We start from the raw sequence: 72,089 nt of genomic DNA, 5'->3' as shown, positions 1-72,089 counted from the left end.
GTAATAATTTCAGAGTCTTGGATTCAGTGGCACTACTGGACGGCACATAAGCCACACTATGGTAACACCACGGGGTAGAAAGGTTGAGCCTACAATTTCCTCTTCGTTAATAAAACACCTTCTCTCACAAGGAAATGCAGAAGTGATTTCGGAAGAGAAGTGGAGGTGATGGGCAGGATCTGGCATGGCAACCTTTTTCGCCTCCTTCTTACTGCAATGAAGGTGACGAGCGAATACTTGTATATGACTACATGTCGAACAGTAGCGGGGATCTCTATATATTTGGTACAAATACTTGTATTGTTTTTCTTGCCTATGATCAGAAACTAGATCACAATAGATCATTAGGTGCCCTTCTACAATTGTTGGTCATTGTTGTTTTGTGCTCCAATACATAAGTGCAGCTCATTGTTGCATGGGCTAGAATCAGGGAAACACAATAAGTTGCATGTACATAAAGTTCCATCTAACAAAACTGCAAATTTGGACAATACCTATAGAGGAGGATTGTATGCTCGACATGCTTGACCATGTCAAAGCTCATGCATGAGTAATTATGTCCTCAGGTTATTTGTATTATCTGCAAGGTGAGCTTCAAAATCTTGTAAACTACCGTCTCCAAGAGTTCAGAGCTACTACTTTACTGTCGTTATTTAGGTGGATGGTCTATATTTTAAATTCCTAATACAAGTAATGCACTTCACCAAATTTTATATATTTGTGCCCTTGCTGCCAACAGCTCGTATAATTTCATCGTGAGCACCCAAGTACTGCAGTTCTATTGTTGTTCATGCTTGTTGCCTATGCCCATAGACAGAATAATTGTTTTTACCCGCTAGATAGTAGTTGTGTTGTATGTGTAGGTGACAATTGACACCCATTGTCATGCAACACCCAACATTTGTAGTCTCTATCTACGCAGCACAATTATTGTTGAGCATTATGATTATTAGGAAGTATAGGATAGACTAGGATTTGGTCATGCCTTGTCTTGTACTCCAAGTTGGTCATTGTACTCATATATATATATGCCCACAAGGCTCAAGCAATAAACATTGATTCCATCAATCCCTTTTTATGCCTTCTAACAATTATGTCTACAATGTGACCACTTTGCAGTGTGGTATGTTCATGGGATAGAGTATATGAGATGCAACTCTCCAATATTTTCACTTCTTCATTTCTTGATTATAGCAAGAAAGCTCAAACTAAGTTTCTCTTATTTTGGTAGTCGGAGGAATGTTATTACCATTGAAAATATAAAGAGCTCCAGCTTTCTTAACTTAGCGAAAGATAGAGTTATTTCATACTAACTTACGGTATTAGTAAGTGATATGTTCTAAACATGGCCTTTGTGACATGTGCAATGGCTTTGTACTTCTCTTACTTTTCATTAGATCTTTATAAGTTTCCTTGAATGTCTTAAAATCATTTCTATTGCAAACTAAATTATGATCATGACAGTTTGATGATACAGTGCATACATTTTAAACAAGCTTACAACTATACATAGAACATACAAGTGGTTGCTAATTTTTGTATATGAACTTGAGGGTCGGGTCAGATTCTACTTGTTGGTGTAAGCCAAGGCATGGGCGGAGGACTCGGTAGGGCGCCCGCCCTACCTTGATAAGCTACAAGATTTTTTTTTGCAAAGGTGAAAATGGAGAGAAAATTGTTTGGCTTGGATGAGGGGTTTCATTGGTCGGAAAACATATGTTTGACTTGACTCGATGTGTACAGTATAACATCACTTTGATCAATGTCTTGGTACCTCTTTTGTTGTTCAGTATGCTCCTAACACTTATATAAACAATGTCCACGTGATCTTTTGTGATTCCGTAGCGTAGCACGGGCATCTTACTAGTTAACCATAAAGTGGCACTTCTCCCAATTCAAGACAAGATTAGTTTCTTCACATCCCTGCAAAACTCGATCAAGGTGGCTTAAGCAATCATAAAAAGAAGTTCCATATACGGAGAAATCATGCATGAAAACCTCAACAATCTTTTCACAAAAGTCAGAGAATATAGCTGGCATACATCTTTGAAAAGTAGCAGCTGCATTGCATAAACCAAAAGGCATACGTCTATAAGCAAAGGTACCGAAAGGGCAAGTAAAAGTTGTCTTTTATTGATCCTCTTTAGACACGGGTATTTGAGAGAAATCAGAATAACCATCTAGAAAGCAAAAATGTGTATGTTTGGATAATCTTTCTAGCATTTGATCAATAAAAGGTAAAGGGTAATGATCCTTTTTAATAGCTTTATTTAATTTGCGGAAATCAATTACCATTCTATAACCTGTAACAATTCTTTATGGGATTAATTCATCTTTATCATTAGGAACAATAGTAACACCTCCCTTCTTAGGGACACAATGGGACAGGACTTACCCACTGACTATGAGCAACGGGATAAATTATACCTGCCTCCGGAAGCTTTAGTATTTATTTTCTTACCACTTCTTTCATCTTAGGATTTAACCGTCGTTGGTGATCAACAACCGGTTTCGCATCTTTCTCCAATTTTATTTTGTGTTGGCAAAGAGTGGGACTAATGCCCTTAATATCATTAAGAGTATATCCAATAGCAGCACGGTGCTTCTTCAGAGTTTTCAGTAATATCTTTTCTTCATGCTCTAAAAGGTTAGCACTGATAATAACAGGATATATCTCTTTCTCATCAAGATAAGCACATTTAAGAGTATCAGGTAAAGGTTTAAGCTCAAACACGGAATCACCCTTGGGTGGAGGAGGATCCCCTAGGATTTCAACAGGCAAGTTGTGTTTCAAAATAGGTCCGTGTTTAAAGGATACTTCATCTATTTCCCTTCTTTCATTCATAAACATATCATTTTCATGGTCTAGCAAATATTGTTCTAAAGGATCATTAGGAGGCACGGTAATAGAAGCAAGACCAATAATTTCATCTTTACTAGATAATTCTTTATCATGGGGTTGTCTACGAAATTTAGCAAAATTAAATTCATGAGACATATCCCCTAAACCAACAGAAACAATATCCTTATTGCAATCTATCTTAGCATTAACAGTATTCAAGAAGGGTCTACCAAATATAATGGGACAAAAGTTATCTTGTGGGGAACCAAGAATAAGAAAATCAGCAGGATATTTAACTTTCCTACACAAGACTTCAACATCTCTAACAATCCCAACTGGTGAAATAGTGTCTCTATTGGCAAGCTTAATTGTAACATCAATTTCCTCTATCTCAGCAGGTGCAATATCATGCATAATTTCTTTATATAAGGATTGGGGTATTGCACTTGCACTAGCACCCATATCACATAATCCATGATAGCAATGATCTCATATTTTAACAGAAATAACAGGCATGCCTACAACAGGTCTATCCTTATTTTTAGTATCAGGTCTAGCAATTCTAGCAGCTTCATCACAGAAGTAAATAACATGCCCATCAATATTATCAGCCAAGAGATCTTTAACCATAGAAACACTAGGTTCAACTTTAATTTTCTCAGAGGGAGTAGGTGTTCTAGTATTACTCTTATGAACCACAGTTGAAGCTTTATCATGATCCTTTATTCTAGCACAGAAAGGTGGTTTCTCAATAAAAGTAGTAGGAACAACAGGATCATTATAAGTGATAGTCTTTTATTCAACTTTTATAGGTGCAACTAATTTTACTTCAATGAGAGGATTATATTTAAACCACTTATCCTTAGGTAGATCAACATGAGTAGCAAAGGATTCACAGAAAGAAGCTACTATCTCAGAATCAAGTTCATATTTAGTGCTAAATTCACAGAAAGCGTAGGTATCCATAAAAGATTTAGCACAATCAAACTTAGGTGTTATACCTGACTCCTTACCTTCGTCGAGGTCCCAATCTTTAGAGTTGCGTTTAATTCTCTCTGATAAATCCCATTTGAATTCAATAGTCTTCATCATAAAATAACCAAGAAGTATCGAGCATGGAGCGATTACTGAGAGAAAGCCGAGCATAAATTTTTTGAATAATCATTTCTTTTGAGAGCTCATGATTGGGGCATGAATATAACATTGACTTAAGTCTCCCCCAAGCTTGAGTGATGCTTTCTCCTTTGTGAGGCCAAAAATTATATATATAATTACGATCACGATGAACAAGATGCATAGGATAAAACTTCTGATGAAATTCCAATTTCAATTGGTTGTAGTTCCATGATCCCATATCATCACATAGCCTAAACCATGTCAATGCCTCTCCCTTCAAAGATAAAGGGAAGACCTTCTTCTTGATAACATCCTCGGGCATACATGCAAGCTTAAATAATCCACAAACTTCATCCACATAGATTAGGTGCAAATCAAAATGTAATGTTCCATCACCTTTGAAAGGATTAGCTAGCAGTTTCTCTATCATACCCGAAGGAATTTCAAAGTAAACATTTTCAGTAGGTTCAGTAGGTTGAGGAGCAACTCTTTGCTCTACTGGTCGGGGTGAAGATACCCCGAACAAACATTGGATACAAGAGATGAACTAGGGTTTGAGATGAGATGGTGCTGGTGAAGATGTTGATGGAGATTGACCCCCTCCCGATGAGAGGATCATTGGTGATGACGATGGTGATGATTTCCCCCTCCCGGAGGGAAGTTTCCCCGGCAGAACAGCTCCGCCGGAGCCCTAGATTGGTTCCGCCAAGGTTCTGCCTCGTGGCGGCGGAGTTTCGTCCTGAAAGCTTGCTTATGATTTTTTTTTCTCCACGAAAGACTCCATATAGCCAAAGATGGGCATCAAAGGGCTGCCAGGGGCCCACGAGGCAGGGGGCACGCCCAAGGGGGTAGGGAGCGCCCCCCACTCTCGTGGACGATGGGTGGCCCCCGTCTGGTACTTCTTTCGCCCAATATTTTTTATATATTCTGAAATGTGCTCCCGTGAAGTTTCAGGACTTTTGGAGATGTGCAGAATTGGTCTCTAATATTTGCTCCTTTTCCAGCCCAGAATTCCAGCTACCGGCATTCCCCCTCTTCATGTAAACCTTGTAAAATAAGAGAGAATAGGCATAAGTGTTGTGACATAATGTGTAATAAAATCCCATAATGCAATAAATATCGATATAAAAGCATGATGCAAAATGGACGTATCATTAATCACATAGCGATGTGAACTAGATTATTGACTCTAGTAAACCCTTTGGGTGTTAGTCACATGGAGATGTGCACTAATCACTAAAGATGTGAACTATTGGTGTTAAATCACATGACGATGTGAACTAGATTATTCACTCTAGTCCAAGTGAGAGACTGAAGGAAATATGCCCTACAGGAAATAATAAAGTTGTTATTTTATATTTCCTTATATCATGATAAATGTTTATTATTCATGCTAGAATTGTATTAACCGGAAACTTAGTACATGTGTGAATACATAGACAAAATAGAGTGTCCCTAGTATGCCTCTACTTGACTAGCTCGTTAATCAAAGATGGTTAAGTTTCCTGACCATAGACATGTGTTGTCATTTGATGAACGGGATCACATCATTAGAGAATGATGTGATGGATAAGACCCATCCGTTAGCTTAGCATAATGATCGTTTAGTTTTATTGCTATTGCTTTCTTCATGACTTATACATATTCCTCTGACTATGAGGATTTGTCACTCAGTGTATCGGAGAGGTATCTCTGGGCCCTCTCGGTAATGCACATCACTATAAGCCTTGCAAGCAATGTGACTAATGAGTTAGTTGCGGGATGTTGCATTATGAAATGAGTAAATAGACTTGTCGATAATGAGATTGAACTAGGTATGATGATACCAACGATCGAATCTCGGGCAAGTAGCATACCGATGACAAAGAAAACAACATATGTTGTTATGCGGTTTGACCGATAAAGATCTTCGTAGAATATGTAGGAGCCAACATGAGCATCTAGGTTCCGCTATTGTTTATTGACCGGAGATGTGTCTCGGTCATGTCTACATAGTTCTCGAACCCGTAGGGTCCGCACGCTTAACGTTTGATGATGATTTGTATTATGAGTTATGTGATTTGATGACCGAAGTTTTTTCGGAGTCCCGGATGAGATCATGGACATGATGAGGAGTCCCGAAATGGTCGAGAGGTAAAGATCGATGTATTGGAAGGCTATATTCGGACATCGGAATGGTTCCGAGTGATTCGGGTATTTTTTGGAGTACTGGAGAGTTACGAGAATTCGCCGGGGGAAGTTAATGGGCCTTATTGGGCTTTAGTGGAGAGAGGGAAGAAGGGCCACAAGGTGGCGCGTGCCTCCCCGCTGCCCAAAGCGAATTGGACAAGGGGTGGGGGCGCGACCCACCCTTTCCTTCTCCCTCTCGCTCCTTTCCTTCTTTCCTACTCCGAAAAGGAAAGGAAATCCTACTAGGACTTGAGAATCCTAGTAGGACTCCCTACACTTGGCGCGCCCCTAGGAGGGCCGACCTCTCTCCCTCCCTCCTATATATACATGGGCAGGGGGCACCCCAAAGGCACACCAAGTCTTCTCTTAGCCGTGCGCGGTGCCCCCCTTCACAGTTACACACCTCGGTCATATCATCGTAGTGCTTAGGCGAAGCCCTGCGCCGGTAACTTCATCATCACCGTCGCCACGCCGTCGTGCTGACGAAACTCTCCCTCGACCTCAGTTGGATCAAGAGTGCGAGGGACGTCATCGAGATGAACGTGTGCTGAACGCGGAGGTGCCGTACGTTCGGTGCTTGGATTGGTTCGATCGCGAAGACGTTCGACTACATCAACCGCGTTACTAAACGCTTCCGCTTTCGGTCTACGAGGGTACGTGGACACACTCTCCCTGCTCGTTGCTATGCATCTCCTAGATAGATCTTGCGTGATGGTAGGTAAATTTTTGAAATACTGCGTTCCCCAACATTAATACCATTCACTTGGAATTATTTCTTCGGAAAGTGCACCGTATGCTCATTACCATTGATATGAAAAGTGACATTTCTTTTATTGCAATCAATAACAGCCCCTGTAGTATTCAAGAAGGGTCTACCAAGGATAATCGACATGTTGTCGTCCTCGGGCATCTCAAGTATAACAAAGTCCGTCAAAATAGTAACATTAGCAACAACAACGGGCGCATCCTCATAGATACCTATAGGTATGGCAGTTGATTTGTTAGCCATTTGCAAAGATATTTTAGTAGGTGTGAGTTTATTCAAATCAAGTCTTTTATATAAAGAGAAAGGCATAACACTAACACCAACTCCTAAATCACACAAAGTAGTTTTCACATAATTCTTTTTGATGGAGCAAGGTATAGTTGGTATTCCCGGATCTACAAGTTTTTTAGGTACTCCATCCTTAAAAGTATAATTAGCAAGCATAGTGGAGATTTCAGCTTCCGGTATTTTTCTTTTATTAGTGATGATGTCTTTCATATACTTTGCATAAGGAGGCATTTTCAAGATATTAGTCAAGCGAGTACGCAAAAAGACTGGCCTCGGCATTTCAGCAAAGCGTTCAAATTCTTCATCATCATTCTTTTTAGTTGACTTAGTGGAAAAGGCATTGGTTTTTGAACCCACGGTTCTCTTTCTTTACCGTGTTTTCTAGCAACAAAGTCTCCTTTATCATACCTTTTATTCATAGGTTGTGGGTTATCAAGATCAATTGGTGGTTCTATCTCAACATCATTATCTAGTTCTTTATTATTTGGTTGAGACTCTTCATGAACATCAGAATTATATTTTTCATTATCACTAGGTACGTGTTCATTACCAGATTGAGTTTCAGCATCAGAGATAGAAACTTCATTATCATTATCGGGAGGTTTTTCTATTTCAGGTTCACTAGGAGCATGCAAAGTCCTATCATTTTTCTTTTTCTTTCTAGAAGGACTAGGTCCACTAGTGTTAGTTCTTTGTGAATCTTGTTCAATTCTTTTTGGGTTTCCTTCAGGATAAAGTGGTTCCTGAGTCATTTACCTCCTCTAGTTGCAACTCTAACAGCAAAGTCATGCATATTATTATTCATTTCATCAAGCAATTCTCTTTGAGATTTAGCAACTTGTTCTAACTGAGTTTGAACCATAGAAACATGATTTCCAACACCTCCAATATCATTTGATATTCTAAATAACAAGTCACTCAAGCAAGCAATCATATCAGAATTATATTTCAATTGTTTCATAACATTTGCATTGAAGTGATCTTGTTTTCTAATATAATTTTCAAACTCATAAAGGCATTGGCTAGGATGCATATTGTGAGGATTGTCATTATCATTTAACTTCATTAGAGAATTTACCTCTACCACCTTACGCAGCGGTGGTGTATTAAGCCCATGTATTTCTTCAATAGGAGGTAAATTTTTAACATCCTCGGCTTTAATACCTTTTCCTTCATAGATTTCTTTGCCTCTTGCATATCTTCAGGACTGAGATATAATATACCCCTCTTCTTCGGAGTGGGTTTATCCGGTGGTTCAGAAAGAGTCCAATCATCATAAATTTTTCAATATGTTATTCAATAATTCTTCAGCTTGTCCAACAGTCCGTTCCCTGAAAACACAACTAGCACAACTATCTCGGAAGTCCCTAGAAGCATCGGTTAGTCCATTATAAAAGATATCAAGTATTTATTTTTTCTTAAGAGGATGATCAGGCAAAAGCATTAAGTGATTGGCAAAGCCTCCCCCAAGCTTGTGGGAGACTCTCTTCTTTAATTTGAACAAAATTAAATATTTACTGCAAGGCAGCTTGTTTCTTATGAGCAGGAAAATATTTTTCAGAGAAGTAATAAATCATATCCTGGGGACTACGCACATAACCAGGGGCAAGAGTATTGTACCAAGCTTTAGCATCACCCTTTAATGAGAAAGGAAATAATTTGAGAATAAAGTAAAAGTGAGTTTCTCATCATGAGTAAAAAGGGTGGCTATGTCATTCAAGTTAGTAAGATGTGCCACAACAGTTTCAGTTTCATAACCATGGAAAGGATCAGATTCAACCAAAGTAATTAACTCTGGGCCGATAGAGAATTCATAATCCTTATCATCAATAAAGATAGGTGAAGTAGCAAACTTAGGATCACATTTCATTCTAGCATTCAAAGATTTTTCTTTATACTTGCATAATAGTTTCTCTAGATCATCTCTATCTCTGTAAGCAAGAATATCTCTAGTTGTCTCCTCACTCATAACATAACCTTCCGGTACCTTAGGCAATTCATATCTAGGAGGGCTAGTTGTAGCAGGTGTTTAAGGAGTTTCAGTTTCAAGCTCATCATCAGATTCAACAACATCATATTGTATAACTCTAGCAATTTGTTTATCAAGAAAGTCACCAAGTGGCACATCATCATTAAGCAAGGTACTAGCATTATCATAAGCATTATCCATAGCAGAAGTAGCATCATCAATAACTTGCGACATATAAGAATTAATAGCATGTGGTGGTGTTTCAAGTTTACTTATAACAGAAGGTGAATCTAAAGCAGAACTGGATGGCAGTTCCTTACCTCCCCTCGTCTTTGAGGGAAAAATTGTAGTTTTAGCATCCTTCAGATTCTTCATAGTGATAAATTTATAATAATCCCAAGTGACTCAACAAATATAGCTATGCTCCCCGGCAACAGTGCCAGAAAAAGGTCTTGATAACCCACAAGTATAGGGGATCGCAACAGTTTCCAAGGGTAGAGTATTCAACCCAAATTTATAGATTCGACACAACGGGAGCCAAACAATATTTGAAGGAATTAGCAGCTGAGTTGTCAATTCAACGACACCTGGAGATTAATTATCTGTAGCAACATGATCAGTAGTGAAGTAATATGATAGTTTTGATAATAGTAGCAGTAGCAATGGTAACAGTAACAGTGATAGCAGTTTTGTAGCAAGTGTAACAGTGATGATAGCAGTAGTAACTTAGCTAGAACAATATAAGATAAATTCGTAGGCATTGGATCGGTGACTTGTTGGATGATATTCATCATGAGACAGTTATAACCTAGGGCGATACGGCACTACCTCCAGTTTGTCAATATTATGTAGGCATGTATTCCATAAATAGTCATACGTGCTTATGGACAGAACTTGCATGACATCTTTTGTCCTACCCTCCCGTGGCAGCGGGGTCCTATTGGAAACTAAGGGATATTAAGGCCTCCTTTCAATAGAGAACTGGAACAAAGCGTTAACACACGGTGAATACATGAACTCCTCAAACTACGGTCATCACCGGGAGTGGTCCCGACTATTGTCACTCCGGGGTTGCTGGATCATAACACGTAGTAGGTGACTATAACTTGAAAGATCGGATCTAGAACATGGAAATAATGGTGATAACATAAATGATTCAGATCTGAAATCATGGCACCCGGGCCCAAAGTGACAAGCATTAAGCATGGCAAAGTCATAGCAACATCAATCTAAAAACATAGTGGATACTAGGGATCAAGCCCTAACAAAACTAACTCGATTACATGATGAATCTCATCCAACTCCTCACCGACCAGCGAGCCTACGAAGGAATTACTCACTCCCGGTGGGGAGGATCATAGAATTGGCAATGGAGAAGGGTTGGTGATGACGAAGAACGAAGATCCCCCTCTCCGAATCCCCAAACGGACTCCAGATCTGGCCTCCCGATGAAGAACAGGAGGTGACTGCGACTCCGTCTCGTGGATCGCGATAATTCTTTCTCCCTCATTTTTTTGGAAAAATAGGATTTTATAGCGTCAGTTTCAGGGTCTACGGGGCCACCAGGTGGGGACAACCCACCTGGGTGCGCCAGGAGAGGGGGGCGCGCCCTGGTGGGTTGTGCCCACCCAGGTGCCCCTCTCCGGTGGATCTTGGCTCCAGAAATTCTTATTTATTGCATAAAAAATCCTTGCAAAGTTTCATTCCATTCCAAGAACTTTTATTTCTTCACAAAAACAACACCATGGTAGTTCTGGTGAAAACAGTGTCAGTCCGGGGTTAGTTTCATTCAAATCATGCAAATTAGAGTCCAAAACAAGAGGGAAAGTGTTAGGAAAAGTAGATACGTTGGAGACGTATCAGTTAGTCCCAAAAATGATATAAAATAGCATATTAATGCATATAAAACATCCAAAACATATAATATAATAGCATGGAACAATAAAAATATATAGATACATTGGAGACGTACCAAGCATCCCCAAGCTTAATTCCTGCTCGTCCTCGAGTAGGTAAATGATAAAAACATAATTTTTGATGTGGAATGCTACCTAACATATTTATGCATGTAATTTCTTTATTGTGGCATGAATGTTCAGATCCGTAAGATTCAAAACAAAAGTTTAATATTGACATAAAAACAATAATATTTCAAGCATACTAACAAGGCAACTATGTCTTCTCAAAATAACATGGCCAAAGAAAGCTTATCCCTACAAAATCATATTCTGGATATACTCCTTCTTCATCACACAAAATATTTAAATCATGCACAACCCCAATGACAAGCCAAGAAATTATTTCATACTTTGATGTTCTCAAACTTTTTCAACTTTCACGCAATACATGAGCATGAGCCATGGACGTAGCACTATAGGTGGAATAGAATATGGTGGTTGTGGAGAAGACAAAAAGAAGGAGATAGTCTCACATCAACTAGGCGTATCAACAGGCTATGGAGATACCCATCAATAGATATCAATGTGAGTGAGTAGGGATTGCCATGCAATGGATGCACTAGAGCTAAAGTTTATGAAAGCTCAAAAAGAGAACTAAGTGGGTGTGCATCCAACTCGCTTGCTCATGAAGACCTAGGGCAATTTGAGGAAGCCCATCATTGGAATATACAAGCCAAGTGCTATAATGAAAAATTCGCACTAGTATATGAAAGTGAAAATATAGGAGACTCTCTATCATGAAGATCATGGTGCTACTTTGAAGCACAAGTGTGGTAAAAGGATAGTAGCATTGCCCCTTCTCTCTTTTCTCTCATTTTTTTATTTGGGCCTTCCCTCATTTTTTGGCCTCTTTTTTTTCATCTGGAGTCTCATCCCGACTTGTGGGAGAATCATAGTCTCCATCATCCTTTCCTCACATGGGACAATGCTCTAATAATGAAGATCATCACACTTTTATTTACATACAACTCAAAAATTACAACTCGATACTTAGAACAAAATATGACTCTATGTGAATGCCTCCAGCGGTGTACTGGGATGTGCAATAAATCAAGAGTGACATGTATAAAAGAATTATGAACTATGGCTTTGCCACAAATACGATGTCAACTACATGATCATGCAAAGCAATATGACAATGATGGAGTGTGTCATAATAAACGGAATGGTGGAAAGTTGCATGGCAATATATCTCGGAATGGCTATGGAAATGCCATAATAGGTAGGTGTGGTGGCTGTTTTGAGGAAGGTATATGGTGGGTTTATGGCACCGAGGAAAGTTGTGCGGTACTAGAGAGGCTAGCAATGGTGGAAGGGTGAGAGTGCGTATAATCCATGGACTCAACATTAGTCATAAAGAACTCACATACTTAGTTATCGAGACAAAGTACTACATGCATGCTCCTAGGGGGATAGATTGGTAGGAAAATACCATCGCTCGTCCCCGACCGCCACTCATAAGGAAGACAATCAATAAATAAATCATGCTCCGACTTCATCACATAAAGGTTCACCATACGTGCATGCTACGGGAATCACAAACTTTAACACAAGTATTTCTCAAATTCACAATTACTCACTAGCATCACTCTAATATCACCATATTCATATCTCAAAACAATCATAAGGAATCAAATTTCTCATAGTATTCAATGCACTTTATATGAAAGTTTTTATTATATCCCTCTTGGATGCCTATCATATTAGGACTAAATTTATAACCAAAACAAATTACCATCCGGTTTAAAGACTCTCAAAATAATATAAGTGAAGCATGAGAGTTCATCAATTTCTATAAAATAAAACCACCGCCGTGCTCTAAAAAGATATAAGTGAAGCACTAGAGCAAAATTGCCTAGCTCAAAAGATATAAGTGAAGCACATAGAGTATTCTAATAAATGACGATTCATGCGTGTCTCTCTCAAAATGTGTGTACATCAAGGATAATTGTGGCAAACTAAAAAGCAAAGACTCAAATCATACAAGACGCTCCAAGCAAAATACATATCATGTGGTGAATAAAAATATAGTCTCAAGTAAAGTTACCGATAGACGAAGACGAAAGAGGGGATGCCTTCCGGGGCATCCCCAAGCTTAGGATCTTGGTTGTCCTTGAATATTACCTTTGGGTTCCTTGGGCATCCCCAAGCTTAGGATCTTGCCACTCCTTATTCCATAGTCCATCAAATCCTTACCCAAAACTTGAACACTTCACAACACAAAACTCAACGGAAAATCTCATAAGCTCCGTTAGTATAAGAAAATAAATCACCACTTTTGGTGCTGTTGTGAACTCATTATTTATTTATATTGGTGTAATATATACTGTATTCCAACTTTTCCATGGTTCATATCCCCCAATACTACCCATAGATTCATCAACATAAGCAAACAACACATAGAAAACACAATCTGTCAAAAACAGAACGGTCTGTAGAAATCTGGATATTTAGAATACTTATGTAACTCCAAAAATTCTGAAAAATTAGGAAATCCTAAGAAATTTGTTTACTAATCTTCTGCAGAAAGAATCAGTATTTTATCACGCTTCTGTTAAAAATGAGAATTGTTTTCCTGATCGCAAAAGTTTCTGTTTTCAGCAAGATCAAATCAACTATCACAGTAAGCTATCCCAAAGGTCTTACTTGCACAAACACTAATTAAAACACAAAAACCACATCTAACCAGAAGCTATATGAATTATTTAATGCAAAACTGGACCTAAAAAGGAAAAACAAAAATAGAATTGGGTTGCCTCCCAACAAGCGCTATTGTTTAACGCCTTTAGCTAGGCATAAAACACGAATAGATCTAGGTTTTGTCATCTTTGGCATGCAATCCATAAGTGGCTCTCATAATAGATTCATAAGACAATTTAATTTTCTTTCTTGGAAAGTGTTTCATGCCCTTCCTTAACAGAAATTGAGATCTAATGTTTCCTTCTTTCATATCAATAATTGCACCAATCGTTCTAAGGAAAGGTCTACCAAGAATAATAGGACATGTAGGATTGCAATCTATATCAAGACTAATGAAATCTACGGGAACATAATTCCTATTTGCAACAATAAGAACATCATTAATCCTTCCCATAGGTTTCTTAATTGTGGAATCCGCAAGATGCAAATTTAAAGAACAATCATCAAATTCACGAAAACCTAACACATCACATAAAGTTTTCGGAATCGTGGAAATGCTAGCACCCAAATCACATAAAGCATGGCACTCATAATCTTTAATCTTAATCTTAATAGTAGGTTCTCACTCATCATAAAGTTTTCTAGGGATAGAAACTTCCAATTCAAGCTTTTCTTCAAAAGATTACATCATAGCATCAATGATATGTTTAGTAAAAGCTTTGTTTTGATTATAAGCATGAGGAGAATTCAACAAGGATTGCAACAAGGAAATACAATCTATTAAAGAACAATTATCATAATTAAATTCCTTGAAAATCCAAAAGAGTGGGTTCAGTGCTACTTAAAGTTTTGACTTCTTCAATCCCACTTTTATCAATTTTTGCATCAAGATCTAAAAACTCTGAATCATTGGGACGCCTTTTAACTAAAGTTGACTCACCTCCAGTCCCATCTTTATCAAGATTTATATTGGAAAACAAAGATTCAATAGGAGTCACATCAATCACTTTAAGACCTTCATCATTATTCAAAGATTCTGGTTTAGCGGCCATCTTATTTACCAAGGTAGCTTGTTTATCAGAAAATTGTCCTACTAAATTTTCAAGATGAGAAAAATGAGATTTCAAACCATAAAATTCCTTAGACATATCATCAAGTTCTTTATTCATGTATTCCATAAAACTTTTCTGCTCCTTGAGCTCGTTTCTAAAGAAATTATTATGCTCAAATTCTTCCAACCCCCTAAAGTGAGGATCAACGTTTTTTGGTTGAGATATCGCGACAAAGCAAACAATCCAACACATGAGCACACAAAAAGCAAACGAAGAAGATGAACGAAAGAGGGGCAAGGAAAAGATAAATCTTTTTGAAAATCGTTTTAGAAGTGAGGGAGAGGAAACGAGAGGCGAATGGCAAATAATGTAATGCAAGAGATGAGAGTTTATGATTGGTACTTGGTACGTCTTGACTTGGCGTAGACCTCCCCGGCAACGGTGCCAGAAATTCTTCCTGCTACTTCTTGAGCTTGCGTTGGTTTTTTCCTTGAAAAGGAAAGGGTGATGCAGCAAAGTAGAGATAAGCATTTCCCTCAGTTTGAGAACCAAGGTATCAATCCAGTAGGAGACAATGCACAAGTCACCGAATACCTGCACAAACAATCAAACAACTTGCACCCAACGCGATAAAGGGGTTGTCAATCCCTTCACGGTTACTTGTATAAGTGATCTGACAGAGATAGATAAACGGTAAAGTAAATATTTTTGGTTTATAGATTGGAAAGTAAAAGATTGCAAAAAGAGTAAATAGGAAACTAATATTGTAGATCAGAAACTTATATGATGGAAAATAGACCCAGGGGCCATAGGTTTCACTAGAGGCTTCTCTCAAGATAGAAAATAATACGGTGGGTGAGCAAATTATTCCCGAGCAATTGATAGAAAAGCGCAAAGTTATGACGTCTAAGGCAACGATCATGAATATAGGCATCACGTCCGTATCAAGTAGACCGAAACGATTCAACATCTACTACTATTACTCCACACATCGACCGCTATCCAGCATGCATCTAGAGTATTAAGTTCATAAAGAACGGAGTAACGCATTAAGCAAGATGACACGATGTAGAGGAATTAACTCAAGTAATATGATGAAAACCCCATCTTTTTATCCTCGATGGCAACAATACAATACGTGCCTTGCCGCCCCTACTGTCACTGGGAAAGGACACCGCAAGATTGAACCCAAAGCTAAGCCCTTCTCCCATTGCAAGATAAACCAATCTAGTTGGCCAAACCAAACCGATAGTTCTGAGAGAATTGCAATGATCTCAAATCATGCATAAAAGATTTCAAGGGAGATTCAAATAATATTCATAGATAAGTTGATCATAAATCCATAATTCATTGGATCTCGGCAAACACACTGCAAAAATCTAATAGATCTCCAAGAACATCGAGGAGAACATGGTATTGAGAATCAAAGTGAGAGAAGAGGCCATCAAGCTACTAGCTATGGACCCGTAGGTCTGTGGTAAACTACTCACGCTTCATCGTAAGGGCAATGCAGTTGATGTAGAAGCCCTACATGATCGAATCCCCCTTCGGCAGGGTGCCGAAGAAGGTCCCTAGATGGGATCTCATGGGTACAGAAGGTTGCGGCGGTGGAAAAGTGTTTTCCTGGCTTCCCCTGGTGGTTTGGGGATATATGGGAATATATAGGCAAAGAAATTAGGTCAGGGAGTGCACGAGGGGCCCACAAGGGTGGGAGGAGTGCCCTACCCCCTAGGTGCGCCCTCCGTCCTTGTGGTTGCCCAGTGGCTCCTCCGACTTCATCTCCAAGTCTCCTGGTTGTCTTCTGGTCCAAGAAAAATCATGGCGAAGGTTTTATTCCGTTTTGACTCCGTTTGGTATTCCTTTTTTGCGAAACTGAAAAACAAGGAAAAAACAGATAATGGCACTGGGCTCTAGGTTAATAGGTAAGTCCCAAAAATAATGTAAAATATCATATTAATGCATATAAAACATCCAAAACAGATAATATAATAGCATGGAACAATCAAAAATTATAGTTACGTTGGAGACGTATCAGTGATGTCCATTTTTGCTCTAGCTCTAAAATTTTCAAGGGCAAACAAAGAATAGCTGCTGCCAAGGGGTCGTACTTGGAGCCGTCCTCCTGATGGAGTTTATGCGTTAAATGTGGACGCAACTTTAAACTATGATTTAGACATGGCTGGACCAAATTGATAGTAGTGAAAACATCTAGCAGTTATGGTCTTTCTGTGCTCCAGTTGGAAGGAGTTGGTCGTAAAAAGGTTGAATATACTAATTTGGCAGAATTAGGAGTTCTTGCCGTAAATCAACCTTTGTATGGAGTTGGTCATAGTGTGTTGTTAGATTTGGAATGTGCAAACACGTTTGTCAGGGGTTCAGTTGAATATCCATATGAGGATATAAGAGACATGCCTCCGTGTGTCATTGATGTGGAAGACCAGGAAGGAAACGAGGACGACGAGTCTGCTGGGACCAAGTTTCAATATATGGAAGCTATAGCACTGTCACCTAGAACGGTGAAGCATTTAACGTGGTTGTCCTCTGTCCTCTGTGAAGCTGTTGGGGAAGAGCGGCCACATGACTCTTTTCCAGATGCATCCAGATATTCCATTGGTTCAAATTAAGAGCTTCCATATAGGGGATTGTGGTGGTCCGGTTTTTGTATCATCTGGGCATGTTGTTGGCATTAATATTTTCAAGTTCCAAGATATAAATTTTTCTGTTCATCTCTCTGCCATCCGTGAGTTTCTCAAGGCAGCTGGTTTGGAGAAGGCAATGCCAGAGTTGATGCAGAGCAGACTAGAAGATCAGACTGTGGGTCCTCAGGAGCCGTAAGTGGCTGCAGCAGTGAAGTTAACATAGGTGCACGAGTGAGTGAGGTGGAATCGATATGATGCTTTGTGTTGGAAATGGAGGTACGCCAGATATATTGGATGCACATTGTTCTTCCAATTGTACATGTTCTTAATCGGGGTCATAAAAATGAAGTTTCCTAGTCATAAGGACATGTCAGGGCATGTTTGCTTTTGGTTTTCCAATGTTGGATATATCTGGGTGTGTTTTAACTGGATACACTTCCAATCTGTAATTGGGCCGTATATCTGGGTGTGTTTTAACTGGATACACTTCCAATCTGTAATTGGGTCGTACAAGTTCTGGCAAAGTTTACATGTGTACAAGAATCTAGTTCCTGTGTTATCCTTATTTCGAAACATACCTGTGTTGTATTTCTTTGGTGTGCAGAACAATAAGTAGGCAGCCAAAAACGAGCCAGAGTGCATCGTTTTGAGATTAACTCGCGTGTTGCCGCGCATGCCCATCTTGAGGACATTTGAGTATTTTACTATTTGCAATCATCACAATTTAGTTATATCTCCAGCCAGAATTTATATCTTACAAAGATCATGCATCCAATTTAAGACAAAATGCCGGTACAGCAATATAGTATGCCATGCCACTTAACAGAGCTGGCTAAATGTAGAAAAGCTGGCCAAAATGAAGTGATACAGCAGTACGTGTGTAATGAACTCCATAGAATTATTTAACTGCCCATGGGATGCAGGTGTTGTTGATTGGCCGTTTTCTGTCTAGTGATGCAAGCTATAGCAGTAGGAATCTGTTAAAAGGGCTGGTCCTTGTTGGACGGTTGGGCTGCTTCCCGGTTACGCTGGAATCTGATTCTCTGGAACTTGTCCAGCTCTGGAATGAATGGTGTGACAGAAGTTCTGAACCCATATACGGCAATTATGGCCGAGTGCCTTGCGACTGCGCAGCGGCTGGATCATGTTTCTCTCAAACACTGCTTAAGGGATGCTAATAAGGTGGCTCACATTATATTATAGCTAGGCATGCTTTTGATTCAAAATCTAGTTTTTGTTGGGATGGTGATCCTCCGAATTTTACAATGCCTACTGTAATCAGCGATGTAACAGTCCCATTTGCTTAATAAAGAGCCACACGGCATTCCTTTCAAAAGAAGAAAGCTATAGCAGTAGGAATAAGACATCACACATGTGGAAAAGGTCGGGAAAAAAAAGGGAGCGACAATCTCACTATTTCAACATGCAAACTTACTCAAAAAAAAAACATGCAAACGATCGGTTAGGGGCGCAGAAATCATTCGTAATGTGTATATGCTGGGCACATGGAGAAATAATGATAAACACTTGTCCAAACAACCACATGCAGCGTTTGGGAGACCGGTTTAGATTTTCCACCTGTATTACTCTACAGGGTATTTTCCTGTGCACACCTGAGGTACAAGTGTAACGAAAACATGATTGTAAAATTCTGAATTTCTGTTTGGATAGCATTGTAGGTCAGCAACATACAACACAACAAGCCATTCTGTAGATTCAGAAACTTCGGCACGGTTAGCGTCAGATGCTACAGCGATGCGGACGGTGGCGGAGATGAATTGGCCAGTTTGCCAGGTGGTGTGCGACGACCTCAACTCCTCTTGTACCGCCGGCCATGGCGTGCTGCTCCAGTCGATGTCGGCAGTCGGCACTCACCGCCGCCGTCGTCATAAAGTTCACTCCGGCAGTCGCCGCGGACATTGCTGGACCTTGCTGAGGTAGTTTCCGCCGCCACGGAACCCGCTCACAGCCGTCACCGACGTTGCCTGGGAGTCCACGCTCTCTGCCGGCCTGGTCAGGACCGCAGCCTGCTAGCTCATCGCCGTAACCAGCTGGTCGGCGGGAGCTCCAGCCGAGCATGGCAATGCGCGTCGCGGCGCCCGCACCAGGAACCAGCCAGGCCTGCGGTCCCTGACACCGGTGGCTCGTCTATGCCTCGAGCCGCCCGTCCGGTAAAACTCCAAAAGGACGATCCAACTCCGGGCCACAATCTTCCAGATTTAGGATATCTTCGTTCTAAATTAAGTGACTCAACTCCTGTTGCAAAGACCTTTAAAACAAGACCGACCTTGAATATATTTTAAGCGAATTAAAAAATAATAATTTCACAATAACATATTTCACTCTTTACCAAAACAGATTTCACTCGTGTGAAAAACGATGTCATACTAACATATTTCACTCATTTCATATGGCATATTTCACACATTTCACATTTTCAAAACATATTTCACTCATTTCATAAGAAAATTTTCACATTTCAAAACATATTTCGCTCATTTAAAAAAAACCACGTGTTGCAAAACATATTTCACTCATTTCATTATAACATATTTCACTCATTTAAAAAAATCGTAACAAAATAATTCACTCATTTCATAATAACTTGTTCACTCATTTTATTTGACATCTTTCACACATTTCACATTTTCAAAGCATATTTCACTCACTTCATCTGAAATATTTCACACATTTCACATATCAAAACATATTTCGTTCATTTCAAAAAAGATTCCACACATTGCAAAACATATTTCACTTATTTCAAAACAGATTTCACACATACAAAACAAACCATTTCAGTATTTTGAAAACAGATTTCACTCCTGTCAAAAAAGGTATGTTTCACACATGGAATGTGAAATATCAAATTTAAACATGTTTAAAATGTATCCAAGTTGCATTGCTAAGGAGCTTGATCCTGTCGTGATTCTCGAATGTTTGACACTCCTGACATAACCTGCCGTCATTGATGATAAATAGAGCTGTAAGAAATTAAGGAAAACATACACACAGCCTCGAGAAGTGACAAGCATGTGGAAAGGTGAAAACCAAGATAACAAGCTTACTCCAGGCTCTTCCGACATTGTTATTAGAGATATCATTGGTGGTTTTGTTGTTGCGAGAAATTTTAAAATTGATTATGCAAATGATGTTTTAATGGTTGAAGCAATGGCCAGTAGAGATGGCCTATGGTTTGCTGAACATATGGGTCTGAATAGGGTTGTTCTTCCGTCATATAATAAGGTGGTAATCCAAACTATGGTCAAAGAAGGTTTTCCCGCAACAAATAGTTCAGCAATTTTCTATGACTGCAATCTTAGGGTGAACAGGTTTGATGAAGTGAAGTTTGCTCATTGTCCAAGGTAAGCCAATATGGTGGCATGCTAATTGCGACAGTGTTGGGATTCTTCGAAGAGGAAGGGTTATGTGGTATAGTAGCAGATAGTACTTCCCTTATTTAAGAACTAAAGTTTATCGAACCAATAAGAGACACCACACAAACAACGTGAATGGTACCTACACACACACAAAGCAAATGCTTACACCCAACGAAGGCAAGAGGATTGTGAATTCCCTTGTTATCACCAATTGCGAGGATTAAATCTGATAGTGATAGGTATATAAATAAAATAAAATAAAATAAAAACTGCGAGCAATTTTAGGTTTTTAGTAATAATAGAAATGGACCCGGGGGGGCATAGGTTCACTAGAGGCATCTCTCATAAACATAGTGAAGGAAATATGTCCTAGAGGCAATAATAAAGTTATTATTTATTTCCTTATTTCATGATAAATGTTTATTATTCATGCTAGAATTGTATTAACCGGAAACATAATACATGTGTGAATACATAGACAAACAGAGTGTCACTAGTATGCCTCTACTTGACTAGCTCGTTGATCAAAGATGATTAAGTTTCCTAACCATAGACATGAGTTGTTATTTGATTAACGGGATAACATCATTAGGAGAATGATGTGATTGACTTGACCCATTCCGTTAGCTTAGCACTTGATCATTTAGTTTGTTGCTATTGCTTTCTTCATAACTTATACATGTTCCTATGCCTATGAGATTATGCAACTCCCGTTTACCGGAGGAACACTTTGTGTGCCACCAAACGTCACAAAGGTAACTGGGTGATTATAAAGGTGCTCTATAGGTGTCTCCAAAGGTACTTGTTGGGTTGGCATATTTCGAGATTAGGATTTGTCACTCCGATTGTCGGAGAGGTATCTCTGGGCCCACTCGGTAAAGCACATCACTATAAGCCTTGCAAGCATTGCAAAAACTGAGTTAGTTGCGGGGTGATGTATTACGGAATGAGTAAAGAGACTTGCCGGTAACGAGATTGAACTAGGTATTCAGATACCGATGATCGAATCTCGGGCAAGTAACATACCGATGACAAAGGGAACAACGTATGTTGTTATGCGGTCTGACCGATAAAGATCTTCGTAGAATATGTAGGAGCCAATATGGGCATCTAGGTCCCGCTATTGGTTATTGACCAGAGAGGTGTCTCGGTCATGTCTACATAGTTCTCGAACCCGTAGGGTCCGCACGCTTAACGTTCGTTGACGATATAGTACTATGAGTTATGTATGTTGGTGACCGAATGTTGTTCAGAGTTCCGGATAAGATCACGGACATGACGAGGAACTCCAGAATGGTCCGGAGATAAAGATTGATATATGGGATAATAGTATTTGGACTCCGGAAGGGGTTCCGGATGTTTCCCGAAATGTTTGGGTACGAGAACACTTTATTTGGGCCAAAGGGGAAAGCCCATAAGGTTTTTGGAAAGCACAAAAGGAAGTTTTGCGGAGTCTAGGGGCCAGATGCCAGGGTCCCTGGCGTCCGGGTCCAGACGCCGGGAACCCTGGCATCTGGCCCTAGAGTCCGAGAAGGACTCTTGCCTTTCGGGTGAAACCGACTTTGTGGAGGCTTTTACTCCAAGTTTCGACCCCAAGGCTCAACATCTAAATAGAGGGGTAGGGCTAGCACCCAAGACAGATCAAGAAACACCAAGCCATGTGCCGGCTACCCAGTCCCCTCTAGTTTATACTCCGTCATAGTTTTCATAGTGCTTAGGCGAAGCCCTGCGGAGATTGTTCTTCACCAACACCATCACCACGCCGTCGTGCTGTCGGAACTCATCTACTACTTCGCCCCTCTTGCTGGATCGAGAAGGCGAGGAAGTCACCGAGCCGAACGTGTGCAGAACTCGGAAGTGTCGTGCTTTCGGTACTTGGATCGGTCGGATCGTGAAGACGTACGACTACACCAACCACGTTGATATAACACTTCCGTGAACGGTCTACGAGGGTACGTAGACAACACTCCCCCCTCTCGTTGCTATGCATCACCATGATCCTGTGTGTGCGTAGGAATTTTTTTTGAAATTAACACGTTCCCCAGCAGTGGCATCCGAGCCTGGTTTTATGCGTTGATGTAATATGCACGAGTAGAACACAAGTGAGTTGTGGGCGATATAAGTCATACTTCTTACCAGCATGTCACACTTTGGTTCGGCGGTATTGTTGGATGAAGCGGCCCGGACCGACATTACGCGTACGCTTACGCGAGACTGGTTTTACCGCCGTGCTATGCACACAGGTGACTAGCGGGTGTTAGTTTCTCCAACTTTAGTTGAACCGAGTGTGGCTACACCCGGTCCTTGAGAAGGTTAAAACAGCACTAACTTGACAAACTATCGTTGTGGTTTTGATGCGTAGGTAAGAACGGTTCTTGCTCAGCCCGTAGAAGCCATGTAAAACTTGCAACAACAAAGTAGAGGACGTCTAACTTGTTTTTGCAGGGCATGTTGTGATGTGATATTGTCAGGACCCCGATTCCAAGTCACATCGATCTAGCCGGTAACACCTCATATCACTTTGCGGCCTCACGCACGGTATTCCCACGGGTGTCGCCTTACCATGGCCCGGGACCGTTTGCGCCTTTTGGCTCACGTATATGATAGTGTCGCTAGCATCCATATGACAGAGAACCCGGGCCGGCATGACTAGTCGTGAACCCAAAGCGACACTAACTTACGGGGACAGGCATACATGAATCAACATCGAGCATGTCGGTCAGCAGTGTGCGAATTCGGGCTGTAGCACTGGGCTAACAGGACTCCGGTGAACCGGGCTGTAGTAGGCTAGGCAGGACTCCGGATGTCACTGCATGACATTTCCCCGAAGGGACAGACATGGGAACAAAGTGAATCACATGCCGGCCAGTCAAGTGTTCCGGAGCAGTAGTGCTGGGCTAGCAGGACTCCGGTGAACCGGGCTGTAGTGGACTACTATGGCTCATGGAAGCACAAGACTACATTTCCCCATAAGAGAGGCTACCAAGGATAAACCACTAGGTTGTCGGATCCCACACATACCAAGCATTTCAATCATACACACAATATGCTCAATATGTGCAATACAACATGGCATCACAACAAGACTCTACGACTCAGAGTATTTATTCATTAGGCTCCGAGGAGCGAGATATTACAAACATGGGTCTCATGACCCAACATACAGAGCATACAAGCAACAAGCACATGCGGAAGCTTAACTTGTCTGAGTACAGATAACTACAAATGAAGAAGGCTCAGAAGCCCGACTATCTACAAGATCCTCCCAAGGGAACAAGATCGTAGCTGAGGTAACAAGCTAAACGTCGAAGTCCATGTGGAACTACTAGCGAGACTGATGTCTCTCTGCAAAACATAAAATAAGCAAACGTGAGTACAATGTACCCAGCAAGACTTACATCAGAACTAACTACATATGCATCGATATCAATAAAGGGGGTGGTGGAGTTTGACTGCAGCAAGCCAGCTTTGACTCAGTGGCTATCCTATACTACGACTGCGAGTAACTCTTTTGGGGTGGCGCACACGAGTCCACATATTCACCATATCAATACTCCACTATGGATCCGCTCCCGTCTCCCTACGAGAAGGCCATCCATAGCACTCACGCTTATCTTGCGCATTTTAGAGTATCCACTTTCACTTGTCTATGAACTATGCAAGGGGTCCAAGTTTCCATATCTGAGGAATCCGGCTATTCGAATAGATAATGATAACCCTACAAGGGTGTACTTCTTCACACACGCTCTCGCCACTTATCGCCCTGTACACGTCATGTACCTCGGCAACCTTCAAGCGGAAGCCGGGCGAGGGAGTCGGCCACGACCTGACTAACCAACAAGTCTCTAGTCCAGGTTTATCGCCTATTCGGGTTCCATCCGTAAGGAGATCCGGCCGGGGTGTCGCTCACGGCCCCAAATGATGTGAGCAAGGTTCCCAAGCCCACCATCCGGGTGCCATTTGGTACGCCGTGCCATGGTGCCTAGTTTGTCCCAAGCCCACCTGTACCGGGTGCCACTTGGTAGACTACTAACACTACCTACAAACACCAGAAACTAGTTGCAACTCCTGGACAGAGATCGAGTTGATTAATAAGCCGAGAGGGGCCGAGTTACCGGAACCCAATGTGTGGTAGTAACTGTTCATGGATCACAAACACAGGACTCAGTTCCTGAGGACGGCTGCAATGAGACAACCCACCATGTACTCCTACATGGCCTCTCACCGCTACCTTTACCAAATCGTGTTCACACACTTAGCTCTCAACGGTAGGACATGTTCACCACGTTCCAATTCATTCCTGATGAATCAGACCAGACTCAACTCTAAGCAGTAGCAGGCATGACAAACAAGCATGAATGAGTAGGCACATCAGGGCTCAAACAACTCCTACTCATGCTAGTGGGTTTCATCTATTTACTGTGGCAATGACAGGTCATGCAGAGGAAAGGGTTCAACTACCGCAACATGTAACAGTTGAATCGGTGTTGCCCTAATGCAGTAAAAGAGAGCAGGAGCGAGAGAGTGGGATTGTATCGGAATGAACAAGGGGGTTTTGCTTGCCTGGCACTTCTGAAGATAACATTGAGTCTTCATCAGTGTCAACGATCACAGCGTCAGAGCAGCGTCTACCGAAAGGGAACAATTACTGGCAAACAAGGAAGAGCACAATCAATGCAATGCACAATATGATGCATGATCATGACATGACAATATGTTGTGATTTGAGCTAATGCAACTAGTAACAGAAAGGTTTGGGTTGATTTGAACTCAAGGTTCAAATATAAATTCAAACTATGAATTCAAATAGTGCATTATCATGTTTTGGACTAAACAGTGAGGTTAAGTTGCTCAAACATGCATGAAAATGGTACAAATGGATAGATTGGATTTTTCTGATCATTTTTCATATATAAATTATTTCATTTGGAGTTACGGTTGATTTTCTATGATTTTTAGAAGTTTTGCTAATTTTCTGGAATTTTCTGAATTATATTAAATCCAGAAAACCATTACTGCGTCAGCATGACAACAACATTGCGTCAGCAGGTCAACTGGGTTGACCCAGGTCAAACCTGACGCATGGGACCCAATAGTTAGTGTCTTAGGGCTGGTTAGGGTCACAGACATGTGGGCCCAGTCAACAGCCACGCCAGCTTGGTCAAAGCTGACACGTGGGCCCATAGTGGTTAGGTTAAAGGTAAACAGGGGTTACCCCGCGGTTAATTAGAGTGGTGGGGCCTGCCTGTCAGTGACACAGGGCAAGGTTAACACGGTAATTAGCCTCAGGCTAATGACGTTGACCGTCAGCACGCCGGAGTTTTGGCCGGCGGCGACCTCAAACCGCGGCGGCGTTCGCCGGAGTTGCGCCAGAGGCGACGGATCGACGCGTCGAGGGCAATAGGAGGTAGCCCGTGCCCGGCGCATCCAAGGGAACCAACGGAAGGGCGTGGGGTGGCCGGAGTTCGCCGGAAGCGAGCTCGTGGCGGCGGCCGGCGCTCGGGTGAACTCGGAATGGACGCGGTAGGGCACGGAAGGAGCCAAGGGTGGATGCGTTCGAACTGTGGGGCTGCACTGATTGCAGTGGTGAGCTCAGACGTGTGCTTGCACGGCCGTAGCCATGACGGCGTCATGGCCGGCGGTGAGGTGCTCTCGGCTCTGGTGGAAACGATGGCTACACGGGGCAATCGATGCGGGAAGGAGGGGGGTTAGGGGCAGGAGCTCACAATGGTTGCAACGGGGGCGTCGGCGAGCTCGGAGAGGGGCTGGTGATGACGGGAGGTCGCCGGCGATCTTCAGCGGCAGAGGAGGAAGAAGACGAGGTAGCCGGCGATGCGGGGCGTCCGGTGTCGCGTGCCTCCTCGTAGATGATGAAGACCACCCTGCGGTTCTCCTGGGCGGGTCGGCGCGGCGAGGGGAGCTCGGCGGGCACGGCTATGGCAAGCGGCGACGACGGCGGCACTCGGGGAAGAGAGGGGGAAGTGAAACAGAGAGCGGGGTGGGGCGAGTGAGAGGTCGGGCGGATCCGGGCGACAACGGGGTGATCATCCGTGGCATCGACGTGTGTTGGGGCAAGTAGGAGGTGGAGGCTGGCGCGCGTGCTGGCGCCACGCACCTGCCGGTCCTCCTGGCAGGAGGTGGAAGACGCCCTTGCCCCTGGTGGGCTGGGCTGTCTGGCTGGGCCGCGCAGGTAAGGAGGCCCAGGTGGGTCTCTCTCTCTCTCTCTGCTAATTCTGTTATTGTTTTATATTTTTTATTCCTCTGTTCTGAATTAGTAAAAATACTAATTCATTTTGTAAAATCCTGAAAATAATTGTGGGCACTTTGAAAATATTTCCAACAGCCCTCAAATGCTTTCAAGATTATTTGGACACTTCAAATATTTTATAGAATTTAAATGTCCAAAATCAAATACTTATGTATTAATTCAAAATTCCAAAGTGTCCTAGAAAAATGTGCACCATTTTTATCAGAGGTTCTAGACCAATTCAAAAATGATGAACTTTTCTAAAGAGCATTCTGGGTTCTTGAAAATGTTTTTAAGTTGAACCCATTTGACTTAATTTTGGTGCTAGGGTTTGTCATCCCCATTTCAAGTTTAAAAGCAATTTAAACATGATGTAACACATGACTAACTAGCCCAGAGCAAAACAGAACTAGGGATGTGACAACTCACCCCCACTAAAACAATAATCTCGTCCTGAGATTCAAGACGTGAGGTAAGAAGACAGAGGGGACACAAAGCTAACACAATCTTTACGATCCAGGTTGCACTTCATAAGAACGTTGATTCGATCATCATCTTTGTATCGACGTCTTGCTCTGAGAACTTCATCGATATCCAACATGACAACGAGAAGAAAGGGAGAATTTTAGAAGAATCGATCTTCTTGAGGTTCGAGCAACTTAGGAGCATCTTAATGATCACAAGATCAACTCACGGGATGAGACGTAGAAACATCTCTGGAGCTGAGAGGCAAAACACACCTTAAAAGGACGGAAGAAACAATTGACGAGGGTTCAAATTGGTAGGCAACAATTCCATGCTGGAGTAGGATGGTGCATGGTTTCAAAGTAGCGAGGAGGTAATTGCCATGATTCCATAATGGAACACCTTAGGGAAAGGTGACTCGTAGAACTATTCCCTTAAGTGGCAAAAAGAATTACTTTTGATACAAAGATCATTGAAACTCTTTATACCAGCCTAAGGCAATCACAATCGATCATTTGAAGGAGTTCAAAAGAATGACATACTTGGACTAGAAAGGATGATGTGGACTACCTTGTTGAAGACAACATAATGGATGATTTGCTTGTCATCGGAGATGGATGGGACCCATGGTAAGTCCACTTTTGAAGATGATCCTGGACAACAACTATTAAGGTGCAAGCTGGGAACAAAATGCAAATGCTGGGAATGATTCTGGTAACTGGGGAAAAACTCAACAGTCGAGAGTGTTTCCAACGTTTCAATGGTTATAGAATCATCGAAGAAACTAAGGGCACAAGGATCTCTAAGGAACAACTTCTATAATAAGTCGCATGAAATCCTCATGGAAAGATGGTCAAAGATACTACAATGACAGATCTTCCGGCTAGGTGCGTTGGCCAAAACATCAACCTTGTCGGGACCTACATCATAGATCCTAGAAAAGTTCCAACCATCATATCTGCCTGAGATTCAGATCTGGTTGGTAACAGGATATTCCAGACCCATCGAGTCTAGAAGAAAATGAAAGTTTGCAACACAAGTCGACGAGATGGCGTTGCGAGATTCTCGGGAAATGGACTATGGTAGTAAGCTCCAAAACATGAGTTGGTTCTGCTAACACATATGTGAACACGTTGTCTCAGACAAGCATGACCACATAGTAGTCTTACAATAAAACACTACCGAGTTCAAGTGGGGAACCATCATTGAAGATAACGAAGTCTTGTGCATGTCCGTCTGGGCCCTTCGGGAATAGCAGTTGATCTTGTTATCCTTGAACAAATCAATCATTGGCTTGGTGTGCTAGGGAATACATATGGAGTGGAGGTAATTAATCTACCAAACCATAGAATACATTCGCACATGCATAACTGACTTGGGATGGTACCAGAGGAAACAAAAACAATCTTTCTCGAATTCACGGCGGCAACTTGCACCTAATGCACGTGAACTTGGAGAAAGTCACTTCTTACACCAAACATGTATTTCATGAACAGGACATGAAGATAAAGCTTACAACAGTTTCCAACACTATCTTGATATCCAACAAAATCATGGAGAATACAAGGATGTTGTCGATGGGATCAAAAACAATTCATCTAGGTTTCCATATAAATGGAATCCCACAATCATACGAACAAGGTGATAGCATTGGTCAAACCCGAAAGATATAATGGTGTATGCTCGAGGACAATCGCAAGTAAGACAACATTACGAACATCGTTGGTTCTGATTTGATTTGACGATAGCCCACACTCAAATCAAGGTTTGGACAAGGTAATAGATTCAACAGCTGATCACGGGGATCAGTCGTTGAAGATATCATCTTTCTCCAACACACGCACACACAAGGATATCCCTTGGTGATGAACTAAGTCGGACAAGCTTTCATCTTCCAACTCTCCAAGTTGTTATTTAGCTTAACCAACTAGCTCAGGGTATCCAACACAGATTCTTGGAGAATGGGTGGTTTGGAGGAAAACCAACATGATCACGAACTCAACATAGCGGTCAGGTGACAACCTGGTAATACATCCAAGAGATATTCGGAAAATCACGAACCACCGATATGTTATTAAGCTCGAGAACAATCTTGCTTTTCAGGGCAAGATTATATGATCAAAAAGAGTGAGGAATTGACACAATCCTAACTCATTGATCGAAGAGTGCACCAAAAATAAGGACTAGGTAGCACGATCAATCTTAGGATGATGATTTAATAACCAACATGCTAAGAATGAGAATATTGTCCATTAACTACCAAGCAACAGAGTTGCTAGGAGTATTGGTTTCACACATCATGGCTCACTTGCCGGCATTCCGGTTATAAAAACACAGGAACCGGGGAATGAACAATGATGGCAAGAAGTATCACTGTATCAAGAGTTCATAGGATGGTGTGCAATTTCCATGACAATCTTGATATAAAGATGGTAATACTCCAAGGTAGAACAGAATCAAAAGTTGGATTGACATTTGATTTGTGGATTACAACTGCTTTGACCCAATTCTAGATATGGATAAGGTGCTGGAGTTTGTTTCTCCTAGTCATTCTGAATAGGATGGCTTGACGGACCACAAGAATAGTAGGCATCGATGAACACGAATGCACAACTAGTCCTGACTATCAATTGATAGACAGAGGTCAGAATACAACTAAAGAGAGATAACTCAAAGGAACATATGGTTTTATGAGTTGCGGATGCATAGATTTGGTATGTCAAACAAGTTCAACATTTCTCTTCCATGTAACCCATGCAGAAAGGTAGGACTGGCAGATTCACAATGCAGAATGGATAACTCATCAAGATCACTCTAGTTGTGATCTTTTGATTCAACAGAACTTCTGCCGTAAGCAGCTCATGATATTTGGAAGAAGGATATACCATGAACCTCGAGGACTATCACAAAGGTTACTAATATCCTAAAGGAACGAGCAAAACTATCAACATGAAGTAAGTAGGGTGAATCTCGGGATCAGAAACCCAGGAGTAGAATACCAACTACTAAGTAGCATCACGGGATGCTCTCGAGAATGGTGGCCAGAATCATCACACTGGGAATATAAAGCATCACTAGATTATGGGTGGTTCTCTAAGATGCCTAGGGTCATAATAATGGCTCCGACATATATGTCGAGGCAATAAAGTACCTCAACTCACCGATTAGTGTGGTTGAACTGGCCTAAAGGGACATCAGGAACGAAAAGAAGGGATTTGCAATTGCATCAGACTATTTTAGAAACCTGGGATGACTCGGACAGCATAACGACTGTAAATGCTCAAAATGATTTGAGACAACCTGCAAAGATGGTGGCATAACCTCTCAACATCACAATATCAAGGTTCTGAGGCCAGCTATGAACATATGGAAGTAGTAGGAACTGAACTGAGGCTTGAACTCAACAATCCTAGGCAACTACGGTTTAGTAACACATCATCCTGAGAGATAGAAGAGAAGCCTAGTTCTTAACCCCGTAGAAAAGATAAGATGCCTCAGATCAGAAGGTCATGAGGATAAGGAGTAAAAAGAGCCCTACGTTCCCTTCCACAATCAATTCCCTTATATAACTAAAGCATTTCTAGACACAACTTCGACCAGCTAGGCTTGGTAATCCTACAGGCAGTCAGGCTCTGATACCAACGCTGTCAGGACCCCGATTCCAAGTCACATCGATCTAGCCGGTAACACCTCATATCACTTTGCGGCCTCACGCACGGTATTCCCACGGGTGTCGCCTTACCATGGCCCGGGACCGTTTGCGCCTTTTGGCTCACGTATATGATAGTGTCGCTAGCATCCATATGACAGAGAACCCGGGCCGACATGACTAGTCGTGAACCCAAAGTGGCACTAACTTACGGGGACAGGCATACATGAATCAACATCGAGCATGTCGGTCAGCAGCGTGCGAATCCGGGCTGTAGCACTGGGCTAACAGGACTCCGGTGAACCGGGCTATAGCAGGCTAGGAAGGACTCCGGATGTCACCGCGTGACATTTCCCCGAAGGGACAGACACAGGAACAAAGTGAATCACATGCCGGCCAGTCAAGTGTTCCGGAGCAGTAGTGCTGGGCTAGCAGGACTCCGGTGAACCGGGCTGTAGCGGACTACTATGGCTCATGGAAGCACAAGACTACATTTCCCCATAAGAGAGGCTACCAAGGATAAACCACTAGGTTGTCGGATCCCACACATACCAAGCATTTCAATCATACACACAATATGCTCAATATGTGCAATACAACATGGCATCACAACAAGACTCTACGACTCAGAGTATTTATTCATTAGGCTCCGAGGAGCGAGATATTACAAACATGGGTCTCATGACCCAACATACAGAGCATACAAGCAACAAGCACATGCGGAAGCTTAACTTGTCTGAGTACAGATAACTACAAATGAAGAAGGCTCAGAAGCCCGACTATCTACAAGATCCTCCCAAGGGAACAAGATCATAGCTGAGGTAACAAGCTAAATGTCGAAGTCCATATGGAACTACTAGCGAGACTGACGTCTCTCTGCAAAACATAAAATAAGCAAACGTGAGTACAATGTACCCAGCAAGACTTACATCAAAACTAACTACATATGCATCGGTATCAATAAAGGGGGTGGTGGAGTTTGACTGCAGCAAGCCAGCTTTGACTCAGTGGCTATCCTATACTACGACTGCGAGTGACTCTTTTGGGGTGGCGCACACGAGTCCACATATTCACCATATCAATACTCCACTATGGATCCACTCCCGTCTCCCTACGAGAAGGCCATCCATAGCACTCACGCTTATCTTGCACATTTTAGAGTATCCACTTTTACTTGTCTATGAACTATGCAAGGGGTCCAAGTTTCCATATCCGAGGAATCCGGCTATTCGAATAGATAATGATAACCCTACAAGGGTGTACTTCTTCACACATGCTCTCGCCACTTATCGCCCTGTACACGTCATGTACCTCGGCAACCTTCAAGCGGAAGCCGGGCGAGGGAGTCGGCCACGACCTGACTAACCAACAAGTCTCTAGTCCAGGTTTATCGCCTATTCGGGTTCCATCCGCAAGGAGATCCGGCCGGGGTGTCGCTCACGGCCCCAAATGATGTGAGCAAGGTTCCCAAGCCCACCATCCGGGTGCCACTTGGTACACCGTGCCACGGTGCCTAGTTTGTCCCAAGCCCACCTGTACCGGGTGCCACTTGGTAGACTACTAACACTACCTACAAACACCCGAAACTAGTTGCAACTCCTGGACAGAGATCGAGTTGATTAATAAGCCGAGAGGGGCCGAGTTACCGGAACCCAATGTGTGGTAGTAACTGTTCATGGATCACAAACACAGGACTCAGTTCCTGAGGACGGCTGCAATGAGACAACCCACCATGTACTCCTACATGGCCTCTCACCGCTACCTTTACCAAATCGTGTTCACACACTTAGCTCTCAACGGTAGGACATGTTCACCACGTTCCAATTCATTCCCAATGAATCAGACCAGACTCAACTCTAAGCAGTAGCAGGCATGACAAACAAGCATGAATGAGTAGGCACATCAGGGCTCAAACAACTCCTACTCATGCTAGTGGGTTTCATCTATTTACTGTGGCAATGACAGGTCATGCAGAGGAAAGGGTTCAACTACCGCAACATGTAACAGTTGTATCGGTGTTGCCCTAATGCAGTAAAAGAGAGCAGGAGCGAGAGAGTGGGATTGTATCGAAATGAACAAGGGGGTTTTGCTTGCCTGGCACTTCTGAAGATAACATTGAGTCTTCATCAGTGTCAACGATCACAGCGTCGGAGCAGCGTCTACCGAAAGGGGACAATTACCGGCAAACAAGGAAGAGCACAATCAATGCAATGCACAATATGATGCATGATCATGACATGACAATATGTTGTGATTTGAGCTAATGCAACTAGTAACAAAAGGGTTTGGGTTGATTTGAACTCAAGGTTCAAATTCAAATTCAAACTATGAATTCAAATAGTGCATTATCATGTTTTGGACTAAACAGTGAGGTTAAGTTGCTCAAACATGCATGAAAATGGTATAGATAGATAGATTGGATTTTTCTGATCATTTTTCATATATAAATTATTTCATTTGGAGTTACGGTTGATTTTCTATGATTTTTAGAAGTTTTGCTAATTTTCTGGAATTTTCTGAATTATATTAAATCCAGAAAACCATTACTGCGTCAGCATGACAACAGCATTGCGTCAGCAGGTCAACTGGGTTGACCCAGGTCAAACCTGACGCATGGGACCCAATAGTTAGTGTCTTAGGGCTGGTTAGGGTCACAGACATGTGGGCCCAATCAACAGCCATGTCAGCTTGGTCAAAGCTGACACGTGGGCCCATAGTGGTTAGGTTAAAGGTAAACAGGGGTTACCCCGCGGTTAATTAGATTGGTGGGGCCTGCCTGTCAGTGACATAGGGCGAGGTTAACGCGGTAATTAGCCTTAGGCTAATGACGTTGACCGTCAACACGCCGGAGTTTTGGCCGGCGGCGACCTCAAACCGCGGCGGCGTCCGCCGGAGTTGCGCCAGAGGCGACGGATCAACGCGTCGAGGGCAACAGGAGGTAGCCCATGCCCGCGCGCATCCAGGGGAACCAACGGAAGGGCGCGGGGTGGCCGGAGTTCGCCGGAAGCGAGCTCGTGGCGGCGGCCGGCGCTCAGGTGAACTCGGAATGGACGCGGTAGGGCATGGAAGGAGCCAAGGGTGGATGCGTTAAAACCGTGGGGCTGCACTGATTGCAGTGGTGAGCTCGGACGTGTGCTTGCACGGCCGTAGCCACGACGGCGTCATGGCCGACGGTGAGGTGCTCTCGGCTCCGGTGGAAACGATGGATACACGGCGCAATCAATGCGGGGAGGAGGGGGGTTAGGGGCAGGAGCTCACAACGGTTGCAACGGGGACGTCGGCGAGCTCGGGGAGGGGCTGGTGACAACGGGAGGTCACCGGCGATCTTCAGCGACAGAGGAGGAAGAAGACGAGGTAGCCGGTGATGCGGGGCGTCCGGCGTCGCGTGCCTCCTCGTAGATGATGAAGACCACCCTGCAGTTCTCCTAGGCGGGTCGGCGCGGCGAGGGGAGCTCGGCGGGCACGGCTATGGCAAGCGGCAGCGACGGCGGCGCTCGGGGAAGAGAGGGGAAAGTGAAGCAGAGAGCGGGGTGGGGGCGAGTGAGAGGTCGGGCGGATACGGACGGCAACAGGGTGATCATCCGCGGCATCGACGTGTGTTGGGGCAAGCAGGAGGTGGAGGCTAGCGCGCGTGCTGGCGCCACGCACATGCCGGTCCTCCTGGCAGGAGGTGGAAGACGCCCTTGCCCCTGGTGGGCTGGGCTGTCTGGCTGGGCCGCGCAGGTAAGGAGGCCCAGGTGGGTCTCTCTCTCTCTCTCTGCTAATTCTGTTATTGTTTTATATTTTTTATTCCTCTGTTTTGAATTAGTAAAAATACTAATTCATTTTGTAAAATCCTGAAAATAATTGTGGGCACTTTGAAAATATTTCCAACAGCCCTCAAATGCTTTCAAGATTATTTGGACACTTCAAATATTTTATAGAATTTAAATGTCCAAAATCAAATACTTATGGATTAATTCAAAAATCCAAAGTGTCCTAGAAAAATGTGCACCATTTTTATCAGAGGTTCTAGACCAATTCAAAGATGATGAACTTTTCTAAAGAGCATTCTGGGTTCTTGAAAATGTTTTTAAGTTGAACCTATTTGACTTAATTTTGGTGCTAGGGTTTGTCATCCCCATTTCAAGTTTAAAAGCAATTTAAACATGATGCAACACATGACTAGCTAGCCCAGAGCAAAACAGAACTAGGGATGTGACAGATATGGTCAAGACGTGATGAGATATAAGTTGTTGTATAAAATGATCTTGTTTTGTTGAAGTTATCGGCAACTGGCAGAAGCCTTATGGTTGTCTCTTTATTGCATAAGATGCAAGCACCAAATAATTGCTTTACTTTATCGCTATGCAATAGCAATAGTTGCAAGAGTAATAGTTGGCGAGACGACCATGTGAAGACACATTGATATAAATCAAGATGATGGAGATCATGGTGTCATGACGGTAACGATGGAAATCATGACGATGCTTTGGGGATGGAGATCGAAGGCACAAGATGATGATGGCCATATCATGTCACATATTTTGATTGCATGTGATGTTTATCTTTTATACATCTTATTTTGCTTAGTTCGACGGTAGCTTTATAAGATGATCTCTCACTAATTATCAAGGTACAAGTGTTCTCCCTGAGTATGCACCGTTGCGAAAGTTCTTCATGCTGAGACACCACATGATGATCGGGTGTGATAGGCTCTACGTTCAAATACAACGGGTGCAAAACAGTTGCACACACGGAATACTCAGGTTAAACTTGACGAGCCTAGCATATAACAGATATGGCCTCGGAACACTGAGACCGAAAGGTCGAGCGTGAATCATATAGTAGATATGATCAACATAGTGATGTTCACCATTGAAACTACTCCATCTCACGTGATGATCGGACATGGTTTAGTTGATATGGATCACATGACCACTTAGAGGATTAGAGGGATGTCTATCTAAGTGGGAGTTCTTAAGTAATATGATTAATTGAACTTAAATTTATCATGAACTTAGTCCTGGTAGTATTAGCATATCTATGTTGTAGATCAATAGCTCGCGTTTAGCTCCCCTATTTTATTTTTGATATGTTCCTAGATAAAACTAAGTTGAAAGATGTTAGTAGCAATGATGCGGATTGGATCCGTGATCTGAGGTTTATCCTCATTGCTGCACAGAAGAATTATGTCCTTGATACACCGCTAGGTGACAAACCTATTGCAGGAGCAGATGCAGATGTTTATGAACGTTTGGCTAGCTCAATATGATGACTACTTGATAGTTTAGTGCACCATGCTTAAATGGCTTAGAATCGGGACTTCAAAGACGTTTTGAACGTCATGGACCATATGAGATGTTCCAGGAGTTGAAGTTAATATTTCAAGCAAATACCCGAGTTGAGAGATATGAAGTCTCCAACAAGTTCTATAGCTAAAAGATGGAGGAGAATAGCTCAAGCAGTAAGCATGTGCTCAGATTGTCTGGGTACTACAGTCGCTTGAATCAAGTGGGAGTTAATCTTCTAGATAAAATAGTGATTGACATAATTCTCTAGTCACCATCACCAAGTTAGTAGAACTTTGTGATGAACTATAATATGCAAGGGATAACGGAAACGATTCCCAAGCTCTTCGTGATGCTGAAATCGACGAAGGTAGAAATCAAGAAAAACATCAAGTGTTGATGGTAAACAAAACCACTAGTTTCAAGTAAAGGGACAAAGGGAAGAAAGGGGAACTTCAAGAAGAACGGCAAGCAAGTTGTTGCTCAAGTGAAAAAACCCAAGTCTGGACCTAGGCCTGAAACTAAGTGCTTCTACTACAAAGGAACTGGTCACTGGAAGCGGAACTACCCAAGTAATTGGCGGATAAGAAGGATGGCAAAGTGAACATAGGTATATTTGATATACATGTTATTGATGTGTACTTTACTAGTGTTTATAGCAACCCCTCAGTATTTGTTACTAGTTCAGTTGCTAAGAATAGTAACTCGAAACGGGAGTTGCAGAATGAACAGAGACTAGTTAAGGGTGAAGTGACGATGTGTATTGGAAATGGTTCCAAAATTGATATGATCATCATCGCACACTCCCTATACTTTCGGGATTAGTGTTAAACCTAAAATAAATGTTATTTAGTGTTTGTGTTGAGCATGAATATGATTGGATCATGTTTATTGCAATACAGTTATTCATGTAACTTAGAGAATAATTGTTGTTCTGTTTACATGAATAAAACCTTCTATGGTCATACACCCAATGAAAATGGTTTGTTGGATCTCGATCATGGTGATACACATTTTCATAATACTGAAGCCAAAAGATGCAAAGTTAATAATGATAGTGCAACTTATTTGTGGCACTGCCGTTTAGGTCATATTGGTGTAAAGCGCATGAAGAAAATCCATGTTGATGGGCTTTTGGAATCACTTGATTATGAATCAGTTGATGCTTGTGAACCATGCCTCATGGGCAAGATGACTAATACTCCGTTCTCCGGAACAATGGAGCGAGCAACAGATTTGTTGGAAATCATACATACTGATGTATGTGGTCTGATGAATATTGAGGCTCGCGGCAGGTATCATTATTTTCTGATCTTCATAGATGATTTGAGCAGATATGAGTATATCTACTTGATGAAACACAAGTCTAAAACATTTGAAAAGTTCAAAGAATTTCAGAGTGAAGTGGAGAATCATCGTAACAAAAATAAAAGTTTCTACGATATGATCGCAGAAGTAAAATGTTTGAGTTACGAGTTTGGCCTTCAGTTAAAACAATGTGAAATAGTTTCACTACTCACGCCACCTGGAACACCACAGTGTAATGGTGTGTCCGAATGTCGTAACCGTACTTTATTAGATATGGTGCGATCTATGATGTCTCTTACCGATTTACCACTATCGTTTTGGGGTTATGCATTAGAGACAACTACATTCACGTTAAATAGGGCACCATCTAAATTCGTTGAGACAACACCATATGAACTATGGTTTGGCAAGAACCTAAGCTGTCGTTTCTTAAAGTTTGAGGTTGCAATGCTTATGTGAAAAAGTTTCAACCTGATAAGCTCAAACCCAAATCGGAGAAGTGCGTCTTCATAGGATACCCAAAATAAAATGTTGGGTACACCTTCTATCATAGATCCGAAGGCAAGATATTCATTACTGAGAATGGATCCTTTCTAGAGAAGGAGTTTCTCTCGAAAGAAGTGAGTGGGAGGAAAGTAGAACTTGATGAGGTAACTGTACCTGCTCCCTTATTGGAAAGTAGTTCATCACAGAAATCTATTCCTGTGACTACTACACCAATTAGTGAGGAAGCTAATGATGATGATCATGTAACTTTAGATCAAGTTACTACCGAACCTCGTAGGTAAACCAGAGTGAGATCCGCACCAGAGTGGTATGGTAATCCTGTTCTGGAGGTCATGTTACTTGACCATGACGAACCTACGAACTATGAGGAAGCGATGATGAGCCCAGATTCCATGAAATGGTTTGAGGCCATGAATTTTGAGATGAGATCCATGTATGAGAACAAAGTATGGACTTTGATTGACTTGCCCAATGATCGGCGAGCCATTGAGATTAAATGGATCTTCAAGAGGAAGACGAACGCTGATAGTAGTGTTACTATCTACAAAGCTAGAATTGTCGCAAGAAGGTTTTCAACAAGTTCAAGGTGTTGACTATGATGAGAGTCTATCACTCGTATCTATGCTTAAGTCTGTCCGAATCATGTTAGTAATTGCCGCATTTTATGAAATCTGGCAAATGGATAAACAAAACTGCATTCCTTAATGGATTTATTTAAGAAGAGTTGTATATGATGCAACCAGAAGGTTTTGTCAATCATAAAGGTGCTAACAAAATATGAAAGCTCCAGCGATCCATCTATGGACCGGTGCAAGCATCTCGGAGTTGGAATATACGCTTTGATAAGTTGATCAAAGCATATAGTTTTATACAGACTTGCGGTGAAGCCTGTATTTACAAGAAAGTGAGTGGGAGCACTACAACATTTTTGATAAGTATATGTCAATGACATATTATTGATCGGAGATATTGTAGAATTATTCTGCAAAGCATAAAGGAATGTTTGAAAGGAGTTTTTCAAAGAAAGACCTCGGTGAAACTGCTTACATATTGAGCATCAAGATCTATAGAGATAGATCAAGACGCTTGATAAGTTTTTCAATGAGTACATACCTTGACAAGATTTTGAAGTAGTTCAAAATGGAACAGTCAAAGAAATAGTTCTTGCCTGTGTTACAGGGTGGAAACTGAGTAAGACTCAAAGCCCGAGCACGGCAGAAGATAGAAAGAGAATGAAAGTCATTCCCTATGCCTTGACCATAGGTTCTATAAAATATGCCATGCTATGTACCAGATCTATTGTATACCCTACACTGATTTTGGCAAGGGAGTACAATAGTGATCTAGGAGTAGATCACTGGACAACGGTCAAAATTATCCTTAGTGAAATAAGGATATGTTTCTCAATTATGGAAGTGACAAAAAGGTTCGTCGTAAAAGGTTACGTGATGCAAATTTTGACACTGATCCAGATGACTCTAAGTCTCAATCTGGATACATATTGAAAGTGGGAGCAATTAGCTAGAGTAGCTCCGTGCATAGCATTGTTGACATAGAAATTTGCAAAATACATACGGATCTGAATGTTGCAGACCCGTTGACTAAACTTCTCTCACAAGCAAAACATGATCACACCTTAGTGCTCTTTGGGTGTTAATCACATAGCGATGTGAACTAGATTATTGACTCTAGTAAACACTTTGGGTGTTAGTCACATGACGATGTGAACTATGGGTGTTAATCATATGGTGAAGTGAACTATTGATGTTAAATCACATGGCGATGTGATCTAGATTATTGACTCTAGTGCAAGTGGGAGACTGAAGGAAATATGCCCTAGAGGCAATAATAAAGTTATTATTTATTTCCTTATTTCATGATAAACGTTTATTATTCATGCTAGAATTGTATTAACCAGAAACATAATACATGTGTGAATACATAGACAAACAGAGTGTCACTAGTATGCCTCTACTTGACTAGCTCGTTGATCAAAGATGGTTAAGTTTCCTAACCATAGACATGAGTTGTCATTTGATTAATGGGATCACATCATTAGGAGAATGATGTGATTGACTTGACCCATTCCGTTAGCTTAGCACTTGATCGTTTAGTTTGTTGCTATTGCTTTCTTCATGACTTATACATGTTCCTATGACTATGAGATTATGCAACTCCCGTTTATCGGAGGAACACTTTGTGTGCCACCAAACGTCACAACGTAACTGGGTGATTATAAAGGTGCTCTACATATGTCTCCAAAGGTACTTGTTGGGTTGGCGTATTTCGAGATTAGGATTTGTCACTCCGATTGTCGGAGAGGTATCTCTGGGCCCACTCGGTAATGCACATCACTATAAGCCTTGCAAGCATTGCAACTAATGAGTTAGTTGCCAGATGATGTATTACGAAACGAGTAAAGAGACTTGCCGGTAATGAGATTGAACTAGGTATTGAGATACCGACGATCGAATCTCGGGCAAGAAACATACTGATGACAAAGGGAACAACGTATGTTGTTATGCGGTCTGACCGATAAAGACCTTGATAGAATATGTAGGAGCCAATATGGGCATCCAAGTCCTGCTATTGGTTATTGACCATAGAGGTGTCTCGGTCATGTCTACATAGTTCTAGAACCCGTAGGGTCCGCACGCTTAACGTTCGTTGACGATATAGTACTATGAGTTATGTATGTTGGTGACCGAATGTTGTTCGGAGTTCCGGATAAGATCACGGACATGACGAGGAACTCTGGAATGGTCCGGATTTAAAGATTTATATATGGGATAATGGTGTTTGGACTCCAGAAGGGTTTCAGAATTCACCGGAAGGGGTTCTGGATGTTTCCCGAAATGTTTGGGTATGAGAACACTTTATTTGGGCCAAAGGTGAAAGCCCACAAGGTTTTTGGAAAGCGCAAAAGGAAGTTTTGTGGAGTCCAGGGGCCAGACACCAGGGTCCCTGGCGTTTGGGTCCAGATGCCGGGCCCTGGAGTCCGAGAAGGACTCTTGCCTTTCGGGTGAAACCGACTTTGTGGAGGCTTTTACTCCAAGTTTCAACCCCAAGGCTCAACATATAAATAGAGGGGTAGGGCTAGCACCCAAGACAGATCAAGAAACACCAAGCCATGTGCCGGCTACCCCGTCCCCTCTAGTTTATCCTCCGTCATAGTTTTCGTAGTGCTTAGGCGAAGCCTTGCGGAGATTGTTCTTCACCAACACCGTCACCACGCCGTCGTGTTGCCGGAACTCGTCTACTACTTCGCCCCTCTTGCTGGATCGAGAAGGCGAGGACGTCACCGAGCCGAACGTGTGCAGAACTCAGAGGTGACATGCTTTCGGTACTTGGATCGGTCAGATCGTGAAGACGTACGACTACATCAACCGCGTTGATATAATGCTTCCGTGAACGGTCTACAAGGGTACGTAGACAACACTCTCCCCTCTTGTTGCTATGCATCACCATGATCCTGTGTGTGCCTAGGAATTTTTTTTGAAATTACCACGTTCCCCAACACATAGCGTTGGTGGATAAACAAATTACTGTTGGGGAATTGACATAATTGTGTATAGTTATGATTATGATTCTTCATGGCATGATTCACATAGGCATTACGTCTGTGACAAGTAGACTGTTGAAATTACTGATGCTTATTACTATTACTCCACCCCAAGACCGCTATCCAGCATGCATCTCAAAGTATTAAGTTCATGACAAACAAAGTAGCATTTTAACCAAGATGACATAATGTGGACAAAGTAAGACCAAGTAGTATGTTCAAGCCATGTCGCTTTATCCACAGCAGCAACAATACAATACATGTCTTACAACCCCTCCTGTCACAGCGTAAGGACACCGCAAGATTGAACCCACTATTATGCACCACTTCCTTTGAAGACCTACTCATCAACTTGGCCAAAGAGAACTGATACGTTTCCAACGTATCTATAATTTTTTATTGTTCCATGCTATTATATTATCTATTTTGGATGTTTTATGTCCACTAATATGCTATTTTATATTATTTTTGGGACTAACCTATTAACCTAGAGCCTAGTGCCAGTTTCTGTTTTTTCCTTGTTTTTGAGCTTCGCAAAAAAGGAATATCAAACGGAGTCCAAACGGAATAAAACTTTCGCGATGATTTTTCATGGACCAGAAGACACCCAGGGGACTTGGAGTCCAAGTCAGAAGAGCCGTGAGGCGGTGGCAAGGGTAGATGGTGCGCCCTAGGGGGCGCCCCCTACCTTTCCACCCCCTCGGGACTCCTCTGACCTAGCCCTGGGCCCTATATATTCACATATATTCCAGAACCTCCAGAAGCATCCATGAAAACACTTCTCCACCGCCGCAACCTTCTGTTCCCGTGAGATCCCATTTTGGGGCCTTTTCTAGCATCCTGACGGAGGGGGGTTCGATGATGGAGGGCATCTACATCAACCCTATTGCCCTTCCGATGAAGCGTGAGTAGTTTACCTCAGACCTACAGGTCCATAGCTAGTAGCTATATGGATTCTTCTCTCTCTTTGATTCTCAATAACATGTTCTCATCGATGTTCTTGGAGATCTATCTGATGTAATCTTCTTTTGCGATGTGTTTGTCGAGATCCGATGAATTGTGGATTTATGATTAGATTATCTATGAATATTATTTGAATCTTCTCTGAATTGTTATATGCATGATTTGATATCTTTGTAATTCTCTTCGAATTATTAGTTTGGTTTGGCCAACTAGATTGGTTGTTCTTGCAATGGGAGAAATGCTTAGCTTTGGGTTCAATCTTGCGGTGTCCTCATCTAGTGACAAAGTAGTGGTAGCGAGTCATGTATTGTATTGTTGCCATCGAGGATAAAAAGATGGGGCTTAGATCATATTGCTTGAGTTTATTCCTCTACATCATGTCATCTTACTTAAAGTGTTACTCTGTTCTTTATGAACTTAATACTCTAGATGTAGGCAGGAGTCAGTCGATGTGTTGAATAATAGTAGTAGATGCAGGCAGGAGTCGGTCTACTTGACACGGACGTGATGCATATATTACATAATCATTGTCTTGGATATCATCATAACTTTGCGCTTTTGTATCAATTGCGCGACAGTAATTTGTTCACCCACCGTATTATTTGCCTTCAAGAGAGAAGCCTCTAGTGAAACCTATGGCCCCCAGGTCTATTTTCCATCATATTAGTTTCCAATCTACTATTTTGCAATCTTTTATTTTCAGATCTATAAACCAAAAAAACCCAAAAATATTTGGTTATCTTTTGTTTAGTTTTATTTATTTTTATTTGATCTCACCTTTGCAAGTGACCTTGAAGGGATTGACAACCCCTTTATCGCGTTGGGTGCAAGTGTTTGATTGTTTGTGTAGGTATTGGTGATTTGCGCATTCTTCTCCTACTGGATTGGTACCTTGGTTCTTATATGAGGGAAATACTTATCTCTACTATGCTGCATCACCCTTTCCTCTTTAAGGGAAAAACCAACACAAGCTCAAGAAGTAGCAAGAACCCATAGAGCGGAAAGCATACATAGCTATAAAATCACACATACATAGATCTCAAAAGTATTCAAATAATTTTAGTGAATAATCTTATCATAAACTCACAATTCATCGGATCCCAACAAACACACTACAAGAATTACATCAAATAGATCTCCGAAGAGATCATTGTATTGAAGATCAGAGAGAGAGAGAGAGAGGGAGAGAGAGAGAGAGAGAGAGAGAGAGAGAGAAAGTCATCTAGCTAGCTACTGCTATATATAGACCTGTAGGTCCTAAAGGAACTACTCACACATCATCATGGAGGAAGCAAGGTCGAAGAAGATTGCATCCCCAATGGTTCCCCCCCTGGGCTGAGTATCGGTAAAGGCCTCTAGATGAGATCGCGGAAAAACAAAGGCTTGCGGCAGCGGAAGAATTGTTTCGGGTCTTGCTCTGGGGGTTTCTGAATATTTATGAATTTATAGAGTTGGAATTAGGGCAAATGGAGCCATGGTGGCCCCACGAGATCACATGGCGTGCCCCCTAGGGGCGCGCTACCTGAGCTTGTGGCCCCTTCGATCATCGTTTGGTGCCTCCCCGAAGCTTCTAGGGTCTCTCCTGGTCTAGAAAAAATCACAGTAAAGTTTCATCGTGTTTGGACTTCATTTGGTTTGGTTTTTCCGTGAAACAAAGAAATACGCAAAAAAATAGAAACTGGCACTCGCCACTAAGTTAATAGGCTAGTATATAAAAATAATATAAAATGGCATATAAAGCATACAAGATTGATAATATAATAGCATGGACAATCCAAAAGTATAGATACGTTGTAGAGGTATCAGCATCCCCAAGCTTAATTCCTCCTCATCCTCGAATAGGTAAATGGTAAAAACAGATATGTTTTTTATGTTGAATGCTACCTGGCATGTTTTAATCATGCAATTCTTTAAGGGTCTATTTCATTGATTTGATATCAAAACGATAATATGCAATAATACTAGAAATTAATCATTACCTTTCAAAATAAAGAATGCTAAAGAACGTTATTCCTAAACATTTAATCATGTAAACATGGCATAGCTCAGTCTTCCTAACATAAAGTATAAAGTATGAACACCCCAGTGCCAAACCAAGCAATTGGGTCATACTTTTTCTTGCTTAAGAATTTTCAACTACACTCAATAAATGAGCGTGAGCCATGGACTTGGCATTTTTGATGGCAAAAAGAATGATGGTTGGGGTTTATAAGAGAAGACAAAAATTTGAGAAAGTCCCACATCAACGAGGCGGATCATTAGGCAATGGACAAGCCTTACAATCGATATAAATGTGAGGAGTAGGGATTGCCATGCCACAGATGCACTTGAGCTATAAGTGTATGAAAGATCTCTATGTGAAACCAAGTGGGTGTGCATCTAACTTGCTTGCTCGTGAAGACCTCGGGCATTTGAGAAAGCTCGTGATCGTAATATAAAATCCAACTTCTATAATGTAAAATGCCACTAGCATATGAAAGTGACAAATCATGGAGACTCTCTATATATATGAAGAATATGATGCTATTTTGAAGCACAAGTGTGGAAAAAGGATAGTAGTGTTGCCCCCTCTCTCTTTTTCTCTCATTTTTCTTTCTTAGAATAGTCTCATGGACCTCATCCCCACTTTTTCGAGGACTCATTGGTCTCCACCATTGTTTTCCTTACTGGTAGGGGCAACACTCTAATAATGATGATTATCACACTTCTACTTAGTTACAAGTTGATAAACTAAAAAAATATGACTCGGAATGCCTCTGGCAGTGTACCAGGATGTGCAATGATCTAGCATAACATGTATACCAATTGATGAACGATGGCTTTGCTACAAAATATCATGTATGCCCTATATGATCATGCAAAGCAATATGACAATGAATGCTCAAGTCATGTGAATAGTAAAGGTGTAAGTTGGATGGAAATATATCTCATAATGGATATGAAAATGCCATAATAGGTGGGTATGGTGGTTGTTTTCAGGAAAGATATAATAAGGCTTATGTGTGAAAGAGTGAGTCATTTCACGAGATTTGAATGCACCGACGAAGTTTGCACCAAGTCTCGAGGTGAGAACAGGGAATGCATGGTAGCGAAGAGGCTAGCAAAATATGGATAGGTGGAAGTACTTATAGTACAAAAACCCACATTAGTCATAAAGAACTTAAGTATTTATTGTGAAAGCCTAGAAACCCTCGAAGCAAAGTACTACTCACATGCCCCTAGGAGGGAGGTTGGGAGGAGTTAACCATCGCGCGCGCCCGATCTAGAGAACACAAGGGATGTCAATCAAGGATAAATTATGCTCCAACTTCCTAGCCATGCCATAACCGACACTTTAATGAGTGGGAATTCACAAACCTTAACATCGATATTTTTACTAGACCATGATTATTAACTAGTAAACCTTCATATTATAACCCCAATATCGTTTATCAACCACACCACATTCAGTGATCTACATGCAAGTTTTTATTATACCATCCTTGTATACAGATTATTTTTGGACCAAACATATAACTCATGCAAATTACCACTAGTATTTAACTCTCAAAAAGATATAAGTGAAGCAAGAGAGTGCAGATGATTTCTATAAATATTTCTCGTTATGCTCAAAAGATATAAGTGAAGACCATGAGCAATTGCCTCAACTCAAAATATATAAGTGAAGTTCAATGAGTATTCTATAAATTGTGATGAGTACGTGCCTCTCATAATTGGTGCGATCAGGAAACAATGATTGTGGAAACAAGCAAACAAATAAACACAAAAACACATGACACTCCAAGCCAAACACATATCATGTGACGAATAAAAATATAGCTCCAAGTAATATTATCGATAGATCAAAGACGAAAGAGGGGAAGCCTTACAGGGCATCCCCAAGCTTAGAAGCTTGGGTCTTTCTTCAATATTACCTTGGATCCCAAGCTTAGGCTCTTACCGCTCCTTATTCTATCTTCCATCGTTGTCTCACCCAAAACTTGAAAACTTCGGCCACATAAAACTCAACAAAACCTTGTGAGATCCATTAGTACAATAAAATAAATCATTACTTAGTTATTGTCAAAGATTGAATCATAATTGTTCTTATATAATACCTACTGTATTCTATCATCTCCATGACTTATACCCCTGATACAATCTAGAAACTTTAATTTAAAATAAGCATACTATGCAATAAAAATAGAATATGTCTAAAACAGATCAGTACATAATGATGCAATATTTAGTCATACTTATGTAGCTCCAAAAATTCTGAAAATTTAGGAAACATAAAATTTTCATAGAAGTAATGTGTAAAAGTTTCAGGAATTGATCACTTTCCAATACAAATAAACAATTCATGCACTGGAAGCTAAACTTTTTGTTTTTGCACAGAACCAAATAAACAATCATCCACATCAACCTAAAGGCTTAACTTGGCACAAAAATCAAAATAAAATGTAAAACATAATCACTAAAGTAGCAATAATCATGTCGACACAAAAAAATAAAATAAAGATAAATGATAACTATTGGGTTGCCTCCCAACAAGCGCTATTGTTTAATGCCCCTAGCTAGGCATAGTGCATAGCATCACGTATTGTCATGTTTGTCCAATTCCTCAATTATGCAACGTGATTTGTTAGGAGGTTTAGCAAGCATATCATTAATCATAACACTCCTAGGCACAAAATCAAAGAATCGAGTGTCGAATATAAGTTCCTGTTTTACATTGATGAAATTGGGGTGAACACTAATCATCTTAAATCTCCTTTCTCCTTCCTAGAGGAAGCACCCCTATTAGTTTTAGGAACATACATAAGATTCAAAGTCTTGTTCATGGGAGGTCCTTCACAGTTTTAATGGAAGAAAAAGGCATAGCCAAGTTATTAATGAACTCTTCCAATTTATCAATTATAGAGGGACTTTGTTCTACTCTATTGGTGATTAATTCTCTATCCTTAAGCAATTTTTAAAGTGGTTCCCACCATGGAGCCAAATTTAGTTACTTGGTTATGCACCTTTTTATCCAAATTTTCAATGTGTTCAATATTTGGCATTTTGTTTCAGTAACATCTAACCTTCGCATAATGTGTTCCAAAGTTAACGTTGTTTCATTGATAATAATAGGTGGTGATCCCACCTATTACCCATAGCATTAAAGGCATCCAAAGGGTGACTACTCAAAAAGTTTCCTCCAATAATAGTGTAAAGCACAAAACAATACCAAGTAGTAACACCTATATAAAATTTCGGAGAAGGACAGTGGTGGATTGCATACAAGTTGATCTATTTTGAGCATCAGAAATCCTATACTAAGCATATTTCAAACTTTCTTCATCCCATCGTTTAAAATTAAGTACTTCATTTGCGGGAGTGGAAGCAATGAGTGAATAACTAGCCATAATAACAAGCCAAGATAGCAACACAAGATATTTTTGGTATTTTTAGGTTTTCTAGAGGAGGAATGAGGTGAAAAGGAGAATGCAAATAAAAGGCAAATGGCAAGCAAATGATAAATGTGTGCGAAGGCACCTGGATTGTTTGGTGAAGCCTCCCCGACAACGGCGCCAGAAATTCTTTCGCTACTTGTGATAGTGTTAGGATTCCCCAAAGAGGAAGGGTGATGTAGTATAGTAGTAGATAGTATTTCCTCAGTGAAGAACCAAGGTTTATCGGACCAATAGGAGACACCACAAAAACAACATAAACGGTACCTGCACACACACACACGCGCGCGCGCGCGCGCGCGCACAAAGCAAATGCTTGCACCCAACGAAGGCAAGAGGGTTGTCGATCCCCTTGTTCTCGCCAATTGCAGGATCAATTCTCGTAGTGATAGGTATATAAATAAAAGAAAATAAAAATAGCGAGCAATTTTCGGTTTTTCGTAATAATGGAGAATGGACCCGGGGCCCATAGGTTCATTGGAGGCATCTCTCATAATCATAGCATCAGTGGGTAAACAAATTACTGTTGGGCAATTGACAGAATTGCACATAGTTAGGATTATGATTCCAGCGAGCGTACGGCGGCCCCGTTGTTTTATCCTTAGTAGCAACAATACAATACGTGCCTTGCAACCCCTCCTGTACAGAGTAAGGACACTGCAAGAGTGAACCCACTACTATGCATCACTTCCTTCGAAGTTCTACCCATCAACTTGGCCAAAGAAAACTCATAGATCAGAAAGCATACATATATATAAAATCACACATAAATAGATCTCAAAAAGATCCAAATACTTTCAATGAACAATTTGATCATAAATCCATAATTCATCGAATCGCAATAAACACATTGCGAGAATTACATTGAATAGATCTCCGAAAAGATCATTGTATTGAAGATCAAAGAGAGCGAGAGAGATAGGGTAAGAGAGAGAGCGCAAGAGAGAGAGAGAGAGAGAGAGAGAGAGACATCTAGCTAGTGCTATGGGCCCGTAGGTCCTGAAGGAACTACTCACACATCGTCATGGAGGCAGCAAGGTTGAAGAAGATTGCGTCCCCAATGGTTTCCCCCTCCGACAGAGTACCGAAAAAGGCCTCTAGATGGGATCGTGGAAGAACAGAGGCTTGCGGCGGTGGAAGAATTGTTTCGGGTCTCGCTCTGAGAGTTTTTGGATATTTGTGAATTTATAGAGTTGGAATTAGGGCAAACAAAGCCATGGTGGCCCCACTAGGGGCGCGTCACCTGATCTTGTGGCCCCCTCGATCACCATCTAGTGCCTCCCCGAAGCTTTCTAGGGTCTCTCTTGGTTCAGAAAAATCACCGTAATTTTTTTGTGTTCGTACTTCATTTGATTTGGTTTTTTTGCGAAACAAAGAAATGGGCAAAAAAACAGAAACTAACACTAGGCACTAAGTTAATAGGTTAGTCTATAAAAATGATATAAAATAACATATAAGGCATACAAGATTGATAATATAATAGCATGAAACAGTACAATAGATTAGTCTGTTTCTCTTTATCTTCTAAAGCATGTACATGGGTCGATGATCCGCTTAATTTTCTCTTCTCTTGCTTGTATATGATGTATCTCCGATTCAATCAATAAAATGCGCCAGGTGGCTTTCCCTAAAAAGATGCTAACCAACATAATACTCCCTCCGTTCCTTTATGTAAGGTGTGTTATTTTTGGCACGGTGACCAAGGCACATAATTATAGACATGTTAGGACAAAATTACCCTTGGCCAATTTATTGGGTAGTGGCAAATAAATCAATAACTTTAGGAAAGTAAGAGATACATGCAATTGGCAGATAGATAGTTTCCTTCTTTTGCTATAAGGAGAGATATAGACAATCATCAGAGAGATACTTTCCATATTTCTGGAGGGCTAACAAGGGAATTATGAGAAATTAGAAGAAATACACCTTACATTCTGAAATTTTATCAAAAAAGAAATACACCTTATATAAAGGAACAGAGGGAGTAACAAACAAGTCTTGTGAGGGCCCGGATGCTCGCGCGATGCATGAAAGGAGTGCCCGACGTCTCTGTATGTACTCAAAGGAAAGAACCTGCGAGTAATCATAGGGTTGAGAAGCATCTCAATGAATCGAATCAAGTGGCTAGCAAGACGGCCAATCCGTGCGGGGATCAGCCGGCTGACGCGTAGTGGGCCTTTTCTTTAAGAGTGTTTCATGGATTTTTCATGTTTGATTATCAGAGGAAAACATATGAGTATCTTTAAGCTTGCGGTGTTTTTTTCCTATGAAATCTAATGCAAGAATACTTCAAATAAGAAAATCCATATGTATTGTTAATCTTACGTGTCAAACGACCAAACATATTTATTTTTAAGGATTGTGATGTTTTTTCGAGAAGGGACCTTTATCCTTGTTTTTAGTTTTCACTAAGTCATTCTTTTCTCAAACTGATCCGTTTCGCAAGTAAGATTTATATAAGAAGCTTGCAAGAACCGAATTGGTTCTGGCAAAAGAAACTACTCCTCCGTAAGTAAGATTTATATTTATATAAGAAGCTTGCAAGAACCGAATTGGTTCTGGCAAAAGAAACTACTCCTCCGTACCATAATATAAGGACGTTTTGCAAGTTGTTTTAGCTTGCAAAACGGTCTTATATTATGGGAGGAGGGAGTACGTCTCAAACGGTATATCAACAACTTGCAAAACGTCCTTATATTATGGGAGGAGGGAGTACGTCTCAAACGGTATATCAACAGCAAATATCATTTGGGCAGCTGAATTCTGATTATGGGAGGATCAACCTCACATGCCCCAAAACACACTCGGGTTTATTCTACTCTTCTTTTTTCAGGAAAAGTTTTGTTGTTGCTTCTCATCCCTTGTTCATGTGAATAAACACGACCTTTGTGGTTTGAAACCCCAGGAAATATATACAAATGAAAAATAATATACCTGCTGCTTTACTATTTTCTGTGGTAATATAAACATGTTCAAGGGGAATGAAATATTTGAATCAACAATGGTGCAAGTTGCTGTGTGGATCATTCCTTGAATATTCACCAATGAGTTTACACATAATAATTTAATAAAGAAGAGTAGGTACAGAACACATCAATAAGATGCTGTTTAATCATTGTAACACCAACACAACAAAGCTTCAAAGATGCAACTAAACCTTCTGTACAATTCATTCTCACAGCCACAAATAAAAGTGACAGATTATATCAAAAGCATGATGACATATTGTTGTTTTCCCTAATTTGGATCCTTTACGGGTTTGAACCTAAGGCGAGCTAGAAATGGCTTTCCCAAAACTGAAGCCAGAAACCGTGTCGATATGCGGTGCATGTTGACAGTGACAATCTTGGCATGCTTCGAGGAGACCAACATTTGTTTACAACCATTCCTCCTTATAACAGTTTGACGGCCTCAATTTTGTGGTGATGCTTGTCAGAATTACTACGGGATCATTTATACTTCACGGCGTTGCACGTAACCTGCGGGTTTCTGATCTCATCCTGGCTTTGTATTAATCGGATCTCTAAGCTGCTGCTTGATGGGTCAAAGCCTGCTCTTTTATAGTCTTCAACTGTCCTTCTTAGGAGTGCCTGCAGAAGTTTCTGTATATGTTAAGATTCTGAAGTAATGCATGCTAAGTGAACATCAAATAAGCATATATCCTATCGACAATATCACAAAGTAAAGCCCTAGGCAAGCAAAAAGGGTACCAAGCTGGCTTGCCATTACATTTTAACTTCTGCAAGAGCACGGAGCTTAGAATGACACCTAAACTCAACCAGATTTAAACATGGTCGATGTGATAGTTGCCGTAGACAATAAATTCACTAGCAAGTGAGAACTAGGGCCAAAATGTAAATTCAAATACCTTTCCTAGATCTAGTTTTATGTCACCAAAATCCATGAAACACGTAACACAGGGTTGCTAACACATAATGCTGATAAGAACAGCGCTCAAGACCTAAAAGTTAGATAATGTTGAATAGAGGCACGGACAAGATACCTGCAAACTGGATACTGCCAGTTCCGCCGCTTTCTCAAGGTTATCAGGGTATTTCTGAAAATTGCATCAAAGCAAGCATGAGTTAAAAATGGAATAATCATAAAAAGACCATTCCACAACAACAATGAACTTTCTCTGGGACATACATTGCTCCATCCTAGTAGAAGAGCAGTTGTTAAATCTCCGGTCCCCTACAACATTATGGAGGCAGCAGAATTATACAATAACTGAAATAATTGATGACATATTCACAGGTAGCAATGCTAAAAACACCAAGCTTTGCAGTGCAGAGTGTGTAAAGGGAAACAGAGACATGTCACTTGCTTACTCCATTTCTATACCACCTCATTCGACAGTTATTGGTGTTAGCACATGTGTACACTTGTACACTAGTCATGGACGTCCTGACGTTTTGCTCTTGTCCTAGTCTTTAGGGCAACTCCAACGCATGAACCCAAACCCAAACGGACACACAAAGTGCCCGTTTTTTGTCTGTTTGGGTCGGCCAGGCGGACACCAAAGTCCGGCCGTGTTCGCTGGCCCATAGGTGCGCCCAGGACGCCGGGATGCATTTCTGATTTTGGACCAATTTTCAAATTAAAAATATATTGCCGCCAAAAGTCCGTCTGTACATTAATTAAAAGTTAAAAACATAAGTAAAACCTAGATCTAGTGTCCGTCGTCGTTGTCCTCGTCGGTGAGGTCGATGTAGACCGGTGCCGGCCATGGATACAGCCACGGCACTACCACCAGTGCCAGTTGCTGCGGTGGCGCAGCGGGCACCTCCTCCTGCTGCTCCGCGCCCACCCACTCGGGCGTGCACCGCACCAACTCGCGCGTGCATGGGAACGTAGACGTCCACGACGACAAGTGCCCCACTAGCGGCCACAGCTCATGTTCTGGCTCAAGCGTAGGCAGGGGCGCGGCGACCTGCACTCGGGCCGATTCAGCCAGCACCAGTGGCAGGCCAAGCCACCCGGCGAGTTCCTCAAGCTCGGAGTCTTCGATGGCCTTCCTATAGGCCCTGTCGTCATCCTCCTCCCCTGCTGGTTGTGGTGCTGGAGCGCGTGCGTGCGGGGCACAGGGCGCTGGCGGTGCTAGTCGTGCTCATCGGTGAACCATGTGTCCCAGTGCGTGGAGTCTACCACAAACAGCGGGTTGTCGCGGAGGTCGATCGCGAGCTGAGTGCGATGGCGGCGGATCTCCACCTCCCGCGTGCAACTTGTGACCGGCACTAGAACCCTATTCCGGATTCAAATACCATCCATGCGGCAGGTTCACGTCCGGCCATGGCACAGGGATGGCGTTCTCCCAGTAATGCCGGCACCAGTCGACAGGCACGTAGATGCGGTCGCGCGCCAATGGCACAGCCCCCTGCGGCGTCAAGGTGAAGGTCACCACGTGGTGCCGCCTCGAGGAGGAGACCGCCTCGTGGTCATGGGCTCTGGGCATGCGCTTCCACGTCATGGTGGACGGTGGCTATGGCTATGGCTGGGGCAGAGTGGGCGCGGTGCCCCCCCCCCCGGTCCCTGGCACGCGTGCATTTAAAAGAACCAGCGGGGGTGGTTGGGTGGTTGACACGTGGGGCCGAGCCGAACACCGAGCGGACGCGCAACACATCCGTCTGGTGCCTGTGTGGATGCAAACCTGGCCCAAATAATTTGGGCGGATTTGCGTCCACGCAGACAGCAGACAGACAAAATGGATTTACGTCCGCGTGTTGGGCTGTCATTTCTGCCCACGCGGACCCAAACGGACAAAAACGGACGAAATGTGTCCATGCGTTGGAGTTGCCCTTGGGATCTAGCTCGTGGATAATTGGTTAGTTAGCTAGCCAATGGGACTCTACCCTGCGCATGTGTATACTTATACGCCTCCGATCAGTGAAGATAATTGTGTGGCAAATCTCATTCCTGTCTTACATGGTATCAGCCTTCTGTTTCTAAACACCCATGACCCCTGCTCCACAGCTTACGCTCCCCGTGTCCATGGACGGTCCGCCAGAACCTCGACGACCCCGACTGGACCATGATTGACTCATGCATTGTCAATTGGGTCTAAACCACTGTCTTGTCAAAGATACTCATGATCATTGACCGGACGACGACACACTTCGTGTGGCTTGCAATCCACAACCTATTCCTCGGGAATAGAGCTCACCGCGACTGCTACACACTTCATGAGTTCCCCAATTTGTATCAAGGCGCTCTTTCAATTACCGCTTATTGCAGCCGACTCAAACAATTGGTGGACACACTCCAGGACATCGGGTATCCCATTACCAACAAAGGGCTCGTCCTCGACATCTTTCATGATCTCAAAAGCGGACTTCAGCCCATAAGTGTCGAGCATGTCGATCCACGACCTAAAATTCCTGAATTGTCCCTCCTTACTCGAGCAAGAGGAGCACCGGATCGCCCACACCACCGCCATGAAGGCCAACACCACTCTGCTCGCTCACTCCAACGGCAAGCAGCAGCAGGCCCCAACAACAGCGACACCTCCCCTGCTGCTGCTGGGCCAGAGCCGCGGCCACCGTCGCTGTTGGAGCGAGCAAGGCGGTGTTGGCCTCCATGGTGGCGGTGTGGGCGATCCAGCGCTCCTCTTGCTCAAGGAAGGAGCGACAATTCAGGAACGTCGGCAGGCCGTGGATCGACATGCTCTTCATGGACTGGCTGCAGTCCGATTTGAGACCGCAAAAGGCGTTGAGGACGAGCCCTTCGTCGGTAATGGGATAGCCAACATCCTGAAGGGTGTCCGTCAATTGTTTGAGCATGCTGCAATAAGCTGTAATTGAAAGATCACCTTGGTTCAAATTGTAGAACTCATGTGGAGTGCATAAAGGGCGTTGTGAGCTCAATTCCCGAGGAATAGATTGTGGATCGCGAGCCACACGAAGTGCGCCATCTCGTCCGGCTTGATGATGATCGCGAGTATCTCCGGCGAGACTGTGGTGTAGACCCAATTGACAATGCATGAGCCAATCACAGTCCAGTTGGGGTCGTCGAGGCGTTGGCGGGCAATGACAGTGTCGTCGATGTGGTTGAGGAGGGTGTAGGTGCAGAATATAGTCATTAACAGCGAGTGCTATACCGTGTGGTTTGACACCTGGAGATTGAGGACGACCGGGATGTGTTGCCAGATAGGAACCTGGTGGATGGAGGAGGCAAAAGGTCCGGTGAACGGATTTCCGCCGCCGCCGGAGTAAACGGAGGAGTCCATGGAGGTGGGGAGTGGAAGCTGTGGAGCAGGGATCGTGGGTGTTTAGAAACAGAAGGCTGATACCATGTAAGACAGGAAGGAGATTTGCCGCACAATTATCTTTTATTGATTGGAGGCGTATAAATATACACATACGTAGGGAAGAGTCCCATTGGCTAGCTAACTAACCAACTATCCATGAGCTAGATCCTAAAGACTAGGACAAGAGCAGAACGTGCATAACGTCAGGACGTGCATGACTAGCGCACAAGTGTAAACATGTGTGGCCCATTTCTCCTTCACCATCCGAAGACATAGTCCACAAGCACACAGCTAAAAGGCACCTTGCTGAGATTCTAGTTCTACAATCTACTTTCTAATCAGCCAAGAGAAATAAAACAATTCGTACAGTTATTCTTCATTTAGTCAGGAAACATGCAACTGACTAATGTTTGAATGTTGATATTTTTTTAACTTCACAGCTAGCTCCATTGAGGTTCAAAAAATATGGTCATGTATCATACAACTTGGCCAAAATCAAAGCTGCACAAGGTAAACCTGAGATAGAAACAGCGGGCCATAAACAATAAAATTGCCTCTCCTTGGATTTGATCACTGTTTTGTTGTGCAACATTTATTTGATATAATGTAGGATCGTTATATGACATTGTTTGTTTGAACAGACAATTATATACAGATCCCACATGAACAAAGCTACAACAGATTAAGCAATAATATGAATTAGTCCATACTGAATGCTACAATCTAGGAATAAGCTATGCCAATACGTTCACTACACAATAAGTCAATAACCAACATGCAACAACAGATTCATATATATATATGTACATATATATATATACATATATATATGTATATATATATATATATATAGGAAAATGGTTGTGTACTCCTGGGAGTACGTACTCCCGCTTCTCATATACCACATATATATATATAGTGTTACTATTCATCAATGTACAGGAAAAGTTCCCTCTATTATCAGCCGCACATACCGTGAAATATGCAGGTATCTTGGGTATCTCAATCTTAAATTGTTCCGGCGGTTGTTCCTGAAAATGAAGAGATGGTAAATCTCTTTAAAATCAGCATTCTGACCATTAAGTTACTCAGCAATTATAACAGGGCTGGAGGCTGGAGGCTGGATCCCTGGAAGGCTGGAATAGATTCATCACAGGATCAGGGTTTAAGAATTTAATTGACTAATTTGTATATTTAACGGTTTATTTCCAAAGCATTTTATTGAATTATTAAATGTTCTATGAATTCACTCAAACTCAACCAAAGTTACTCGGAGCTAACACATGAATGTAAACATTGTGTTAGATTCAGTTCGTAATGGATCAGTTTACCCATAACAGCACCCCAAAAATGGGACACAAATTTGATCAGAAACAGGCCAATTTGCACAAATAGGTTTGGTCATGCTACATGTCATAACTATCAATCACACACTACTACTTGTAAATCCTAGCTGTTACTTGTAATCTATCCTGATGTTAATGTAACAATATTAGACCACTGAAGTAGATCTAGAGTACACCTATGATTATGAGCTTTACAAAGATCAGGCTTACACATCAGGCGGACAAATGTTCAAGAGTGTACCTTGTATAAATTACTACTATTCCACATGACTATATCATAGCTCTTAGGCCTTGTACAATGGGAGGTGCTTAGAGAGATGCTTAGAAAAATAAACCGGATTTTTCTGAAGCACCGGTGCCTATTTCTACAGGAGAGACGCTTAGTTAAGTGTCTATCCTGTATAAATAAGCACCGATGCTTAAGAAACGTCCGGTTTATTTCTCTAAGCACCTCCCCTAAGCATCTCCCATTGTACAAGGCCTTAGATGGCCTACTGCATTGACCTGTCAGTTTATAGCCAGCCAAAAAACCCAGTAGAACATCTATATAGCATAGGAGCCATATGGAACTAGAATAATAGTATAATGTTTGATTGCAGGTACGTATGATTGCTTTTGGTTTCCTCCAAAAAAGTAACATCACTATAATGTGGAGGTGCCACTTGCCACACGATGTGCTTGCAATAGTTACCCGATTCGTGATTCGTTCGGTTCACTATTCGCAATTCGCTAACTCATACGAATTGCATTGTTATGGGGTATACATCTCCGATTCACAAATCGGAGACTGGCTTCGCGAATTCGTTATTTCCAATTCGCAACATGGGAGTATAATAGACATAATAAAACAATAAAGATTTTTTCTAGTAAGCACATACTCCCTCCGTCCGAAAATACTTGTCATCAAAATGGATAAAAAGAGATGGATCTAGAACTAAAATACGTCTAGATACATCCTCTTTTATCCATTTTGATGACAAGTATTTCCGGACGGAGGGAGTACTATTTAACAACTGTAGAAGATCACAGAATCAAATTGTTTTTTTTTTGAGGTCACAGAATCACATACTAAAGGCAAGTTCTACAGGACGGCGATTCGACCCGCAATGTTGTATGGCGCTGAGTGTTGGCCGACTAAAAGGCGGCATGTTCAACAGCTAGGTGTGGCGGAGATGCGTATGTTGAGATGGATGTGTGGCCACACGAGGAAGGATCGAGTCCGGAATGATGATATACGAGATAGAGTTGGGGTAGCACCAATTGAAGAGAAGCTTGCTCAACATCGTCTGACATGGTTCTGGCATATTTAGCGGAGGCCTCCAGAAGCTCCAGTGCATAGCGGACGGCTAAAGCGTGCGGAGAATGTCAAGAGAGGTCGGAGTAGACCGAATTTGATATGGGAGTCCGTAAAGAGAGATCTGAAGGATTGGAGTATCACCAAAGAACTAGCTATGGACAGGGGTGCGTGGAAGCTTGCTATCCATGTGCCCAAACCATGAGTTGGTCGCGAGATCTTATGGGTTTCACCTCTAGCCTACCCCAACTTGTTTTGGACTTGTCACGGAATCATATAAAAAGCTAAAGGAAACAAACATTCTTTCATGGGTTGGGCCAAATCAGCCCAACTAGCCCATGGCTCAACCCTAGACTATGCACACACATGAGCAGTCTAAAAAAGAAAAACGAGCAGTCTGCTATTCAGTAGTACTCCCGCAGTCCCACTGTTGCGGCGCCATGGGCGCCGACCCACCATCTCAGCACGGCTGCAGCCTTCTCTCGCCCTTCCTCCACATCTGCCAACTTCCAAGATTGGCTTCCCATCCACCCCGACTCCAACTCCAGCTTCCTCACAGCAAGGATCAGCCGCTGCAGCCTGCTCATCTCCTATGCTTCCACCGTTGTCTCGTCCACGGCCAAGGAGAATCCCATCCCTCCGCCCCGTGTATTCCCTGTGTACATCGATGTGCTGCAGGGCTGTGTTTTCGCTTCAGTTCGACGAACCAGGCACGGATTCGGATCGACCAGAGTGAGTTCAAACCCCGGTCTGGATCAATCGATCGGGATCAGGGTTCGAAGCCTCTTTTAGCGAATTTGGTAACTATGTTGTATAATATTTTAATCTTCTCACAATTCTCATGGGATACTTGGGTAAGATCAAATGGTTTCCCATCCCCCTTTTTTCTTTAACTTTCTGTTGAATAATATTGTAAAGCCACTAACTTTTTTATTTGCAACTAGTACATTCATAGCATGTACATAGATATAATAAATCCAACAAATTCATCAAAAGTTTACCTCTGTTCTTTTGTAACTTCCAATGAGGAGCAGCTTGTCTTCAATAAGTGCACTAGTTATTATCACCTGTAGAACGATAGCAGTCAAACACATTCATGAATTAGTAATTGTATATTTGCATTAGCAGCATTTTAAATGAAGAAACATGGAACGAGGATAGTTGGTCATAGGGCCAACAGTGACTCTGTGTAGCACATCAATACTTTTATTGGTTTATCTAGCAATCTTATAAGCCTGTAAGGGACAAACCTTCCGCGGTCCAGCACTGTGCAGGGTATTGCAAGCTTTCAAGCCATCTTGTTCGGAGGTAATTCTGCATGTACACATTCAAATAGGAAAGAAAACAAATATTTGACCAATGTATGAGAGTACCAAAAAAATGATTTTGTCTGTGTATAGATTTATTGTTATTGTCAAATAAGCATGAAAAAGATATTTCATGCAGAAACTAAGCCATATGCCCTCACCGAAGTATACCAGTTTACAGAATGCCCACTACAGCCCCCCCATCCCACCCCACCCCACCCACCCATCCTTTAGTTCTTACGTATCACCTGTATATAGGTCACCCAGTTGTGACTGAATTTCAAATCATTGCACCCTAATCCACACATTGCCCCTTGAGTTAAAGATTAACTATAGAACCCAAAAAATGGTAGAAAAATTGGACTACTCAGGCCAAAATTAGCAGTATATTTTTTTTCCTGGAAGTGCTAAATTTGAATTTATATGGAATCTGATACAGAACAGAAGTATGGCGGATTGACGGGGTATATGACAATAAAGAGATTAGCTCTCATTTTCCTTTTCCAAAAAGAATAGAATGAATACCTTAATCCTGTGAGTAGTTCAACTTCAAATTGGTTTGGTGTAAGCATTGAAGCAACTGGGACAACCTGGAGATTATTTGATGAGAAAAAAGAATACATTACGATGAGCACAGAGCATTATGAGCATTAAACACATTTGAAATTACACTGTCCTATCATGTAATTTCCATGCCATAGCTCAATGAGTAAATGGGAGAAGTTAATTGAACGAAACACAGAACACACTGCGCATGACTGTTCGACTAACTTCTAAAGGGGAAAGGAGATGCAGCTGCCTATATGTACTGTTTTATTGAAAAAATGTAAACCTTCAGTCTAGGGAATGGATTTGCTTATTGAAGAGTAATGGATACTGGAGTACAGTAAAACTTGCAGGGTCTTTTTTTTGTAACATGCTAACTAGCCTTACAATAAGTAATTCCCAGCATTTTTTATATCATAAAAGATAACTTTAGCAAGTTGAAATGGGCTAAATCACCTTCTCCTGATAAACAGATACTAAATCCTGAGGAACATATAGTTTGCCTTCATCACCTAGAACCGGGTCGCAAACTGCAGAGCGTTTGTGGACATGCATTAGCAAATTCTATTTAGAATTTGTTTATGACATAATTCCCCATAAGATTTTGTACAACAGAACTGACCATATAGATAATGGAGATGAGAAAAGGTTACCGTATATAAGATCAGGATTGACCGATCGTAATTTGTCGACGACTTGTAGCACTGTATTTAAAAAGGAAACAGAGCCGATGTAACCTGAATACCAAGAAATAGCATGTTACTTCGACAAAAATAAACAAATAGCGTGTTGTTTTGTGTATAAAGCATTATGTTTGATTAAAAAGAGATGATGATTAATGGTCTGCCATTGAAGACCAATCAACTTGCTTTTTACATGAAGGATGGGAAATCCCAAATTGAAGAAGTCGTAATGGTCATTCACCTGTTAACAAATGTGTATAGTGCAATAATTCATTTTCCTCCAGTCCTTCAATAAGATCCCACAGCTGATTGCCATTGAGAACCTGTCCTCTAAATTTTGGGTATCCTGAGATAACACATAGTGGAAAATATTTAGGCGTGCCAGACATATTGCACATTTTACCGAATAGCCCAATTATATACCTGTATGATTAGAAAACTGTACAGAGTTTATCGGATCCACATCAAAACCAAGGAGTTGCAACGGAAAGACAGCAGATTTGTTGCCAACGTAGCCCTAAATTAAGGAAAAGCAGCATGAGTAGAGGACATAAATAAATCAAATCAAACATAAGGTTTTCAGTAATTTACTAGTACTCCTGATTTCCGAAACAATGCTATGCACAGTTATTATTGTACACTTAAGCAATCCCCAAGTATGATCATATGTATGCCATACAACAACTGCATTCACCAGTAAGCAACCACACGACTTGGTGACACTACACAACGGGAGACAATCATGATGATGGTGTGCAAGCAGCACGGCACGCATGCATGTCTGATATGAATTGAATAATAAAAATAATAATTCAGTCATGAAGCACTTGCAAATGACTTGAGTACAGCTGGTGTTCTCGGCCTAGCCACCGAGATCTTAGAACCCGCAAAACACTTGATTTGCTCCCAAACCCAGACTATCGTACCATACAGCCGCCAATTGCTCGTAGATGCAGGTAGTTAAGCAAGATCATGGCAGATGAACAGAGGAGAGAGAGGGTGGTGTGGCACCTGGACGGTGTGGGACTGGATGCTGAGCACGCGCCCCGTGTCAGACGGCAGTGCAACGGAGAGGATCGGCGGCCGTGCCATCGCCGGATGCACCGCCCCTCCACTCGTCCCCCGCCGCCAACCAGGTCCGTCCCTGCGAAATCGCAGCAGCACAAAGGCAAGCAAAGCTGGTCAGACACAGGAGGGAGAAGGAGAGGCCAAATTGTTCTCTTTTACTCCGATCTTCCACCATTAATCCAACCTAACCAATTGAGTAATCGGCAGCGGAATATCTTCGGAGATTTGGAGGTGGACTACGCAACTACGGGTCTCCACAGCTACTACTTTTTTATATTAATAATTAATTAATCGACAAGTAGATTATCTTTACCCACCTGGAGGAGAAAGGAGTGGATGGGATCCACCGTCTCCACGAGGCGCACGAGCGGGGGAGCGGCGGCAGGGGCGGCACGGCGGCGGCGGCGAGCATGCGACGGTGAGGCGGGCGGAGGCGGAGGAAGAAGAGTATGCGTGGGGGATAGACGAGTGGACCAGCAGCGGACGGCGATGGGATCGCACGGCTGACAGTTGACGCTATCGTGGCCGTCCGTGTGGCAAGCGAGGGATAGGATTCCTTCGCTCACGACAGCGTAGTTTTTGTTTTTCTCTACTACTATTAAACAAGAAAACATACACCCAGCCTAAGCTATACGTAACAACACAAATCAATAATAGCCTCACGATAAAGGTAACTTAATTAAAGCTGACCATCAAGGTAAAACTAACCCTCAACCAAAGGTACGTTTAGCAATTTTTTTATGCGGACGAAAACTCTGCCAGAAGCGAACGGAAGGCCCACCTCAGCCACGTCGCCAAATTAGCGCTAACCTCCATCTAATCTCACCCCAAAATTAGCGCTAACCTCTCCAGCCACACAAGTCTCCCACAGCGCGGCGGCGCCCGCTCCCCCTCGCCTCTCGGGCCACACCGATCTCTTCCCTCAGCACGAAGCGGGCGCACGCAGGGCGGCCGCCGGCGAATGAGGCCGCGAGCGATCCCGTGGCGCTGCGGCGCCTGCATCCCTCGCATCTCTGATCACAGTGGTCTGCTCCCTAAGCACGAAGTCGGTGCATGCAGGGCGGCCGCCGGCGAACGAGCCCACGGCGCGGCGATCTGCTCCCTGCCAGTTTGAAATCCGCACTGATCTCCTCCGTGCTGGTCGTTCTACGGGGAAGATCGCTGAGTACTTCGTGTAAATCTGCTGCAAACGACCAACACTCTGTGCCAAGATGCGGAAGTATTTCATCCCTCACACGTGCTTCCTGGCCTCACATGTGATGTAAGTATCGCATCCCTCACATGTGCTTCCTGAATCGCTCTCTTAAACAACATAGAGTATATGTGGATCAAATTACTTCATGTCTGCTAACAAAATCACATATCCTATGTGACAGTGGGTTATTTTTCTCCTTCGAAATTGATGAGCTGGGAGATAATGCCACGGAATAACATAAGTATTTCTGTTTTAAGTGTATATACTATCCTGATAAAATCCTCAGAACGCAGAAGTGTGTGCATTCTTGGTTTCATGCACCATATTATTGTTCATGTTTGAGAGATTGGTTTTCAGCATGTGAATCTGAGCTTCACATACTTTGCCCGAGAAACTTCAGTTATTGATAAGACGACAAAGGATGAAAAATATTTATTGATGTCTGAAGCATTTCAGTGTAACTACATTCTTGCACTTTATGTCTCATTGATTCTGTTCTGTTGCAACTTGTCTTAAGGTGCATCTGCTTCTTCATTTCTTAATCACTGTTTCTATACAATTTGATGGCGAAAGTGCATGGTGGCTGTGGCGCTGTGTTATTCATCGCTGAGAGGAAGAAGAAAAGGGGGATTGGACAAGGAGCAATCATGGGCTTGGCTGGCGTGCTCGAGTGAAACATGCCCGTTTTAGTGTGGGTCGAGGCACTAGGGTGTGTTGTCGGTGTGGCTTGGTCGGGCATTCGCTAGCTTAATCATCATGCGTTTGGCTGAGCAAGCGATCGCTAGCGCCAACCGGTACTCCGGCAGGCAAGTACCACAACAATTAGTGTGACGGTCGGCATCAGACTGCACAAGAAGACGGCTCTGCGAATGGCCTAAATGCTGGAGCCTGTACTTCCATCTTCTGCAGGAAGGACCGCAACCTCTAGCAGTGCAGGACGACAATAGCTTCACAGCGTCACCGAAGTCCGGGCGGTGGCTAAGTTCAGCATCAGCCTAGCTGCTAGCCAGAAGTTGGACATGAAGGGGAGAGGGAGCGGTCAGCAAACGCAAAGGGGCAGGGGTCATCATAGTTGTTAATTTGTTTTTTCTAAATTTATAGCGATGCAATATAAGTTTCTGAATTTCTATCAACTTAAGATCGTGCATAGTAGTGGTCTATTGATAGTACTGGTCAAGGTGTCAAATACTTTGTTTTTGCTTTGCATCAAACCATTTCTTTTGTGCTCTGGAGTTTAGAGTCAGCCCCACCTTTATTTTCCTCCGTCCTCTGCCACTACTCCTAAATGTATTGGAATTCAGCGGGTCATGAAAATGGACGGATGTGATAGTGAAGGAACCAGAGGGAATGATACTACTATATCAACAACGGTGTTCATACGTAAGTACTCCACCTATTCTAATTTTTTGTATTTTTTCACAAAAAACTATCAAACTTGTGTACTGTCATACCTTCTATTTTTTCTTGTTATACCTTCTATTTTTTCTTGTTAATTTGCACACAGGCGAAGAAAATAAAAATGAGGAAGATACTAAAAGACACATGGATGAGTAACATAGATGAAAAACTCATATACCCATCATGTCTTGGATGAGAAAGTATGAAAACTTCAATGAAAAATTTAGCACCGCCAAACCATTTGGAAATGCACCACCAGAAATGAAAAACAATTAGGAGGTAGATGCACTAGAGGAAGGAAGAGGAGCTCCAGTTTGATCCCATACTTTGTGTCATAATTTCATATTGGGTAATTCTTTTGTCTCAATGATTCACTATATAATTCTCATTGATGAAACTTTGGGCGGTACCTTGATGAATGTACTTCAAATCTTTACTATTAAAGGGTACGTTTTGTTTTGGTATGTTCGCCTCCTTCGCTACATGGGACCTTTCCATCATTTTCATTTTCAATATATTAAGTAAATCTTTCTCTTTTCTATTTAATTTAATTATGCAGGAAAGGAGGAATACATAGTTTTACTACATAATAGTATAAATAAGATAAGGAAGAGGGTATTGTAACTAGCAAGTTAGCCTGTTCATCCGTATGGCCATGAACCTTCTTAAAATATGTATGGTTGTTGTATCGTACCAAACAATATAATCTTCAAAAAGCACACGTCTGTTCATATTAAAAATGTACCTCTGTTGAAACTTTGACTGCTAGTCATTCAGTTTGAAGTGAAAACACATAGAAAACCGTACTGTTAAGAGGTGTTGTCTCCTGTGCATGGATCAACCTGGATGGAGGGCGGTGGATCGGGGACGTAGCGGCAGCGACCAGGTATCTTCCTTTCAGTAGAGTGCATGAGATTACTTTGGAAACAAACTGCAACTTTCTTGACGTGCCCAGTACTAAACTGGGAGGTGCTGGGAGGCTGATGCTTGACTATCTCCAGATGAAACTGACATCGAGGTGAGTGGACACAAGCTTGACTACTTTATTCTTTTAGTATGAACTTGATTAGCATTTCATAGAAACATGATGTGTGTGATATATCTGAATCAACAAGCTATGCAATTTTTTTCATTACGCAATACAAAAGTATGTTGCTACACCTTATTATCAAGGAATACAAAAATATATTGCTATACCTTATTTTCAGCAGTTATAAAATATGTATTCAATTTAATAGTTTTGATGGAATGCTCATGTCAAGTTGCTAATGTGGTTGGACAGAGAAAAAATATTGAATTCAGTTGTTTTCAGTAGGCAGTGTGATTTATTATTAATTAGGAAATACAGAAGAATGTGTGTAGGTATCTCAATCCTCTTAGATGCCACTTCTGGACTTGTCATTTTTAACAGTACTGAACTTTTTTAGAGTTCTGTTTCGACTGTATTTCAGAGAGAAGTTGCAAACTGAAGAAGTAGAGCAATCCTCAGTTTTTTTATATAGGTTACTTAAATTGGGTTTAAAAATTCCTCCATTACGAATTTTCTTCACCAACAAATATAAATGTTTAACTATCTAAACTTGCACTACACTCCGTAATGACCTGCTAGCGATGCTTAACACCTCAATTTTCATTTTACACCACCAAGATATTCATTTGGGGGGGGGGGGGTCTTTTGTGGTGATGATAGCTACCCTTGGTATTGGAGAAGATCGAGGAGGATAGATATTCAATGGTGCAGGCTGCATGACTTGGCCGAAGGTTGGCGCAAGCGTTCTATGGGGCCAGAGAAACGGGAGTTGGGACTTCTGAAAAAATGCTTTTAACTGACATCTATTGTAGCCCCACAAGCTTAAAATGAGAGTACGGTTGTGCCAAACATTGTCACATATTTTGATTTGTTGTCAATTCCTTTCATGATTAAAAAAAATTGTATGCCCCTTACAACACTATTTATGATATATTTCTTTTTAACTATATTATTTGTGAGAAAAATGGTTTATATACAGTTGCTTTCGCTTCGAAACTTGAAGAAGCAATTTGAGTTGGTGGTGTGCTTTCAAATTGCATATTATTGTTCGATGGTTTCTCCATAGCCGTTCTTTCTTCCATTGTTTGAATTTTCTAGCATATGAATCATCACTGTAGTTTCATGTGCATTGGTTGAGACGTGCGTTGCACGTGCATGTTTACTAGTGTTTTATTAACAGTAATCAATAATCACGTAATTAGGAATCTTGGAAAGAATTATTACAAATTTGAGAAATAGTAAGGACGCTGGGCATTACAGTGTAGGTTCGGACGCTAGTATTATCAATCAGGTCCACCATTAGTTTAGTCCCACCCGCAATTCAGGAGCCGGTTGACTTTGGTTTGGGCCTTTCATCCCCTCAGACATCTCTCCACGGCCACCTCTGCCTTCCTCCTCATCTCTCGCTCACTTCATCAAGGGCGCATCCCTTCATCCCCACATGCACCACCTCTGCCTCATCCCCTCGTCCAACTCCTGACAGTCAAACTAGGTTGTGCCACTGTGGCGGCGAGTCCCACAGAGGTGATGACTCCTCTCTCGTCTCTCCATCGCGGTCTTCACATCTCATCTGTTCCTTGTCCCAGCATTGCTCGCAGCATCAATCATCGCCAGCTAACATGAACATGCAAGGAGTAAATATCACACCCTTACATTGATCTACTACAAACTATGCAAAGTTGAATTTTCGCAACATATCAGTTCTCCTAAACGGACCTATTTGCAACAATACCACCACATGAATAGAAACAAAAGCATCTACATATTGTTTGCTTACAAGTCATTGAATCAATTGGACGGAGGAAATAGAAGAGGGGAAACGGGTATACACTATCGTGGACTCCTCCCCTCGCAACCGCGTCGCCCACGCGTGCGACCGGCCGCGCGTCGACCGCCTCCTCCACCAACTCCCCCCTTTCCCCTTCCTCCCCGCCGCCATCGCTGGTGGCAGCGGCGCCCCCTCCCGGTAGTTCTCGAGAACGAGGCGAAGCTGCACTAGGGGGTGCTCCTAGGCGGTGATGGACCGGGTGGCGGCGGGGTTCCCCGGTGCGGCGCGGGCGGGCGGGCGGCTGGACTGCGGCAACGTCGTTGGCGGCGGGATGGCGCAGCGGCGTGACTTGGCGGCGGTGCTCGGCCCAGATTTGGCCCATATGGGCCTCATCTGGCCTAGGGGGGCCAACGGCGGGGCGGATCTGCGGCGAGACTTTCGGGAGGCAGGGGAGCAACGTTGAGCAGCTGGGTGCTGGCGGCGCCGACGCCAGCCTGCTGCAGCGTGGCCGATGTGTTGGGAAACGTAGCATGCAATTTCAAAAATAATTCCTATGCTCACGCAAGATCTGTCTAGGAGATGCATAGCAACGAGAGGGAGAGAGTGTGTCCATGTACCCTTGTAGGCTGAAAGCGGAAGCGTTTGAGAATGCAATTGATGTACTCTAACTTCTTCTCGTTCTGACCGATCAAGCACCGAACGTACGACACCTCCGAGTTCTGCACACGTTCAGCTCGATGATGTCCCTTGAACTCTTGATTCAGCAAAGTGTCGAGAAAGTAGGTGATATCCGTCAGCACGACGGTGTGGTGACGGTGATGGTGATGTGATATGTGCAGGGCTTCGCTTAAGCACTACGAGAATATGACTGAGGGCGTAAACTGTGGAGGGGGACGCCGCACACCGCTAACAATTGTTGGTGTGTGTTCTAGGCGCCCCCTCCCCACGCATATATAAGTGGGAGGGGAGGAGAGCTGCCATGGGGCACCCCAAGTAGGAGGAATCCTACTTGGGGCCTAGTCCAATTCGCCCTCCCTTTCCTTTTGCCGGAGGGGGGAAAAGGGAAGAGAGGGGAGAGGAAAGGAAGGGGGGTCGACTCCCCCTTTTCCTTTTCCCACTCGGGCAGCAGCTTAGGAGGGTGCTCCAACCCCTTGTGGGCTGGTGTGCCCCTTCCCCTTTGGCCCATGTGGCCCATTAACCTCCTAGGGGTTCCGGTAATCCCTCCGGTAGTCCGATATGTACCCGGTACCCTCCGAAACACTTCCAGTGTCTGAATGCTATCGTCCTATATATCAATCTTTACCTATCGAACATTTTGAGACTCCTTGTCATGTTCGTGATCTTATCCGGGACTCCGAACAACATTCGGTCACCAAATCACAGAACTCATATAATACAAAATCGTCATCGAACGTTAAGCATGCGGACCCTACGGGTTCGAGAACAATGTAGACATGACCGAGACACCTCTCCGGTCAATAACCAACAGTGGAACCTAGATGCTCATATTGGCTCCTACCTATTATACGAAGATCTTTATTGGTAGAACCGCTATGACAACACACGTTATTACCTTTGTCATCGGTATGTTACTTATCTGAGATTCGATCGTTGGTATCTTCATACCTAGTTCAATCTCGTTACCGGAAAGTCTCTTTAATCGTCCCGTAATACATCATCCCGCAACTAACTCATTAGTCATATTGCTTGCAAGGTTTCTTATGATGTGCATTACCGAGAGGGCCTAGAGATACCTCTCTGATACTCGGAGTGACAAATCATAATCTCGATATATGCCAACCCAACAAACACCTTCGGAGATACCTGTAGAGCATCTTTATAATCACCCAGTTGCGTTGTGACGTTTGATATCACACAAGGTATTCCTCCGGTATCTGGGAGTTGCATAATCTCATAGTTGAAGGAATATGTATTTGACAAGAAGAAAGCAATAGCAATAAAACTGAACGATCAATATGCTAAGCTAACGGATGGGTCTTGTCCATCACATCATTCTCCTAATGATGTGATCCCGTTCATCAAATAACAACACATGTCTATGGTTAGGAAACTTAACCATCTTTGATTAACGAGCTAGTCTAGTATAGGCTTACTAGGGACACGATGTTTTGTCTATGTATCCACACATGTATCAAGTTTCCAGTTAATACAATTCTAGCATGAATAATAAACATTTATCATGAATAAGGAAATATAAAATAACAAATTTATTATTGCCTCTAGGGCATATTTCCTTCAGTCTCCCACTTGCACTAGAGTTAATAATCTAGATTACATTGTAAAGATTCTAACACCCATGGAGTCTTGGTGTTGATCATGTTTTGCTCATGGAAGAGGCATAGTCAATAGGTCTGCCACATTCAGATCTGTATGTATTTTGCAAATCTCTATGTCTCCCTCCTTGACTTGATCACGGATGGAGTTGAAGCGTCTCTTGATGTGTTTGGTTCTTTTGTGAAATCTGGATTCATTTGCTAAGGCAATTGCTCCAGTATTGTCACAAAAGATTTTCATTGGACCCAATGCACTAGGTATTACACCTAGATCGGATATGAACTCCTTCACTCGCTGCTTCCTAAGCAGCTATGTACTCCGCTTAACATGTAGATCCCGCCACGACGCTCTGCTTGGAACTGCATCAACTGACAGCTCCACCATTCAACATAAATACGTATTCGGTTTGTGACTTATAGTCATTCGGATCAGTGTCAAAGCTAGCATAGACGTAACCATTTACGACAAGCTCTTTGTCACCTCCATAAACGAGAAACATATCCTTAGTCCTTTTCAGGTACTTCAGGATGTTCTTGACCACTGTCCAGTGACCCACTCATGGATTGCTTTGGTACCTCCCTGCTAGACTTATAGCAAGGCACACATCAGGTCTGGTACATAGCATGGCATACATGATAGAACCTATGGCCGAGGCATAGGGAATGACTTTCATTTTCTCTCTATCTTCTGTAGTGGTCGGGCATTGAGTATGACTCAACTTCACACTTTGTAACACAAGCAAGAACCCTTTATTTGACTGGTCCATTTTGAACTTCTTCAAAACTTTATCAAGGTATGTGCTTTGTGAAAGTCCAATTAAGCGTCTTGATCTATCTCTATAGATCTTGATGCCTAATATATAAGCAGCTTCACAGAGGTCTTTCATTGAAAAACTTTTATTCAAGTATCCTTTTATGCTATCCAGAAATTCTACATCATTTCCAATCAACAATATGTCATCCACATATAATATTAGAAATGCTACATAGCTCCCACTCACTTTCTTGTAAATACAGACTTCTCCAAAAGTCTGTATAAAACCATATGCTTTGATCACCTCATCAAAGCGTATATTCCAACTCCGAGATGCTTGCACCAGTCCATAAATGGATCGCCGGAGCTTGCACACTTTGTTAGCACCTTTAGGATCGAAAAAACCTTCTGGTTGCATCATATACAACTCTTATTTAAGAAATCCATTAAGGAATGCAGTTTTGACGTCCATTTGCCAGATTTCATAATCATAAAATGCGGCAATTGCTAACATGATTCGGACAGACTTAAGCATCGCTACGGGTGAGAAAGTCTCATCGTAGTCAACTCCTTGAACTTGTCGAAAACCTTTCGCGACAAGTCGAGCTTTGTAGACAGTAACATTACCATCAACGCCAGTCTTCTTCTTGAAGATACATTTGTTCTCTATGGCTCGTCAATCATTGGGCAAGTCAACCAAAGTTCACACTTTGTTCTCATACATGGATCCTATCTCAGATTTCATGGCCTTAGGCCATTTATCGGAATCTGGGCTCATCATCGCTTCTTCATAGTTCATAGGTTCGTCATGGTCTAGTAACATGACTTCCAAAACATGATTACCATACCACTATGGTGCGGAACATGCTCTGGTTGACCTACGAGGTTCGGTAGTAACTTGATCTGAAGTTTCATGATCATTATCATTAGCTTCCTCTCTAGTTGGTGTAGGCATCACGGGAACGATTTTATGTGATGAGCTACTTTCCAATTCGAGAGAAGGTACAATTACCTCATTAAGTTATACTTTCCTCCCACTCACTTCTTTCGAGAGAAATTCCTTCTCTAGAAAGGAACCATTCTTAGCAACAAAGATATTGCCTTCGGATATGTGGTAGAAGGTGTACCCAACAGTTTCTTTTGGGTATTCTGTGAAGACGCACTTCTCCAATTTGGGTTCGAGCTTATCAGGCTGAAGCTTTTTCACATAAGCATCGCAACCCCAAACTTTAAGAAATGACAGCTTAGGTTTCTTGCCAAACCACAGTTCATACAAAGTCATCTCAATGGATTTAGACGGTGCCCTATTTAACGTGAATGCAGCTGTCTCTAATGCATAACCCCAAAATGATAAAGGCAAATCGGTAAGAGACATCATAGAATGCATCATATCCAATAGAGTATGGTTACGACGTTCGCACACACCATTACGCTATGGTGTTCCAGGTGGCTTGAGTTGTGAAACTATTCCACATTGTTTTAAATGAAGGCCAAACTCGTAACTCAAATATTCGCCTCCGTGATCAGATCATAGAAACTTTATTTTCTTGTTACGATGATTCTCCACTTCACTCTAAAATTCTTTGAACTTTTCAAATGTTTTAGACTTGTGTTTCATCAACTAGATATACCCATGTCTGCTTAAATCATCTGTGAAGGTCAGAAAATAATGATACCCGCCGCGAGCTTCAACACTCATCGGACTGCATACATCGGTATGAATTATTTCCAATAAGTCATTAGCTCACTCCATTATTTCGAAGAACGGAGTTTTAGTCATCTTGCCCATGAGGCATGGTTCACAAGTATCAAATGATTCATAATGAAAAGATTCCAAAAGCCCATCTGCATGGAGTTTCTTCATGCGCTTTACACCAATATGACCTAAATGGCAGTGCCACAAATATGTTGCACTATCATTATCAACTTTGCATCTTT

At 42.2% G+C, this 72,089-nt stretch overlaps 1 protein-coding gene across 2 annotated transcripts; it reads right to left on the bottom strand.

The window, feature by feature from the left end:
* Positions 1–51,252: 51,252 nt before the first annotated feature.
* On the bottom strand, positions 51,253–62,317 carry LOC543378 (pyridoxal kinase). 2 transcript variants are annotated; one of them, XM_044523611.1, is made up of 13 exons: positions 62,030–62,316; positions 61,656–61,788; positions 61,068–61,161; positions 60,886–60,990; positions 60,615–60,698; positions 60,418–60,491; positions 59,941–60,005; positions 59,359–59,422; positions 59,110–59,175; positions 56,443–56,499; positions 52,372–52,416; positions 52,226–52,279; positions 51,253–51,812 (listed from the first exon to the last, which is right to left on the bottom strand). In XM_044523611.1, exons 1-13 carry the CDS (start codon positions 62,122–62,124, stop codon positions 51,672–51,674), a joined length of 1,077 nt encoding a protein of 358 aa, XP_044379546.1. In that variant the 5' UTR covers positions 62,125–62,316; the 3' UTR covers positions 51,253–51,671. The 2 variants fall into 2 exon arrangements, with proteins under 2 accessions (XP_044379546.1, XP_044379547.1); XM_044523612.1 differs by lacking the exon at positions 56,443–56,499 and having other exon boundaries at positions 62,030–62,317.
* Positions 62,318–72,089: the final 9,772 nt, after the last annotated feature.

Source organism: Triticum aestivum, chromosome 5A (assembly GCF_018294505.1).
Source record: "Triticum aestivum cultivar Chinese Spring chromosome 5A, IWGSC CS RefSeq v2.1, whole genome shotgun sequence".
Taxonomy (NCBI): domain Eukaryota; kingdom Viridiplantae; phylum Streptophyta; class Magnoliopsida; order Poales; family Poaceae; genus Triticum; species Triticum aestivum.
This window is presented reverse-complemented; position numbering and strand designations above follow the sequence as displayed.

Excerpts from the sequence above, each read along its gene's own strand:
- LOC543378 (XM_044523611.1), bottom strand. The coding sequence starts at position 62,124 with ATGCTCGCCGCCGCCGCCGTGCCGCCCCTGCCGCCGCTCCCCCGCTCG. Across the intron at positions 60,991-61,067 it reads ACAGTTTTCTAATCATACAG|GATACCCAAAATTTAGAGGA; the intron begins GTATATAATTGG and ends GTGTTATCTCAG. Across the intron at positions 60,492-60,614 it reads CAATCCTGATCTTATATACG|TTTGCGACCCGGTTCTAGGT; the intron begins GTAACCTTTTCT and ends AACGCTCTGCAG.